The 72,089-nt window shown below is 38.3% G+C and overlaps 2 protein-coding genes across 4 annotated transcripts in view; both read left to right on the top strand.

Annotated features, from left to right (window-relative positions):
* Positions 1 to 701, top strand: part of LOC121649296 (gastrula zinc finger protein XlCGF57.1-like) — a 17,725-nt gene extending 17,024 nt beyond the window's left edge. Inside the window, exon 4 of the mRNA XM_042000006.1 lies at positions 1 to 701. This exon is cut by the window's left edge and continues 310 nt beyond it. Within this exon, the coding sequence (XP_041855940.1) occupies positions 1 to 428 (428 nt within the window). The 3' untranslated portion in view covers positions 429 to 701.
* A 13,622-nt stretch (positions 702 to 14,323) lies between these two features.
* On the top strand, positions 14,324 to 46,328 carry ypel1 (yippee-like 1). Of its 3 annotated transcripts, XM_041999985.1 has the most exons (6): positions 14,324 to 14,931; positions 15,475 to 15,781; positions 23,488 to 23,772; positions 40,494 to 40,537; positions 42,137 to 42,245; positions 43,942 to 46,328. In XM_041999985.1, the coding sequence occupies exons 3-6, from the start codon at positions 23,656 to 23,658 to the stop codon at positions 44,029 to 44,031; spliced, it is 360 nt and encodes a 119-aa protein (XP_041855919.1). In that variant the 5' UTR covers positions 14,324 to 14,931; positions 15,475 to 15,781; positions 23,488 to 23,655; the 3' UTR covers positions 44,032 to 46,328. The 3 variants fall into 3 exon arrangements, with proteins under 3 accessions (XP_041855919.1, XP_041855918.1, XP_041855917.1); XM_041999984.1 differs by lacking the exon at positions 15,475 to 15,781; XM_041999983.1 differs by lacking the exons at positions 14,324 to 14,931; positions 15,475 to 15,781 and adding an exon at positions 16,377 to 17,273.
* The last annotated feature ends 25,761 nt before the right edge of the window (positions 46,329 to 72,089 follow it).

Raw genomic sequence — 72,089 nt, 5'->3', positions numbered from 1 at the left:
CAGGAGACAGACCTTTCAGCTGTGATGAATGTGGACATAGCTTTAGTCAAAAGTCAAACTTAAACAACCATATGAAAATCCACACAGGAGACAGACCTTTCAGCTGTGATGAATGTGGACATAGCTTTAGTAGAAAGACACTCTTAAAACAACACATGAGAATCCACACAGGAGACAGACCTTTCAGCTGTGATGAATGTGGACATAGAGTTAGTCAAAAGTCAAACTTAAACAAACACATGATAATCCACACAGGAGACACACCATTCAGCTGTGATGAATGTGGACATAGATTTAGTCGAAAGACAAGCCTAAACACACACATGAGAATCCACACAGGACAGAGACCATTTCCTTGTGAGGTTTGTGGTGAATTATTTAGGTGGCATCAATCTTTAAAAGGACACATGCGCATCCACACAAAATAGAAGAGGCACAGTTTAAGGATATTGATGCAAATATGTAAATAATGTGTTTATATGTGTAGATATGTGCTGGTTGTGGAAGAAATTTCCTTATTATGGGTGCCTATGCTATAAGCATTGAGGCACACATATTACTATCGCTCTGTGTATATTGCGCTTATAATTCTCCCATTTCTGCTTGGAACTTTGGCCCCTATCTCCTCCCACAGTTTTGACTGTACCCCCACAAAAGGTATATTAAAGCATGTGTCTCAATCTCGAACGGTGTGCTATGACTTTTCTCGTACTAAAGTCTTAGATGGTCAGCAGCATTCTGAAGGATGGTGTTCTACCATCCAAAAGAGATGTTTACACAAACCATCAAACATCTGGGGCTTCAGTTATAAAGCTGGTGTAGGTACAAAAAACAGCGTACTCCAAATATAGTCAACTTTTGGAATTTATAAAAACCAAACTTGCCGGGAGATTGGTTTCTACCTTCACGCAAACTCTAACCATGGCGTACGCTCAAAATCTGGGAAAACGGGAAATTGACACAAACGGTACAGGGTAAAATCAAGGAAATTATGAGGTGGAGAGTCTGGTACCAACATTAAAAGAAATTGTGAAAAGTAAGCTTTGGTAATTTATTCTGATCCAGCAGAGTGGGACAGACTGGAGGTCTAGAAGTGATGCAACACTTATGATACACACAAGAGGTGGATTTCCTTTATTTATTAATTTATTCTTACACAATTGTTACAATTTCCATCAAGACAGTCTATTTCCCGCAAGTCCTTGGCCACATTGTTAATAGCGTTGATCGTGCCGCTCTGCAGGACTTCCTTCTGCGTTTGCAGTGTGGAGTCTTTAGCCTGCCACCTGCTACCACAATTCTGCCTTTCTGACACAAGTAATACCCACGTCGTGTCCACCAATTAACCATTTTTACCTTTGTCAACATGGTCCATCAGGATCTCAGCCTCACAACCCCAAAAATTCCGCTTCTTCCCTCTTTTTTCCTCCTGAGCCATCATGGAAATGATGTGATGAATATGTATTACAGGTGTCCACCTGACCATTTATATCCACCTTGTGGGCGTGGGAAGGCGTTCCCGCACGTGCACCTGCTTTAGAGTTAATTCTGATTTATCAACGGAAACAGGTGTAGGGCGTGCATGCTGAAAAGTTTGTTTTGAAAATCTTGGTATCTATAAATGATATTGAACAAGAATTGAATCTAAAATGGCTCCCATTTTGTTCTTCAAAAGGCTGCATATTAACTTTGACCAGTGGTCTCATGTAAACCGTAACGTACCACATGGAGATTTTTTGAGGTTCTTTGCAGTCACATCCAAATACATTGGAAGACAAATATAAAAAGAAGAAAATGCATGCTATTTTGCCGTTAAGGATACAAACTGAAGGCCTGATCTATATTTCAACCAAGTAAACTAAGGATCCAACATCTGTCTAAAAACTGATGAATTAATAAATAAATTGCTTAGGTGAAGACAAATCCCTAACACTTAGTGAAAATGATGGAAATCGAAGCAGATTAAAGAAGCTTCTATTTAAACTGTCAGCAGATGTAACTATATGGAAATTAGTTTAAGTACGAGAAAGAAAAACCTTGAGCAACAATAGGACAAAGTTACGTTTGATCCACGACACACTGGAAAGTGCAGTATAAAATTATAATACATAAAGATACCGAAGGAAGTAAAACCTATTTCATAATGGTCTTATATCCATGGATATTTCAAACTGATTCTCATGTAAAGAGTCCATTAATTTATGATAATGGACACCTCATCGGGCATTATCCCTTACTTAATCGGTTGCACGAAATTAAACCAGATATAGTATTACTTCAAGAAACTGATTTATCAAACTCAACAATAGATCTCTCAACAGCCCAGTTTCTACATGTGTATTCAGTTTATTATAATTCTAGGCAGAGAGGAGTGGCATCTCTTGTTAATAGTAGGTTAAACTTAGACATAGATAAAACAATCACAGATCCAGAAGGCAGATTTATAATAGTTATTCTATCTATTAAAAATGTTAAGTTATGTATTGCAAATATATATGGTCCAAATGTTGATGACCCCTCCTTCTTTCACGCCTTCTTTACCTCTCTCTATAGTCACTCAGATAACACACAAATTATTGGAGGTGATTTTAACATTATATTGGACAAGCACAGTTCCACAGGAAGTCATCAAGTCTGGAAATCCTCAAACTGGTAAACAGTACATGAAGGATTTTGTTTTTTTGTGATGCTTGGCGCTATCACCACCCCATACTAAGAGAATACACCTTCTTCTCTTCAGTTCACCATTCCTATTCTAGATTAGATTATTTCTTAACTAGCTGCTTGCTGATGAGTGACATGTCAGAAATCAGAATCCATCCCATTACCATCAGCGATCACGCACCAGTATCATTCACTCTGAGAAATAAGAACAATAAACCAGCAATTAGAAACTAGAGATTTAATACGTCATTACATAAAGATCCAGAGTTTATCAGCTATTTTGAAAGAGAATGGTCCAAATATCTAGAAAACAACAACGTGCCAGAAACTTCAGCGTGTGCTCTTTGGGAAACTGGAAAAGCAGTAATGAGAGGGAAAATAATTTTCTTCTCTTCCCATAAGAAAAAGAAGGAAACTTTGAGAATTTAAGAGTTAGGACGCTTACCATGTCTCCCCAGAAGAACACACACTGAACGCTATAAGGAAAGCTAAACTTGAACTTAATGAAATAATAGATGAAAAAAACACAATTCTTGGTGCAAAGACTTTACTTGGAGAACTTTGAACATGGCAACAAATCTGGAAGGTTCCTGGCTAATCAGTTAAAAACAAACGAGGAGAAAACAATTTCCTCTGTCAAAGATCCAGTTACTGTCCAATTTTACTAATAAAGGTAGATCTTAAAATAATCAGCAAACCTCTTGCCAGAATGATTGAAAAAAAATAACCCATCTAATAATACATCCTTTAATAATACAGGCTTTATTAAATGTAGACATTCCTCTACTAACATGCATAGATTATTCTACTCTACATAATCTAGAATCTACAGTCATTTCTTTAGACGCAGAAAAAGCATTTGACCGAGTAAACTGGAAATTTGTATTTGCAACATTAAACAAATTTGGCTTTGGGCCATCTTTCATAGACTTGATAAAAGTTTTATATGATAACCCAAATGCATGTGTGAAAGCCAATGATCAAACTTCTCCAAGCTTCTGTTTACGGAGAGGCACCAGGCAGGGCTGCCCGCTTTCTCCATCATTATTTTGCTATTTTTATTGAATCTCTAGCTGCTGCCATAAGAGAAAATAAAGAGATTAAAGAAATCCATGCCATAAATATAAACATAAGATAAGTCTTTATGCCGATGATGTATTACTTTTCCTCCAGAATTCACCGAGATCTCTCCCCCAAACAATAACACTTATTAACAAATTCTCCTCAAAGTCTGACTACTCTATTAACTGGTCTAAGACTATAGTTATGCCCATTAACTGTGGCTTACAAAACAAAACCCAATACTACAATACAGTCTGGAAACATTAGATATTTAGGCATAAACATTTCCCCCAAGTTATCAGAACTAACAAAGCTAAATTCTGTCCAGCTACTTAAAGCAATAGAGGATGATCTCTCACAGTGGAGGTGCTTACCCATATCACTCATGGGGATGGTGGCCACAATTAAAATGATGGTTCTACCTAAAGTCAACTACCTGTTTTCAATGATGCCCACTAAACTATCTTCCAGCTGGTTTAAGTCACTGGACTCACATATATCCAAATTTCTATGGAAAAACAAGCCATCATGTATCAGTCTAAAAACTTTATAACAAACTAAAGACAGAGGTTGATTGGACATACCCAACTTTAATCACGATTTCTTGCAGCCAACAAGCTGCAGTATATTTCCAAATGGCTTAAACCTAGCGGTCTAGATGAACCATGGTTAGATGTAGAGCGAGCATTGTGTGAGGATCTGGTTATCTCTGACCTACCAATCATCAGCTCAGCCATCAAACCACGTAAGTGTTTCAAAAGCATTAATATCAGTTCCTCTTTAATGGCTTGGTGTGAATTTCTAAAAATAACCAAGTTTTCACGTATTCCATGTAAGCCTAGACCCATCTGGAACAACCCTGACATCCTGCAAAACAAAAAGCTGATTAACTTCAGTCAATGGAAAAATAAAGGAATAAAACTTCAAAATGGTAGACTGACTTAAGTAATAACTTTAATCAAAATGAATGGCCACAAATTTGTTTAAACACCTGTTAGAGTAAGCAGAAGTTGACAGTTTAAAGTTGACAGTTTAAAGTTTCTCCCTTAAGAATGGGTAATGATTTGCAGTCTCACCCGCCCTGCAGAGGACAGGATGTGGTGGTCACTGCTCTTTGCGATAAGGGTCATGAAGTGATGTATGCTGATGTGTTTCCCTGTTTGAACTTTGCTTGAACTTTGCTTGCTCTACTGAAGTGCGATATCTGCTCAATAAAGAGGCTGCGCTGGGGTTGAGACTTCGGAGTTGACACCAGACACTCTCTGAGTGCTGAACCACCGTCTCTCCCCATCGCGATGAAGCTGACTTCACTCTGAGTTCTTTGTGTCTTATTTTATGATAGAAAAATACCCATCACACCTTTGCAATGACTAAGAATTCAAACATGCAACTAATACAATTCAAAATTCTACATAGAACTCATTATACAGGACATAGGGTGTTCAAGATAGGTCAGTCACAATCAAATATTTGCTCACACTGCACTGATAACAAGACTGACAACTATCTCCATTCCTTGTGGTCCTGCACACCTGTCTGCAGGTTCTGGCCTCAGGTATGTGAAGACATATCATCGTGGTTTAAATGTAATATTCCTGCTAAACCCACACTGTGCCCACTAGGTGACTTGGGTGAAATTAACATAGTAATTAACTTTGAACGCATGATCCTCACTGTCTTATGCATGGCAAAGAAAATTATCCTTGTGAACTGGAAAACCAAAAATAATCTGTGAATTCAGCAGTTTAGGAACATCTTATTAGACCACATCAGCAATGTGTCAATGTCTGCCTCCTCAAAGAACCAGTTAGCTGAATTTTATTCCCTCTGGTCCTGTGATTAGCTTCATCACTTAGTGTAGGTGGAGGATTGTGACCTTGTCGCTTGGGGAACTGAATGTTGGTGGGGGATTTCCTCTGTCAACGCGTCCCTGGTGGCTTTACCCTGGTGGGGGCATGGGCTGCTCCACTGTAGGGTAGGCACCAGGTCCGGTGCCGGAGAGCTGTGGGGTGGAGTCTGCAGGTGGGGTCACCTTGCAGTGGTGGGCCGTGGCCATCGGTGGGCCCTGGGTTGGTGGGCGTTGGCCCTTGGCCTGGTGGCTGGACCATTCTGGGGTGGGCTGGGTGGTGGTTCTGGGATCTGGTGCCTGGGGGTGGCACTCCTCTGTCGGGGGTGGAGGGTCGTTTGGTGCAGGGGATTCTGGGCCTGCCCGGGTGTGCTGCTGCGGTGTGGGCTGGTGCATGACCTGGTGTCTGGTTGCTGCCCCGGGACTCAGGGTATGGTATGGGGGTATGAGGGGTGTAAGGGTATAAAGGGAGGCTGAGTGGGGCTTGGGGAATTGTAGGAGGAGACACTGGGGTATGGGTAAGGGTGTGTCTGAGAGGTTGGTGTGTGTGTGGGTATGTGAGTGTGTGCGCGTGTGTGTGTATATGTCTGCGTGTGTGTATGTGTGTCAGGACTAGTGGGACATAGGAGTGTATGTGGGGGAGGGATCACATGTACCTGTGGGGGTACCTGGGTGGGCCTGGGGTGGTGGGTCGTGGATCTCATTCCCCACTGGGCGGGTGGTGGGTGGGTGGCCGCAGCTCACTGGCCACAATTATGCCTGTCCTGATTGTGGGGGCGGCTACTCCTGGCCTGTGTGGCACTGGGGTCCTCTCAAGAAACGGAGTAGCCTACTGCCGCCACCGGCTCATCCACTTGAGGGAAGTTTGTTTCCCTCTGGTCTTACATCCCTGGACTTCTCTCCTTCCCCGTTCTTTCTCACACACACGTAGGGTTTTGAACGGGGTGCACGTTGTGCTGGGTGGAGCGTGCTATCTAAGTGGCTTCCTTGGCTGCACCCTTTGGCGGCTTGCCTCTCAGTTTTGATTACATTTAGACATCAAAACACAGTAAACACAACACAAACAACTTTTGGTAGGTATGCCATGTAGTGTATGGTGGGTGTTGTAGAAAAATTACCAAGAGTCTGGAATGAGTAAAAGTATATAAGGTTTATTTGCAGGAGAAGTATTGAAAAGAAATTACTTGCAAGTAAGAGAGTGATCGTCCCGACTTCTCATGAAATCGGGAGAGACTCTGATGATTCATCAGAGAGAAACAGTTTTATTCAGCTGGTCCCCAGCTGAAGGTCAAACAGCAAAATAATAATATGGGGAATAGAAGACTTAGTGGCGCCACTTTCTTCCAGTTTTCAGACAAAGCCCACATACCACAACAAGCTGATATCCCAAACAACTATTGCTATCTAGCAGGTGCGAAAACCAGCCTCAACTCTGCCATATCAGAATTCTGGGAAGAAAGTGGTCAGTCTGACCTCACACACACATACACAATGAAAACTGTAATTTCAGTATTCTGTAGAATGAGAACACACAATATGAAAATGTAAATGTGAATGGATTAACAACATTGAATTAATAAAAAAAACTGAATATACATATGATTATTATGAGTATATATGAGTGATTACCAAATGCAGCTAAATTTCTTTCACATGGGCTTCTTGGGTGGCCTCGCTCCCAGCATGGTGTGGTTACTGCCCCTCAGTTTTAATCGCAAACAACACACAAACAGTCACAAACAGGGTGAGGGCAGTGGGCTCCTCTCACACCGCTGTTTCCTGGGCACCATCGGGGACGGGCAGGGGGAGGTGGTTGCACCAGGGGCCGGGACCCATAATGGGTGACTGTGGGACCTGGGGGGTGCCCAGTCTACTGCATGTGGGTGTGGTATGGTGGCAGGATGGTGGGTGGTGGTGGGGGCTGGATTTGGGGCTCGCCATCCTCTGGTCTGCTGGGGATGCCTCCCACAGGACTGGTTAAGTCTATTGTGGGTGTGTGAAAGGGAGTGTTTGTGGGCACGGAGTGGGTGAGGGCAGAGCCCTCGATATACTCAGAGTCACAACACTCTCATTGACTCCTGTGTACAAAAAATGGCGGCGCACTTCTGGGTTACTGTAGACCTTCAATAGTTCCAAGCACCGGCTCAGACTGGGGCCATCACCGATGCATTCCATTCGTTTTCAGAGGTAAGTCGATGCAATATCAGTCTTATGAGTCACGAAAATGCATGTACATTCTGTCAGGCGTCCAACATTAAATTGTGTGTGTTTATTTTCTCGGGATGTTAACACAGCTCTTATTTCACTTCTATTAAAAAGATATAAGGACCCCACTGATTGTTCTAGTTACCGCCCCCTTAGTCTACTAAATTCAGATCTTAAGATCTTTGCCAAACTCCTTGCTCGCCGTCTTGAACGTTACATGCCGTTATTGATTAATCCTGACCAGACAGGCTTTATAAAATCACGACTGGCAACAGACAATGTAAGGCGTCTTCTTCATGTCATTGATGCAGCACCAAACGGAAACACACCTATGTCTGTGTTGTCACTTGATGCCATGAAAGCCTTTGACCGGCTGGAGTGGTCGTTCCTGTGGTCTGTTTTGGAGGCAATGGGCTTTGGTAAACCCTTTATTGGATTAGTCCAAACCTTATATTCAAATCCCTCAGCCCAGGTGTTAACTGGTCAAATTTTCTCTCCTCCCTTTCCAGTCTCAAGATCTTCTCGCCAGGGCTGCCCGTTAAGCCCTGCTTTATTTGTCCTATCTTTGGAACCATTAGCTCAGCTGATTCGCCAATCCAGTATGATTTCACCCATCACTATTCATAATACGCTGCATCAGCTGTCTTTATATGCGGATGATATATTAATATTTCTAGAGAATTCTGCTCAATCTATGTCACACCTCCTGTCCATCTGTGAGAGGTTTGGAAGTATGTCAGGTTTTAAAATCAACTGGTCGAAATCGTCTCTCCTTCATCTAAATGACTCGGCCAGAATGTCAGTTCTGCCTGTTACGATCCCTATTGTGCAACAATTTACATACTTGGGAATTGAGATTTTCTCTTCTTTAAATCAAATTGTTAAACACAACTACTCTCATCTTCTAAGTAAGGTTCTGAGGGACATGGAGCAATGGAATGGTCTTCCTATATCTATTCGGGCTCGGGTGTCTCTTGTTAAAATGAGTGTTTTGCCTAGGATTAATTTTGTCAGCGCTATGATTCCGCTTCCTCCTCCACCGGACTACTGGAGCAAACTCCAATCTGCAACCTCTAAGTTCATCTGGAACCGAAAGCGACCACGTTTGAAAATGTCTACTTTACAGAGAAGAAGAGAAAATGGTGGCCTAGCCGTTCCTAATTTTAAAATTTATTCATGGGCGTTTGTGCTTAGACCTCTGCTGTCCTGGTTTGACTTACGCCCTGCTGTTCCTTGGCTCACATTAGAAAGCAACATAGTATACCCGTGGGTGCTTAAGGATGTCCCTTTTGTCAGCATATCTAATAAGCAATGTCAGCTTCGATTCGGCCCTATTGTCTCCCACCTTTTACTAACATGGAGGTTAGCTGAATCACACTGTGGTCTCACTTGCAAGTGGCACACCCTTTCTCCAGTATTCAGCAATAAGGCACTCCTGATAGGTGGAAGACCTATCTCTGCCCCACAGTGGGAGCGAAGGGGTGTACACTATCTGAAAGATATCTATAGGGCCTCTGGCCTGCTCTCTTTTTCTGATCTTAAGGATGCATTTGATCTCCCAGCTTCTTCCTTTTTTTTTTTATTTGCAGTTAAGATCGGCGCTGAAGGCACATGGTATCCCATTGCAATATTCTTTACCGGTTCACCCTCTCCGAGACCTATTTACTAAGCAGGCTAAAACTACAGGAATGGTATCCAAATTATACAATTTTTTACTGGTAACGGACATCTCCACACTTCCGATAGAGAGGATCTGGAGAAGAGACTGCCCGGATATAGCCGAAAATTTTGATTGGAACAAAGTGTGGTCTAGCACTTATGAGGCATCACGCAACCCAGACCATCAGCAAATTCATTTTAATTTTTTACATAGAACATATCTCACCCCTGTCAAACTTCATCATATGAAAATTATTAATGACCACCTGTGTAGCCTATGTTCTTTAAAAGTGCCAGGCACATTTATTCATATGTACTGGGAATGCCCTCCTGTTGCACAGTTTTGGAGCAATGTTGCATCCAAATTATCTGTTTTGACCCAAGAAACTGTACCTGTCAATATGCGTCTCTTGGTTCTGAATGACCTGACAACCTTTAATATTTCTAAACTGAAGAAGCGTGTACTCTTTGCCGGCCTTACAGCAGCCAAGAAAATGATTGCCACACGTTGGAAGGCACCTTATTCTCTCAGTACATCAGCTTGGATTCTCTCTTTTCTGGATGTTGTGTTTATGGAACTTTCAACCGCCAGAATTAATGGTGCTAATGACAGCACTCTTAACATCTGGCGTTGCACTGCTGACTCCCTGAAAAACATGTTGTAAGATTTTCATTTCATAACAGTATCACTGTTATTCTTGTCATTAGATGTAAAGTCCCCCCCTCCACCAAATTGTTATTATTATTGTTTATTATTATTGTTATTATCATTATTATTTTTGTGTGTGTGTATATGTGTGTGTGCGTACATCTGCATAGGTTTTTTTTTTTTTTTTTTTTTGTCTGTCTGTCTTGTGGATGTGTGTCTTTCTGTCAAGGTGTTCATTTGATGCATAAATATGCTGTTTTCCCATGATACGTTCCATGTCCTGGACCAATGTATGTTTGTAGAAACTGGGATCTGTTTGTTTCTTTCTTTGATAAAAGTTAATAAAAATTTGATCGCAAAAAAAAAAAAAATTGTGTGTGTTTAACGTGATAAGTTTTTGTTTGCTTTGTATGTTATAGATATTGTCCTTTTACCCCATGGCCTTCCAGCATTTTTGTTTAGTTCAAATAAGTGTGATCATAGGCTTACAGTATTTATATATATATATATATATATGTATATATATATATAAAATTAATATATTAAAATCCTTCCTGCCGACCATTACAAGCCACCTCTTCCTCTGTTCTGGGTCCCTCTGGAATCCATACATTGGGAAGCCCCTCTCAGACTGGTTGAAGCATCCAAATGCTGCACAGTTCAACATGATTGACAGTTTTCTTGTCTGTAAAATGTTATATATAACCATTACATATAATAGAAAATCACAGAGTGGGTGACCTGTTAGGTAATTATCCGGAGCCTACTGGCTTTAATGGCTCCATTGTTTTTTAAACAGTTTAAATATTTATTAAAATTGCCTTGTCGTCTTCTGCTTTCCATGTTCCACGCACCAATAACTGACTAATGATCAACTAAATTTGATTCCTAATTAACTTATATTTCACCAATTCCCTGTGCATCTCTATTCACTCACTATCACTGTTTTATGTGCCCTTTTTAGTCATGCATTACTTTTTCCACACATACTTATTCACTTATTTGGTAACACTCATTGATATTAGCTCATGTTACAGCTGTTCTACATTTACGTTCTGTAGCTAATTTAGCCATTACTGTCATTTAAAGGCGAAAAAAAGACATTTTTTTACACTTGAAAAAAGAAATATTAAATGTAAATCCTTAACTGCTCTCTAAAGACCCAAAATTAATTTATGACTTTGCTGCTGACTTCTACAGAAAACTTTACAAACCTAACTTAATTTTTAAAGACTATTTAACAAATATTCCCTTAATTACTCAAGACTTTAAATCCACTTCTGATCAGCCATTGAGCTTAAAACTGTCCTGTTTTCAATGAAGAAAGGAAATTCACTGGGAGTTGATGGTTTGTCTGTTGAATTTTACTCCCATTTTTGGGATCACATTCAAGTCCCATTATGATTTGCAAGAATGTTTCACTCAAGGTGAAATGACTCCATCTATGAAACAAGGCATAATTTCCTTTATACCCAAACCTATAAAAGATTCCATGTTCAGATAAGAGTGGTGACTGATTACTCTCAACTACTGACCACAAAATTCATGCTTTATCATATGCTAACAGATCAAAAAAGGTTTATGAAGAAGAGACACATTAGCTGCAATATTAGACTTATATTAGATCTTTAAGATTACTCTGATGCTGTAAACTCTAAAGCACTCATTTTTATTCCTAGACTTCTGTAAAGCCTTCAACACAATTGAACATAACTTTCTTTTACATTCCCTCAAATCTTTTGGCTTTGGCAAAAGGTTCATTGATCGTTTCTCCGTGTTCTATATCGACATTAACAGCTCAGTGATAATTAATTTAAATACTATGAAAAGATTTCAGATCATAAGTGGTGTTTGGCAATGCTGCTCCATCTCGTCCTTATTTATTTTAGTCACCAAGTTATTGTCAATCCACCTTAAAATTATATAAATTTTAAAAGGAATTTCAGTTTTTGACAAGGAATTAAAACTTTTCCAATTGGTGGATGATACTACAATTTTCTTAAGACCTACCTACCTGTTTCTATTAATTGATCAACAGGTTCTGCTGTGCCTTGGGCCTTAGATTAAACAAGTCGAAATATAAAATTTATCCATACGTGACTGAGAATTCTCTGCAATTGAAAACATTCTTATTAAAGATTTGGTCAAATATCTATAAAACTATGCCCCTTGATGCTCAGCGCATTATGGGACATGCCACAGCAGTCACAGTCTATAGCAGCATAACTGAAGGGATGGCTGGGGTGGATGTTATACTGGTGGGGAGAAAAGTAAGGCCACAATAAAAGTTCAAAACTGGCTTGGTTTTGTAAAAAAGCAGCACAAAGAAACAAGACTTCTTTTAGAGGAATATAATTTAATTGTTGTTTTTACTGAGAGAAAAATGGGATCGACCGTTTTTGAAATACTCAGAGCAACAAACATGCCGCATTCAGTCACTTAAATCCCTTTTCTTCCTCATTCTGATGTTCTCTTTGAATTTCATTAAGTCATCTAAACCATGTGTACATGACTACATGCATTGAATTGCTGCCATGTGATTGGCTGAATAGCAATCAACAAATGGACCTAATAAAGTGTCTATTTAGTGTTTATATCACACTTAAGTATTTCACTCCTGTGTTGTTGTCCCAGTCTCCTTTAGGGGGCGCTGTCATTCAAGTTAAGGAACTCCACTGCAGTCTGTCCAGTCAGCAGTTAGATAAGCTTTAATTCATAAACTGAAAACGTCATTCATTTTTTGTAGACCAAAGACAGTACAAGGAAATATGAGTTCAACGGGGTTTTTATTTTTAAAAAACTAGTTTATCTAAGCCACATACCGTCAGAAGCGAATGAGTAATTAATATTGATAACTATGAAAGAAAAAAATATTTAATCTGCTAAATTAAACATCTTTTTAAATGATTCATACAAAACAAGGAAACAGATGCACTGACAGAATAAAACACAACGTAAATGCTTTGTTAGAAAACAACATTTAACACCGATCACTGCTATCGATTTATTATGGGTTTGTTTACGTGCTCTGCTTCGACCACGTGCTTGCAATGCGGCCACGCATGCGCGTCAACATATTTTCTGGCACGCGTCAGTGTCGGTAGCGCGCGTAGCCAAAAACAACAATCGGCCTCGTGGGCGCGCAAGCGATAGTCTAGCCTCGGGTTGATTGGCTATTTGTCCTAAACCCCGCCCTATCTCACTGTTGATTGGTCATCTGAATATTATTCTTCTTTTTCATTGGACGCTATTTGTAGAACAGACTGAGTAGCTAGGCTACTGCTGCCTTCACGTACCGTACGAATATAAGACATCTGAGCAGGAACGCGTTGTTTTGGTCAGAGGTGTAGCAGCTAAACGTCATTCATGAGTGTTTAAATGTCGTTTTAGGTCATAAAGGCTAAATCAAAAAGTAAAAACTCAAGCCTGGTAGGCTTCATAACCATTAGCTATAACTGATATTTAAGCAACATTTTACACAATGTCTGCTATTTAAAAGAATGGGGTATTTCAGTCCTCACACAGTTGAAAAAAGTTGTTAATTCATGTTAACCAGATCTTGTGACAACTTGTGTTTAAATGACATTATCTGAACATTACTGTGTTTGTTCATTTTGAACCCCAAATAATATTATATGACTGTGTTTTATTTTGTTTTTGTGTGTGTGTGTGTGTATTTTATAGATATGTTTGTTTTCTTTTAAAGTTAGAAAGTTTTCTCTATCTTTATTGTGTTTTGTTTTCACTTCGCTGTATATTTTACTGTATATGTCTTATTACTATTACTCCTCAGAGCCTGCACAAAGCTGACCAGCTTCAAACAATAGCCCAATAATATGTACAAAATGTCCATTAAAGTGTCTTCATAGCATTTGGCACACTCAATCAGCTGTGGAAAATTAGAAGATGTTGATGAAGTTATATAATAGATTATACATTATTATATACTATATATTTTTCATAAAATGTCGTTAGTTTTGTTTTTCTTTTTTAATTCTAATATTTAGCTTACATTTTATTTCAACTTGATATTCTAACATTGAAGTCCTTTTGTCTAATGTTGTATGTTTAAAAGCCAATTTTCCTTTGGCATGAATCTAAAGCTACACCTGGGAATCTTGACTTCTTTCATTTTTTACTGTCGCCCCCCAACACCAACTATTGGCGCTGAGTTTAAGACACTTGTGTGTCCTGCAGGCCTTGAAGGCAGCATCACTTGGTAAAATAAAACGCCGCTTTTTTCACTTTTTTATCTAAGTTCCTCGAGCAGCTAGATCCCGTATTTACAACCAGATAGAGCAAACAGTCAGACCAACAGATGAGACAGTTATAGCTGACAGATCCGCGGCTGTGCGTGTGTTTGTGCATTATTCAAAGCGCGCTGCGCATACCAGCTAATTAGGATTTCTGTATAAATAAGGCCGCATATGGGACAGCTCGGCCTATCCAGCCGCTGATGATCAGAGACCTGAACGTATAGAGGTGATACCCCCATCTAAAAGAAGTGGAAAAAACTGCTAGCTTCTCCAACAAGCATGCACTCCGACTGAGTCGTCACACGGATGGGTCTCCACTCCGGCAAACACGGAGAGATCCCGCAGATTTCCACGGTTTGGCTCATGAACGCATAGGAGACCTAAAGAGGACGCTAATGATACTGGAGACTTTTTCAACTGCATGGACTCGACCTATCCAGACTGCAGCTGTCTTTATGGAAACGTGAAGGTGTATTTTGTTGGTTTTTCCCCCGGTGATATCCAGACTCCTGCAGCACCAGCGGAGAAACCAATCCCCTCACCGGGTTGTTTTGGTTTCCGAGAGGGGGGGAAGGTGAAGCGTTTTTGGGGTGAGTGCAGATCCAGTGACCTAGTGGAGGACACACTTAAAAATGACCTGTAATAACGCTGTAATCACTTCTAGGGTATCACCCGTTTCAAGTATCTGTGTTGTGAGTTTGCAGCTTCATAACATTTTGTTATTTTCTTTCCAGCTGCACTAAAATATTTATAATGGTTGCCATGTTTGTATCCTAATTTCCCCAGACTGTCATTGGATTAGTCTTTAACTGTTTAATGGATTAAAAGCTGTCTTATTCTGGTTATATTCCTGTAATAATCTTCTTGAATAGGCTATTAATGCAGTAGGGATTTCCTCAGGGTTGCCAGTTCAAATAGGTTGCCAATGTACATATTGGCCTTTTGTTGCCTGTTTACATCAATAATAAGGTTATAACGTCTCTCTTTATTAAGCCATGTTTTGGATTGTAATTTTCAAGTTGTATTCGAAAGCTCATTCAGCAGCAATTTGCGCTACCTCTGTGATATGTGCACGTTTTGTTTTTGTTTTTTAGTGCAGCTCTCAGAACTGCTTTTTTTTTTTTTTTTTGTAGGAAAGGATTATTGTGCCACGTGAACGAGCGACAAAAACACAGCGAAGCGACGGATTTCATAACACTCGCGCACACGCAGCCTGCATCTCTGAAGGAAGCTGCAGTGTGTGTGCAAATGATGTGTTTACACGCATCCTCCTCTCACGGTGGAGCAGCGAGGCTTTAAGTCTTGCAACATCCCCAGCCTCACGCTGCGTTGTCTACATTTTTAAAGGAAATGCAGCAGAATAGATAAATTAATAAATAAAACAGTCCATGAATTGTTTTGTTGTGGCTGACGCGCGTCCTCGACGTCAGAAACGCAAGGGTAAGTTTTTATGCTAGGGGTAGGTGCCAGATTCGTGCTTAATTTCGGGGCTTATTATTATTATTATTATTCGTGGCTGTTTGTTTTGTTTTAATCTATTGTCAGAATGATGCTGCACATGTAAACAGTACAGCAGCTGCTGCTGAAGAAAACGATCAGGTTGCAGTTTTTGTGTGTTTGATTTAATCCGAGGAAAGCAGTAATAATAGCAACTGTCTCTCACGTGCTACAGAGATATTTATCTAGAATTAACAAGGGGCGGGCTTGTTTTGGTTCAAGAGAGCTGTGTTGCGCTTCTACGTGAGAATATCATCCACAATCATTTAAATAATCATTTAATGCCCAGTATTGACATCCTTATGACACTTGTGACACTTCTCTATGTTATGAGCTTATACCTATTCTGCAGCTGTCATGTAGTAATATCCGGTTGTGGATTTGGTAAATTAATTTTTAAAAAGTGTAATGTAAATATATATATATATATATATATATATATATATATATATATATATATATATATATATATATATAAAGGGGGGGGGCTTAAAGTTCTTCAGGTGGAAAGTAAGACATAAAAAGCACAAATATCATATTTAATATTAATATTTTAGGGGGGAAATGAGCTATTAGATTTTTTCTAAATGATCATCTTGTATTTATTTACACATCCTGGTATCTGCACGCTCCCTCCTCCCCTTGGTGGCGCGTTTAGGCAGCATGGGAAATAATGTCCTCTGCAATAACAATAACACATTGACTGTATGTTGTCTGAACCTGGAATATGAGCTTGGAGTTTGATGCTGGTAAACAGACCGCAGTTATGAGATGGAGTTTATGTTTTGTGGTAAGCAGTCCATCACAGGATATGAAAGTAGAGATTTGGGGCCTTTAACTCCATTTTAATTACCTCATTTTAAACATTTAAATTAAGACTTTTCAAATACTTGTTACAAAACTGGTTATTAAGTCAAAAATGTAAAAGTCACTTTTTACTTGTAATAGTGGTTGGCATGCGAAACTAGTAAAGTATCTATTATAAATACATATCGATATATATTGAATTTGACCAAAAATAATTTTAAAAAGTTAAGAAAAACGGCTTATTACGCTTGAACACTAATCTGGTTACCATGTTTTCTACGGGAGCCTGAATGCAGCGCGGTCACCCATTGATTAGACGGGCTGTCAATCAGCGTCCTTTCCCACCCACTTGGTGACGTTCCTTTACCAAAGTAACCAGGCCAGTCCATTACACGCACAAAAGACACAACAAAAGCCCGTGTTGGGAAAAATGAGATCCGTCAGCACCCAAAGGACACAACAATAAGTCCCCATCTGGCAGCATCACACATGGACCAGAACTTGGGACGACGACAATCACTTATTTAACTCCAAAAAGCAACAATAACTGAACAAAACATCCATCTGGTTCGTTCTTCAGCAAGCAGTTTTCCACCGAGCTGCGATTTGCTCAGATCCGATCCAGGTGGTGAGTACAGCACCAGCAGAGCGATGTTTATCTAAAAAAAAAAAAAAAAAAAAACGTAAGAAAAGCAGCTAAACATGGTTCTGATGTTGTGTTGGATTCACAGTCCGCATAATGCTCAGGAAAACAATTTGAAAGCAGACAGCAGAGCCACACTGTTGCGCCTGAGCTGGCGTCGTGCTCTTTGTTGGGGATAAACACGTTTAGAAGAGTAGGTGGAAGAAAATGAGGAATTAAGAGGATTGCAAATGCATGTAATGTCAAGATTAAGTTATTTAAGCCAGAAGAATGTCTGTGAAAACAAATGTCGTGTTGTCTTTTTATTGTTTTTTTGTGATGAGGGGAGCAAGTCTTTGTCTGGACACTTCTTCCTGTATGCGGTTACCAGAGGCGCACGTTGTGCTGCCTCTTTGTTTTCACTTAAGTTACTTTGAATATCAGCTGTTTCTGCGGGACTACCTGTCCTCTGAGCTCATATAGCTTTTTAAAGTTGATTTTCGTTGGTTTATACCTCAAAGTAACATTTATATGAACACAAAAAGTCACCTAAGGGAATCCGATGGCTCAAACAAAAGAGACGGCAATTCCAGCATCAGGACATTAAGTTTGTTGGATTCAGATCACCATTTAAAAAACAGCTCAGCACAGTTGTTTATCTATTAAAAGAAAAATACACAACTTTTAAAATGAACACCATCAAATTGAACAGAATCAAGAGTATGCGTTGTTCAGCAACATGGCTAAAACAAGAAAACAAAACAGACAGCAGCCATACAGACGTTGTTTATTCTTTTATATTGGGTTTAAATGAAGAAATAGTTAAGTGTGTGCGTCATGTCAAGCTGTCCGCGCGTGTGAATAATGGCTCGCTTATTTCTGTCTGCAGGAGTGCGCGTGGGAACTCCTTTCTTTCTTTGTGAGGATGCACTGCACAAAGCTCATCTAATCACCGATGTTGATATGACACCCATAAAGCTGCTGTGTATGTACGCGTGTGCATTCGTGTGTGTTTACCTCCTCCCCGTTCACGTGCCACTGGGTTTAAACTGGGCTAATTCAGAGAGAGGATTTTGTCCTTTTCATGCTGGGATTAAGCCCCAAGCACCTGTGCTGATTATAGACAATGTATGTAAACATGGCTCTTCTGGGGCCACTAGGCTTGCTGGCCAGCTCTGTAACTTCTTAGCCTCGTTTATATATTTATATAAATGCGCTTGCAGAGCCGCCACGCTTCTCTTCAGCGCTGCTTCCTGTTCAGTTACGGAAGCTCCTTTGTTTTCTCGTCTGGCTTCTGTCTCGGCTTCTCTTCCTGTTGCGGCACATCGAGTTTAGCTGGAAACTTCTACAGTCGCTGGTTTTCATTGTGTTTTCACTCACAGGGATGCAGAGTTAGAGTTTTTTTTATGAGGCACCTTTTGTTTTGCATGGGCAGTGTGTTTTTGGTAAAAGCTGCTTTGAGGGTCAGTCAAAAGATGAAAACGAAACACTGACATGCTGAGATTCTAAAGTTCTAGATGAAACAACACTCTTTTGAAAGATGTTCCATGAAGCTGCAGAATAAAGAAGAAAAGTTGACATTTTAAACTCTGGTTGTAATTTTGTAGAGACAGTAAGCTCCCAGAGTGCACAGAAATAGTGTTTGTTGTAGTTAACAGGGGAAGTAAGAGCATTTGTGGCTCTGCAGACATGTTGCACCACCTTCATGCCGTCTGTTTTTTTTTACAACAAACGATGCGGCTGTCTGGTAGAACAATCTCATCACAAGTTTCATAAAGAGTAGCGGTTACTTACATGACTTGTGGCTGTCGCAAGGCTTATATAATTGTCTTATCGAACAGTTATACATAATTTGCAGCCGATGTAAAAAGTAACAGTCAACTGTGTGAAAAGACAGATGGTTCAGAGTATTTCTAGTCCTGCCCTCTTCTGCTGATAAGTTTAATGGCACCATCAGCTTAACATCTAGGACTACTTAACTTTAAATTAACTCAGCTGAAACATTTTAATATCTGAATCTATGTTCAGATCACTGAAAGTTATTCAGATTCTTGCATAAACACTAGAAGAGGCACTCTAGATGTCCTGTATGTGTAAACTACGTGTTTATTTACATACACCAACATTTGATCTCAATGGTTACTTGAGGCTACGTGGAGACACAGGTGAACAGGCGGAAACTTGATCCACACGTGATCAGATCGCACATTGATACCATTGTGCAATCCAAGCAGCTGCTGATTGAAGCCTTCTTTACTTTTACAGGTGGAACTGGCATATTTAAAACATTCTGCCACTTAAATGTCCATTTAGGAGACAGTTATATACTTAATAATTGCTCCAAATCACAACACATACATCTTTAGTTTATGACTGTGGTGATTATGCCTTTAAAACAACCAAGTGCAAGTTTCACAAAATCCCTTTTTAGTTAAATTCCGAGTTAAATTCTTAAAGATGTTTTAAAGCCATTAATACTTCAGGAATTCCTTAAAATGGGTTAAACTGTTGCAAAAAAGACCTTAGCAACCAACTTAAGGGAATAAATTGTCTTAAACATAACAGGACAGTTTATAGTGACAAATGATGTAACTTAAAACCTCCAGAGAAAAGAATGTTTTATGAAGGCAACCTGTTGGATATGAGGGATGGATGTCACTTTTTAAGTTTTTCAGGCACATCATTTATGATTTGTTGACCATTTACAATCAGATCTTTCTTCCTCACAGCTGAACTAATGACCACTGTATGGTTTTAAGACAAGATAATAAAAGAAAAGACCTTAATTCCTCCCCAGCAAACCTTCCTCTCATAATGAAAAGTGGTTGTAACAGTGTGCCGCGTTATTTACAAAGTCTGCTGAACACCACAGTTAAGTTCAGTTTAAACAAGGGGAGGTGCAGACAGTGATGTGTTTGGATTCCCACCAGTGCACCAGATGACTGTCGGCACATATGCTGGGATGCAAGTGCTCATACAACATGAAAATGAATTCATTAACAGAAAAAAATCATCTTTCAGTCAGTGTCCAGTTAGTTTTTTTTTTTGTTGTTTTTTTTTTATATATACATTTTCGAAAAATTAAGGGGATCTGTGTGCCAGAACATTAACTGAAAACAAACTGTCTAGATAAAAAATGGCTATAAAAACGATTAAAAGTCTGAAAGTGCCTTTATTTTTCTCAGCTAAAAGCAACTCTTAAGAGATTTTGTGCAACATGCTTTAGTGAATTCCTAAGGTAAAGGAGCTGTTTCGTCCCACATGGAAAGTTGGGTACACACATTAAGATTATCGGGCTGGTTTTGTCCCGACCAAGGACGGCAAACGCCCAATTATCATAAGCCTTAAAAGATTTTCCTATAAAATGATCCTGTGGTCTGAGATGTGTTACGAGCGAATTCATCCCGACATTCGTCAACGAAACGGGTCGTGTCCGACAATTGAAAGTATTTAACATCTTCAATATTTACGACCAAAACTCTACGTGTGTGTGAGGAAAGCTGACGACTCGGTTGTGTCTGTGTGGATGGTGACGTGGAGCGGAAAGTAGCCAATCAGAGAGCGAGCTGACTGGGGAGCAAGGAAGGATATAAAGTCTGTGTTCACACCGTCTTCAGTTTATTTTTTCCAGTTCTGTATTTTTCTGTTAATAATAGTCGCAAGGCCACCATCATTACTTCATCACGTATGTCCTCTGCTATGCTGGGTGATGTGTTTAGCGATTGTTGCCATGGTTCTTCTTCTTCTTCGTTTTCGTGGTTGTTGCTATGTTTGTGCTTCTTCGTTTTTGTTAGATCCCGTTTTACCACATAAGATTTCTGACTCGGAGGACTAGATTGTAGATCGGTTGCGGGACAGCATCGTTATGTGCCTTCTTTAAAGTGACCAGCAGGGGCGACAACAATGGAGAGCAAATTATTTAGTGATTTGTAAACTGAATAACTTGGATACCATCAAACGTCAAGCAATTTAAACACAAAAACAAATTTTCACACGCATATGTTACAAACTGCACAAACTTCGTTTATGTGGACAAATATTTAGTCAATCTGATCTGATCGATCCAGCTGACATGTTTACATGGACGCTGGATAAAGTGATCAGTTAAAATAAATTACATGAGAAATTTAATACGATTTTAATGCTGTTGCCATGCGCACTGCCCACTAGTTCGGAAGAATAAAGGTTTCATTTTTTATTTTTTAACCTTTTGACCAAAATGCTCAATAGCCCTGAACTATTCCAGTTTTTAACAAAAACGTTGGATCAGTTTGGCAGCCGTCTTCTCTGAATGACGTCACGTGTCCTCCACGTGGTTGAAGCTTTGCGCAGACAACATCCACCACAAAGCGATCGGATGAGTGTAAACATGGTTATTTTTTCCTGCTGATGAGATTGTGAAAAGGTTTACACCCCCTCCATCAGATCGAAAATTCTTTCTGATCGAGGCCGATCGAATCAGCTGTTATGTTTAGGTGACACATTTTTATTCAGACTGGACGTCTGATCGGATTAAAAGTGCTTCATGTAAACGTAGCTGTTGATGTTTTATGCACACAGATTTTTACCCTCAACCTCACACGTTAAACACAGTTTACAAAACATATATTACACATTCGTTACAAGATTGAGTCAATTCGCTCCCCATAAACAGCTTGTTTGCAAGTTTATGAGAAAATGACGTCATTTCTCACTTGATGTGTTAATGTCTCACTTTTTTGATGGAGTTTCAAATCTCTAACTTATGGTCCGGGTCTGCTTCAGTGCAGAGCCACCTCGATCCGGTGCTTTTTGGAAAGGCCAAAATGCTGGACACAGCAAGTTTACAGGCACACAGAGATGTGAATTAAGTAATCAGCAGTTAAAACTATTTAAATTTACCAGCCTTCAAAAAGAGCAGCTTCATTTAGTAAGATGCAACAACATTTTGATACATGTTCACGATAAAACTGGGTTAAGTTCAAAGCTCAGTTGTAGTTTATGTGATTTAATCTGTATCTGAAACTGAACTGTGACTGGATCTGTTTAAATCAAACCAGATCAAATCAAATGTAACTTTATTTCCACTCTTCCCTTTAAAACTAGTCAAAACAAGAGAAAAGAAGAAGAAAGTCTTTCTGCAGGTTATAATTTCAAACCTCAGTGTCTGCTAATAGACGCTGACCTCTTCGCACACAGACGGTAATGTTTACAGAGACAACAAGTATTCTCATTGATGCCTTTTAGCAGCTGCTTGCTGCAACCTACAGACACATGCAAAACAACAAGATAATGAAGTTGACGAGATAAATAAAGGAGCCTTTTAAAGATATTAGTTTTGAAGGCACATTCATATTTATTATGTACACTCCTGGAGCTGTCGTTACGGCGCGTAAAGTAAAACTCGGCTAAAAACGTCGTGCAGCGTCCTGGAGGAAAAAAGTTGTATAGTGCGGTTTCTCAGCCTCTGGGCGTTGCTGGGCAACAACGGCCTCAGAAATGTACATAATAAATGTCAATGTGCCATCAACACAAGTCAGCAAGGTCATTTTAAAGTTGAAAATTTATTTAGCGTGTCCTCAGTGAAAAAACAGAACCACCCTCAATTTAAAAAAAAAAAAAAAAAAGACCAGATAAATCCTGATCTATGAGGGATAATACCAAAATTTTAGGTGTGACCATCAATTTATAATAGAGAAATAGGTTTTATTTGACATTAACCATCCCACAAATTGATAATTAGCCATCTGTCATTGTCAAGTAATAGATTACTTTTTCTTAAGCTTGCTATGCTGACAGTTTTGCACTATTGTAAGATTTCTTTCAGCCAAGTTGGACTCAATTCTTGTTCCAATTCAATTCCGCTTCATTTGTCTAGCACCACTTCACAACAATATCATCTCAGGTACTTTACAGTCAAATCAATTCCAGCCAATTCGTAATAAATAATAGCCTAGTTAAGGAAGGGTTTTGTGACCCTGTTTATGAATAATAACCAAGTGAGCCATGATCTGAAGCCTCTGAATTGTTACAGTATTAAGTTACATCACCACAGAGCCACGTTAGTCATGGACAACATGAGATTGTAATCAAATAATAGATGATTGTAATCGAATGATTGCTTCAGTGAATGAGCTGTGTTCATATTGGAAATGCAATCAACATCATGGGTGCTAAAAATAGGAAGTATGGCATGTGCATCTCAGCCATATCACCCCCCTTCTTTTTTCTCTCTCTACAGGCTTGATTTTCTCCTGTGGTGTCTGTGTGGAGCGTACCACACACCCACTTCACAACAACGACGGCTTTTGCTTGCATCTTCCAGTGTTTTTTCTGTCAGCAAGTCCAGCAGAGCTGCAACTCTTCCAGTGCCAGCCCTGACACCAGTGAGGAGCCCTGCCCCACTGACATGGTGAAGATGACCAAGTCTAAGACCTTCCAGGCTTACCTGCCATCCTGCCACCGCACATACAGTTGCATCCACTGCCGGGCACATCTGGCCAACCACGACGAGCTCATCTCAAAGGTACGGGCAGCTTAGCATCACTTCACACCAAATAAAGCCCCCCACCCCCCACTTCAGCTGGTCTATCAGTATTTCTAAAGATGGAAAAAAGCTCCAGGGGATTGGCAGCTGTCTCACATCCACATTTGGTGTCATCACGATAGCCTGCTGGAGAAAAATAACACCAGCATGTAATGTACTTGAAATACACTCATCAGCTGTGAGTGTGGCCTTTTCCATAGAGCTATTAATAACTGTAGATAGTGTGATGCAGCAGAAAAAGCAAATGTAGGTTACTGTCACAGTTTTTTATCTGTACTGTTTCCAAACATGTGCAGTGAGAGCAGATAGATAAGCTAACCTCAATAAACTCCAACAGGCCAGACAGTGCCCTTTACCACCACAAGGACCATCATGCTTTAAAGAATATGTCGCAATCTTTTTAAAATGCACCTAATTCCCATGTAGGTGCTAGCCTAGCCCTGTTTGCTTCTGCATGTTTAAACATTTTCTTTCTTCCCAAAAGCACAGCATCAGTTTGCATTAGATTTGCTCAAATTCAAAGTCTGCTAGAATAATTTTATTGGATGCAAAATTAAAATGTGCAAATGTATGTGACAGCAAGATGAGTCATGATGGTTTTTATTGTTTTTCAAGTAAAATGAAAACCCCATTAACATTTCTAGTTCCTTCAAAGTTACTTTTGCAATTAATGGACCGGATGCCTGTCCTCTCTTCTTTGATAACCTCAGACATATTTGAAAAACTATAAGACAAAATTAAAAGTAAGACCTGTTTTCTTGGAGCTGCATTCATGTTAGCCGGCTTGGAGCTGACTGTAACTTTGATCATTCACCTGTAAACAGATTTCAGCTCAGCTACCTTCCTGCCTCCTCCCAGATAAATATATTATTTTTAAGGTTGTGGTGCAGGATGTGGAATTGATATAAGATATGTTTACGGTTAAACATCCTGTCAGCTTATGAGAAAGGAGAAGAGAATGTCATCTTGGCGCTGCTGGAGTTGTGCACATATTTATATTTACATGGATGCAAATTAAAGGAAAAGTGTTGAACTGTTGGTTCAGTACTGCCAGCATAACTTAATTTAGAGTTATAAATTAAGTTAGGCTAATAATATAAAAAAATATATAAAAAATACCCCTAATGAGGTAAAAACCGGTATATATGGACTCAAATCCTATCCTTCTCCCTGCTGGAGTTTTTATCTGAAGAAAGTATGTTAATCAGTGGAGAAGAAGCTAGAGATTTGCTCGGTCTGGAGGAGTTGTCATGGTAAACAAAGAGCTTATGAGTAGGAAATATGAATCATGCAGAGGGTAAGAGGTCTAAGAACATCAATACACACACAATTCTCGTAAAGTAGGTTTTTGCAGCTGTAATAAGGTGCATGCTTTTGCCAATAAATATATTCTTATATTGTCTGCAGTATGATTTCTTCACTGTTCTCACCATCTAGTTTATCATTCCTAACAGTTTATTTTTCATGAGCGGTTGGCTGGACCAGCTGCTTTATGCAACCTACCTCAGGTCCAAAGAAGTTGGGGCGCTGTGTAAAATGTAAATAAAAACCGAATGAAATCATTAGCATATCTCATGAACCCCTATGTTATTCCTAAAAGAACATAAACAACATATCAGATGTTGAAACTGAGACATTTTATCGTTTTATGGACAATATGAGCTCATTTTTAATTTGATGGCAGCAACACGTCTCTAAAAAGTTGGAACAGGGGCAACAAAAGGGGCTACCTGGTCAAATGAGCGGGAAAAATAGGTTGCAAAAGTAATAGTTATAAAAAAAACAACTGGAGGAACATTTAAAAACTAATTAGGTTAACTGGCAACAGGTCAGTAACATGGCTGGGAATGAAAGGAGCATGTCAGAGAGGCAGAGTCTCTCATCTGATATGTTGTTTGTGTTCTGTTGGGAATAAAATATGGGTTTATGCGGTTTACTTTGTACACAGCATCTGTGGATTTTTTTCAGTTTATACACTTTACATCTAAACTGTCACAGCTTCCTTGTGGACAGAAAAGGGTGTAAACAGCACATCGGCTGGCAGAAAGTGGTACAACTGGCATTTCGTTATTCTTCTGTAAGCCCTTGTTGTTCCATAAAAATATATGATCCTGCCTCATAGCACAGCTGCTCCACTATAAAGCTCATGTGGAGCTCTTATTCAACATTGTTCCTAAAAAATAATTATATAAATAAACTGAGTAACGTTCAGTCATCATAAACAACTGTAAATTGGTCTGTCGCTGCACATCAATCCTCCTGTATCCAGTCTTCATTAATGATCAATCTCACCAGGTAGAAAACAAACTAATTCCACATTCGGATCACACGGGGCGGCGCTGAAGATTCAGCCCATTTCCTCAAAATGAAATTATCCTGTCAGGCCGGGCCATTAATCAGAAAACAGAAAAACAGCAAAGCGGAACCTGAGTGAAATACAAAATAACTGAGAACAAGCTGCGCCTCTTAGGTCCCTTTGCTCTGACCCAACTCCGTTTATTACAGGATTCCTGGGTATCAGAGTGACATAATAAATAATAATAAAACAAAACATATAATCCTGCTTTTAATTTTGATTGTGAATCAGTAGCTGGGGAGGAAAGTCTGAGTAAAGTGTGTAAACTATTGGATGAACCAGAGCTGTGGTGACTGAAGCAGTGACCTTTTATGAGTTATAATAAGAGAGTGACAGTGTGCTCCCTGTGTGCTGCTCTCTCGCCATGCACTAAGCTGATTATTCAAATGGCAAAGATGATCAATCTGTGCGCTTGCCATCTCCATGTCAAAATCCATTTGCCTCCTGTGGTTCAGAGACTTGGAAACTCACCATGTGTTAGTGCAAGCAGGGAGACAGACTCCGTAAACAGCTCTGCCACCAGACTGCGTTGCTGCTTTCTGCAGGATCAGACGTCCCATGATGCTAACTTTTTGGTTTTAATCGCTTAAGTCCATTGTTTATTATAAAAGTGGTGTCTCTGACCAAAGAGAGAGCCTTACCTTGTTTATCAGCACCTCACTTAACCTGTCAAGAGCCATGTCAGGTAAATGAGGATTTATTGCTCCACCAAATGCTGTGACGGAGCTTCTGGAAGGTGTTTTATACAGGGAAGTTTTATTTGATCCTGTTTGGGAAATTAAATTGTTGCTGCATAAAATTTTAAGTGAATCCAAAGGGGGAGAAAATGGAGAGCAAGGAAGAGTTTTACATGTGCTGGGTATGCACATGTCCTCCAGTTTACAGATGATGTGGGAAGAGACAAGTTTGCTGCAGCATGATTCAAATTCAGAACAAGAAAACAAAAGAAAAAAAGCTGAAAAACACTTTTTTTTTCTCCTTTGGATCACGACATCTGGTCTGCAAACAGGGAAGTTCACTTACATTGAGAGTCTGCAAACAGAAGTAAACACCAATAATAGAAATAATGAAACTTATTTTGTGTAACCTTGCAGTTACAAGGAACAGGTTTCAGAAAAAGGAGAATTTCTGTCTTCAAAAACAGAGAAACCGTGAAAACTGTAAAACCAAAGCAAAATATGTGGATCAAAACAGGAGCAAACACCAGTTTTAAAATTATGTAAATAAAATGCTAATGAGAAATGGTTTTTGCCAAATGAAACCTCAACACTGAACAAAAGGAGTGAACCCAGACGGCAACACAGTATGGAAGAAGTTTACCCACTGTTAGAGATATTTGGCCTAGTGGTCCTCAGCGGTATGGTTCGGTCCTCGAGGGCTGCGTTCCTGCAGGTTTTGGATACCTCCTGCTGCAGCACTCCTGAATCAGATTATTGGCTTAACATGTTTGGGCAGCACTTTACAACAAGCCGTTGAGAAAACCCCATTTAATTTGAATCAGGTGGGTTGAAGCAGGGAAACATCTAAAACCTGCAGGGCTGTGGCCCCGTAAGGACCACTGGACACCCCTGGAAACGAACAATTGCCAGCTGTTGATCAGGTGGGATAATTAGAACCGTTGAGGACCAGGAGGTGTTGCTGAATGCTGTTTCACTCCTCTGATCAGCTGCACAGAAGCAGGTCACTTCACCATGTTCACTTTCTTTTGAAGCCACATGGTCTGGACTCTGTGCAGCAGAGACCGTAAAAAGGGAACAAATGAGACAAGCTGTTGTCTGTGATGGAGCAGACTGGAAACATCCACAGTTACGCATGTGCCAAAACTGGAGGTCAGCTGCTAAAGGGTTGGCTTGTAAATGTTGTTTTTCTAGATTTCTGAAGCAGCGAGATATAGTTGCAAATGCTGTAATGTACTGAGAGACCTTTGTGGTGCAGATGCACTTCTAGGTGCTTGAGAGATTCATTCATGTATGATTTTGTACATAAATAATTTGGCTTTGAGCCATTTATCTGCTGTATTGCTCTCTCAAACAATCGCTGCAGGACTTGATTTTCTAGTTTGTAAAATGATGATTAATTTAAAATATTTCTTTGCAGGTCTATGAAATCATGACCTTCACAACGTGATTAATCTCCAAACCCGGCTTCCCTTTGCAGCTGTACTTCATTTCTTACCAGTATTTCTTCTTCATGTCTCCAGTGTGACGCTGATGACTTATGAGCTGTTACCTTCGAAGGGACAAATAATTAGATGAGCACCATATTTATGAGCGCAGGCGTCTGTGCTCCCGAGGTCAGCGTGGGAGAGGCTGGAAATGTTAAAGGCTGTTAGTCGCATGTTAGCTTTTATCAGAGTCACGCCACATTTTTTACTCTGGTCTTTCAGAGCTGACACTGGAGCAAGAATGCTGGGAAACCAGTAAAACCAGTGAACTTCAAACTGGTAGAAAAACTAGATGGTTTCAGGGAGTTCCCATAGTGTTGATTTGCATGTAAACTGATCTCTTCTTAATCTCTACACAAGAATTTATTAAACTTCTGTTTCATTTCTAGAAATCACATTTTAAAAAATCCACGATGTCTAATTAAAACCTCAGTCAAATATTTAGTCATGTTCGTTAACATCAGACTAGAGAAGATTTAATATGATTACTAATGTTGAAGTTTAGTGAAAGATCAAATATGTAGAGTCAAACAAAGCCCAGAAAAGCTCTCCTATAAACCAGCAGGACAATGTTAAGTGTCCTGAAATGTGTACCTGCAACACTGGAAAAACAAATCAAGCATGTAGGAACCAACTGGGTACATAAAAACATGCTAATGTACAAAAATGAAATCTGTAATGAAAAGATGCCTTCATGATGTACTGTCTTGTACAATTTCTCTACTTCCAGTTTAATGCAAAAAGGTCCTTTCATCCTGAAGATAATAAATAATAATGAATAAATAATGTCACATTCAATCATGTGCTGTAGATGAAAATTGTGGTAATGGATTTTTCTGCCAGCAGTGCTCAGAATCCAGGATAAACATTCTTTGTCCACTTTTCAGCTGTGTTGACCTGGTATTTATTTTAAATATAAACTTATTTTCTCAATTAGAATAAAACAATTGACTGTCAATGCGCTAGTCTCATGTGTCATTAGGGATCGACTTCCTCTGGATTTTTATACCCCTGAAATTGTTGGAAAATCTGTATTTCCTTGCACGTCCCTTTTATTATAAGTTTTAAACTAAATTTGTATCTTCATTTATATGACCAAATGCCGCATCAGCCCAAGTTCCTCTGAAGGGTTATAGTCGTGACCAGAGCTGAAACAATTTAAGTTAATTTGTTAAACCTTTAAAATCTAAATTCATAAACTTTGAGAACAGGTTGTGCCAAAATGGACTTTTTTTAGATCCTGCCTGATGTCTGCATTTATTTTATTCTGCTTCACATTGTCAGAGTTGACTTTTGCAGATGATGTTCTCATTTATGATTTGATAAATATTTAGAGCTACAGCTGCATCATTCCAAAAAAATATTCCCATTCATCCTAGAAGTGTTTTTTTTTTAGGTGAACCTGAAACTTTCTCTTTTTTTTTTTTTTTGTGCTGTGTTCTTCATTTACTCTTTACCAGTTACACATACACTGATAATTAGGCTTTGTTTACACGACAATGTTTCCATGCAAAATGCAAACATTTTTACTTTTTTTACAAAACAGTAGAATGAAAACGCAGAGGACCGGAAACGCCAGGCCAGGCAGTGAAACGTTGCAACAATGCACCCAGGTGTGCACAGTGTTGCCAACTTAGCAACTTTGTTGCTATATTTAGCGTGCCACGGTTTTATTCCGACCTCCAAGGCGCGTCAGTCAGCACCAGAAGCGTGTCAGATGTGGAGCGCTGCAAGTGCAGTCCGCCTAGTTGGATCCGCGAGATCACAAAATCACAGGAGAATTGGAGAATCTTGAGATTCTCCACTTCCAGGATAAACGTCTCATTGTCCATGATAAAAAAAACAAAACACTGACACCCCTTGACCGGTTAAACACGTAATGTTTTTATGGTTCAGCAGTGCAAATGTGCACGGGGGCTTTTATTTTGAAAAATACCAGAAGTTTTTACACTGCTTCCATGTCTGATTTCCTATCTAAACTACAGAAATTGATTTATTCTGGGTGTGTGCCGTCAGAAAACAGATCTGGCGCATAAATTTAGCAGAGAGCCGCCACAAGGTGCTCCTGGGACGCTCCTGGGACTCTTCTGATACGCGCTGCGGCGCACCCGGTGGAAACCAAACCATCGACTGGATGAAATCAAAGGCTATGGAGCAGAAAATTTAGAGCAAGTTGAACGTCTCAACAATGAATATTTGCCTTTTCAGTCAAACTTAATAACAAAATTAAACGATTGGAGTTTTTGCAGAACAAAACAACTAAAAACAAAACATTTTCATTTCCAGCTACATTTTTCTGTATTTTCGTTCTTCTCCGCCTCCGTGTGGAGTTGCATGGAACATGATTAGACAGCAGGTCTGCACAGTTTCAAGTGAAAGCTGCTAAATTCATGCTCTCTGATTTTAACCCCTGACCTTGATTTGAAAGGATAAGAAGGCTTATCTGGATCCGGTTCGTCTGTAAAAACCTTTGCAGGGAAGAGGGAACTGTCTACGGGGTGTGTTGTCTTGTTTACTGGACTAAAGTGACTGTTGACATATGACCTCATTAATCTAAACAATCCACTTTGGTAATAATTGGATTTCACATAGAGATCTTCTTCGGAAAGTCTGTCTTTCTCCAGTAGCATCAATTCTTATGCCAATACGTTTTTAACTCACATATTAGGTAAAAGGACATAAGAAGGTGAAAGAGATCCGACACTGCAACAAACTGAGATTTTTGCATTAAAATGAAGTTTCAGACACCAGATTTTAATCAAAATAACTTCACAGAAACTGGATTTAATTCCTGCCATTTTGAAATGAAAAGCCATAAAAACCTCATATTAGATATAGATATAGATGTCATATATCTGTCATGTATACCCTTTGCAGTCTAAACTTTGTATGCTTTTATCTTTTCAATGTATTTGGAACCACCAGGAGTTTTCCACAGAGATGTGAGGGAATAGTTTGCAAAGACAAACTCCTGGAGAAAACACCTTAGAAACCTGCTTCAATAACATTGTTTTAGTTTTACTTTAATTTTAGAGAAACTTACCTAAATCATGATGCATAGTAATTATCTCTATCATATTGTATGATAGGGCTTACTATAGCAGGTTGAATAACTAAGAGAAAAAAGAATAATAAAAGACTAAGTGGAGACTAAATAAGGAAAAAAAAATAATGTTAGGGGAGAGAGCTTGAGATGCAGCAGCCACCCTCGGCACCATCTTCAACGGTTTATATATATATATATATATATATAATGTATACACACACACGGACAAAATTGTTGGTACCCTTCAATTAATGGAAGAAAAATTCACAATGGTCACAAAAATAACTTGTATCTGTCAAAAGTAATAATAAATAAAAATTCTATGAAATTTAACCATCGAAGGTCAGACATTGCTTTTCAACCATGCTTCAACAGAATTATTTGAAAAATAAACTCATGAAACAGGCCTGGACAACAACAATGGTACCCTTAACTTAATATTTTGTTGCACAACCTTTTGAGGCAATCACTGCAATCAATCGATTCCTGTAACTGTCATTGAGACTTCTGCACCTCTCAACAGGTATTTTGGCCCACCCCTCATGAGCAAACTGCTCCAGTTGTCTCAGGTTTGAAGGGTGCATATATATATACAGTATATATATATATATATATATATATATATATATATATATATATATATATATATATACCTGGACAGGTCACCAGTCGGTCGCAGGGCCAACACAGATAAAGACAAACAACCATTCACACGCACACTCACTCCTAGGGAGAACTTAGAGTGTCCAATTAACCTAACATGCATGTCTTTGGACGGTGGGAGGAAGCCGGAGAACCCGGAGAGAACCCACGCATACACGGGGAGAACATGCAAACTCCACACAGAAAGGCCACCACCCTCAAGGTATATATATATAGGTATGTATATATATATACCTATATATATATATATATATATATATGTGTGTGTGTGTGTGTGTGTATGTGTATAAATATATATATATATATGTATATATGTATGTATGTAATTAGTTATTGCCAAATTTGCCTCAGTGATAAAAAGGGAAAAGAAAATTAAACTGCTATATTTTTAATAATATTTAGATTAGAGAAATATGACACTATCATATAAATATTTTTAATTAATATGTTTAAAATAAAAAGTAAAATATAATTAGGACATTGAAAGGAATAAATAATTCATGCATAAAAAGGTTAATAATCATAATGAAATAATTGCTGCTGACGTGTGGGTTGCTTTCTGCTTGCTCTTTGATTTTTGTGGATACTTACCAACATTAGCTAAGAAAATACAGATTATTTTTTGCATAATCTCCAACCGCTCATCTTATCCAGATGTCCCTCCAGCTATGACTACATTCACTGTTCAGGTGCTAATTTTAAAATCGAATTTTTTACGTGGTTGTTTACATCATCATTCAAACGCGACCTCAATCACACTTCAGTGTGAACTGTAAACGGCCCTGAAGTGACCTGCATACAAAGAGGCTTACGTGACATGCAGCACACTGGGTTTACGGAGGTAAATATGGATGCTGCATTTGTTAGCATGCATGTACGAACAAACAGACAAACCAGTGCCACCAAATACATGACACCCGCCTTGGCGCAGGTAATAAATATGCATGGCAATTATAAATTCACCAATTTCTATATTTGATGTCCTCTGGGTTCTTTTGGTCAACCCTTAGTCGTAACCCCAAAATGTTGGGATTTTTACCTTCGCCAAGCCAGAGGTCATGTATCCAGCAGTGTTGGTTTGTCTTTCTGTCTCTATCAACATATCTCAAAGGACGGATTTTGAATAATTTCTTAGGAAATCTCAGAAATAGAATAAGAAACAAGTGATTAGATTTTTTTTGGGGGGGGGGGGCATCATGACCGGAATCCAGGAACTTTTTAAAGGTTTCTTTACTATGAGGAGTGGGGATAATTTTGCCTTTACAGCTTCTAACTTAAAAAATAAATAAATAATTGCATTGGTTTAGCGGAGGTCTGCACTCTCTGAGTTATTCTAGTTACACTTTAAAACAGTGGAAAGAGTCCATTCTCACATTTGCATCACTAACTATTCTAACATTTTAAAATCTGAAAATATCTTTTATATTATAAAATGGAAATTGCCCATATTAACATTTAAATTTTGATTTGACCTCACTCCTTACGGATCTATTAATTCTCTTTTCTCTGCCACACCTTGCTGGCATATGTGCATTCAGTAGTCCTGCAGCATCACCAGTCCTCAGCATCAATCCTTCTAAGCCGATTACGTTACTTAGGAGAGGATGACACCGTAGTCTGGTGTTTTCCACTACATGCTGCCAAAGCCTGCTCGCCTTGTTTGATTTCCATCCTAAATGAAAGCACCGCGGTCCACCACCCATTTTTTTATGAACGGAGTTAGACAAGCTAATTGTCGGGATTGTTGGATGAGCTCTACAGGTTCTCACAGATTTCTCTCCACGGTGCAGTTTGAGTTGGAAATCTCCTGAATCAACTATAAAACATGAAAATAAATAATGAATAAAAACGGTTTCCCCTCCCTGAGGTTATATACTCTTGTCTTTGATGCATGCCAGCCAACAAACAAAGATGCAGATGGAGCAGCCCAAATAAAAGGATTAACCCAAGCACACGGGCCAGAAGGAAGTATGAAAGGCACAGTGGCCCTCCTTCTTCCTCCTCTTCTTCCTCCTTCTTCTTTACGTCCTCTCAGCTATTAAATAAATATGGGAAGAGATGAGACGATTTGAGAGTTTATAACCCAGTTCTACTTATTAAAATGTACTGACTTTAGTGCAGAAAACTGTATATATAGTTTAGTTATTTATTCATTCAAAGTTTTCTAAACTTTAAATCCGACAAACAACAAAGAAAAACCTGATTTCTTATTAGTTCCTTTGTTTTTGCCTTTTTTTTAGTCAACACTGTCGGCGTATTCACAAAACCCAACAAGTGTTGTTACTGTCATCCTGAGCATGTTGCATCTTTTCAGGGTGGCTGCCAGTTCATATTATTAGATATGGGTTACAACTTGCAGCAGATATGAGCATCATCGTGAAATCAGAGCAGCAGTTGAGAGCAGAGCTTACAGGCCTGCAGTGTGAACGTGGTCCTGGAGCGGGATGATGCTCACTGCATACTGAGGAGGAGGCTGAGTGTTTATTTACCTCCTTGGCTCCGTCCCACCCATAAGGCTGATGGAAGCCCCTCTGTGGGATTGATCACACTTTTCATTTATCACCATTAATGGACGTAGCTCTATTTGAGCCCCACATGTACCTGGAAGTTCGCCAAGAGCCTGACTGTGAAAGAAAACTAGATATAATGTTCCTTCTCTTCTACTATATTTTTAATATTGTAATTAAACTAAGTGTGTTCAACATCAGGAGGGTTTTATTTCATTGCTTTGTAGCTACACCAGCATCTGAGTTGAATTGATTTGCCTTATGATGTCAGAGTTATAGTAAAACGTTGCATCATCAGTTAAATCGAGTGCTTCCCAAAGTAGTTTAGTCACTGTAGCTTACTGCCTTTACCTCTGTTTTTAAGATTAAACAACGTGCATTAAAAGAGGGGTCAAATTCACATGTTTTGCCTTTAAAGAACCAAACTTTATCAGGCTGATGTTGGAATTTTAATTGTACTGCCAAAAACAGCTTTCTGGAGTAGGTCATTTGGATTGTTCTGTTCATGGTGATATTTCAACGACAGGATGATTCAAAGGGCTTTACAGAAGAAGCATCATTTAACATCAAAAACAAAAGAGAAAGGAAAAGAGAAAGAACATTGGGTAAAGACAGTATTAAAATATGATCAAATTTAAAAACTAAAGCTTAAAAGAACCAGATGCAGATCTGGACTCCTAGTAAGAACTTTTGAAATGAAGCAGAGAACAGGTGGGTCTTTAACCTGGATTTAAATAAACTGAGTGTTTCAGCTGATCTGAGACTTTCTGGAAGTTTGTTCCAGACATGTGGAGCATAGAAGCTGAATGCAGTTTCTCCATGTCTGGTTCTGACTCTGGGAACTGATAAGAAACTGGATCCAGATGACCTGAGGGTTCTGGTAGGTTCATACTGGGTCAAGAGGTCTCTGATGTATTTTGGTCCTAAACCATTCAGAGCTTTATAGACCAGCAGCAGAACTTTAAAGTCTATTCTCTGACGAACAGGCAGCCAGTGTAAAGACCTCAGAGCTGGACTGATGTGATCCACTTTCTTGGTCTTAGTGAGGACTCGAGCAGCAGAGTTCTGAATCAGCTGCAGGTGTCTAATTGATTTTTGAATCAATTAGAATTGATTGACTAGAATCGGGAAAACACTGACCTGAAGTTGAGGTTAAACTGGTCAGAATGAATTTTCTAAGGATTAGATCACGTGTTTATAGCTGAATGATTTATCCTCCAGTTGTGATTAAATTTGAGTAGATGTTTAATAGGATGAACACTGTGATATTATTTCCAATTTTCAATGTAAAATGCAGCTTTAGTAGTAGGTGGATGCATTTTTCTTGTTCCTAATACCAAGCGGCTGCAGCTTTTGACAAAACCTTATCTGGACATTTTTAATACAAATCAGAATGCAAATCAACAGCAGTGCCTGGATCAATTAAATGGAAAATAAGTGTGCTAGGGTCACACCCTGGCACAGGGTCACCATGCTCTTCAAAATTATTTTAGTGTGGTATAAAACTGATTTTTATACATAGGTTTCCTGAACTCCTGGAAGTATGGGACACTTCTTAAAGGCAGTCCCTCGTGTTTTTATCAGATCTACCTTGATCTACCAGATCTTACCTGGTTGGACCATCTTTTTCCTTTAGAACTACCTTAAGTCTTGGTCGCGTAGATTGAACAAGGTGTTGGAAACATTCCTCGGAGATTTTGCTCCATATTGACGGCATCACACAGTTGCTTCACATCCACGATGAGAATTTCTTGTTCCACCACATCCCAAAGCTGCTCTGTTGGATTGAGATCTGGTGATTGTGGAGGACGTTGGAGTCCAGTGAACTCATCGTCATGTTCTAGAAAGCAGCTGGAGATGATCTGAGCTTTGTGACATGGTGCATTATCCTGCTGGAAGTAGCATCAGGAGATGCTACATTGTGGTCATAAAGGGATGAACATGGTCAGCAACAATACTCAGGTAGGCTGTGGTGGTTAAACCAGACCTCGTTGGTACTAAGGGGCCCAAAGTGGGGCAAAAAATTATCCTCCCACCATTACACCAGCCTGAACCATTGATCCAGGACAGTGTGGGTTCATGCTTTCATATTTCTACTAAATTCTGAGCCCAGCATCTGAATGTGGAGCTGAAATGGAGACTCATCAGACCAGCAATGTTTCTCCATCTTCTATTGTCCAGTGTTGGTGAGTGTGTGTGAATTGTAGCCTCAGTTTCCTGTTCTTAGCTGACAGGAGGCTCCTGGTGTGGTCTTCTGCTGCTGTAGCCCATCTGCTTCCAGACAACTGCTGCTCACTGGATATTTTTTCTTCTTCAGACCATTCTCTGTAAACTCTAGAGATGGTTGTGTGTGAAAATCCCAGTAGATCAGCAGTTTCTAAAATACTCAGACCAACAACCATGCCACATTCAAAGTTACTTAAATCTCTTTTCTTCCTCATTCTGATGCTCGGTTTGAACTTCAGAAAGTCATCTTGACCATGTCTACATGACCAGATGTGTTGAGTTGCTGCCATGTGATTATGTGATACTGAATAAGGTAACAAGTGTATTTGCTGCACTTAAGTTTGTTTCCACAACTCAAAGACCTATATTTAGTTGTCATTGAGTTTTTTATTTGTTTATCCTTCCACAATCTATACCACTGCAAAACTGAACAGGTCAGGCTTTTTCTTGTTGTTATTATTATGTTTAAATGTCAGACAACATGTTACACTTCCTGTAAAAATATCAGACATATAATCTCAGAGGATATTACTTCTTAACTGAATTCAAATAAAGCTATGGGGTTTAGCAAGATAGGTTTAAGTTGGAGATGAACCCTCACCTACAACAGTCAGCATCTGTTGGGGCAGATGGTAAAAGTAAACCTCAGCAGGTTTCTTAATGGCTCTGAGTTAATCCTTTCATCACAACTTGTTCTGATAAACTATTATATACTAGAAGGAAAAATAAAAGCGCCACGCTCTGGCCTCTGGAGCTGAAGCATTCTGCCTCTCACAGTGGATTTGTGTTTTGTGTTTGGCTGAAGAAGTGGATTTCTCTGAGCGAGGTATTGTTCCTTTAAGTCCCATGTGGTCAAGAGGATTCAGGGATTTTGAGATTTACTTTGTAGAATTCATTTCCAGGGAGCAAGCATTTTAAAACAAGTGCAGTTGCAGCAGCTTGAGGAAATAAGCTCAGTAACTACTCTCCAGTTTGCTCGTGTTTTATTAAGCAGTTTTAAAAAAAGAAAAGGGGAAACGTTTTGGGACTACTTCTAGCCTCCGTCTGATCCTTGCTACATTTTTGGAAGACAATCCCTGAAGGATCTAGTTGGGCTCTTTAATAGGATTGCTGGAGGTCTGGAGGGTTGTAATGCCGTCCCAAAATCTCCTGGGCTGTTGTTTGCATTCAAAGTGTGATTCAGATTCATTTTTTTTGCCATTCTTTTAGGAGTTTTCTGTTGCTTATGTTCTACCTGAGTGATTTCCAGTGAAGCTTACAGCTCCATGAGTAAGAGAGGAAATGCTGCCAAAGTAAAAATAGACTGTGAGAAACAGATAAGAGCAGTAAGAGACGGAGCCGGCCCTTTTTTTGCCAGTGGTTAAGTTGATGTCTGAGCCACAGTAAAGCACAGATATGACACCCAGCCAGTGTCAAATGGAGCAACCCCTCCCTGGTCTCAACACTGTTGAAGTCTTGTTGTCGACTCCACAGGGACTGACCTAGTTCCCCCGTGCTGCTAAAGGTCGCATGTCTTCTGGCTCCGGACTTTAAAGACAACAAAAAAACTGTAAGATCTAAAAGGAAGATCTGAGAATCTCCTTTTTCTCTCCCTCAAAGTGGTTTCAAGCCAAGCTCTTATTTGAAATCAAACTGTTTTGACAATTGTTGGGCAGTTAAAAATTGTCCCTGGAGCCTCAGTGGTGGCTGCAGCTGTGGTCATCGCAGGAGGCAGCTAGGGCTCCTATCAGGCGCTATTAGCTCAGCACTTTCAGCTGCAGCAACAAATGTATGTGCCGCACTCATTTGCAATGGAAAAAGGAAAGCCGATTGAGGCCTGTCTGCTGGCGGAGGATGACAGGACGCGAGGATAAAAGCTTGGCCGGTTCTGTCGTCACCCACTGTGATGGCTTTGCTGCTCTCTGTTTACATTATTATACCACAACGTCATGTGTGGCCTCAGAAATAGGCAGCCTGGAGGAGAAGAGTTTTATTTAACCTTCTAAAGTCATCAAAACATCATGCTTAAAAGTTTTTTTTGGCCCACCAGTATTTATTGCTGTTGAACTGGATGCAACATGTTTGTTCCTTTCATTCATGGCTAAAGAGAGAAGTGCACTTTTATATAAAGCATGTTTAGACTAATGGCTTTCTAAGTAAGATATTGATAAAATATTAAGACAAAGCTGCTATAAAAGCTTAAGGTTTGGCTAATTTGTGATTCTTGTTTCAGATAAACCTGAGAAGTGAATGTTTTGGTGGTCATTGTCATGTTTTTTATTGGTTTGGGGCATAATATGGTAAAACTGTTTTGAAAAGTACAATAGGCGCCTCACAAATGATGAAATAATTTATTTTCCTGTTTATAGTCGGGAATTTTTCCTAAATCTGAGCAAATATCTTATTTTGAAATGAAAACTCTCAAAGAACATATTCTACTTTGGCCTTTTAGCATATTTAATTTCAGGTCTGTCTATTTTTTGCTGCCATCACTCAAGTTGATATTTTCTGGACTCTTCTATTAATTCCTCCATGTTGTTTTATGATATTTTATGTGTTTTTGGAGTCTCTTTGTCCACTCTGCTGCAGTGGTCCTACTATATTCAATAGCTTTTTTTGGCTGCAGTAAATTTAATCTAATTATTTCAAATAACCTGCAGGCTAGTAATTAACTACATGTTTGTACAACACAAACCAGGTGCAACTTGCTGCATAAAAACCCTGTCCCTCGATCTATATGACTTTCATTAATTTACTTTTCATTATTTAATTAAATTTATGGTTTAAACTCTTCATAAAAGTGTCTTATGAAGGCAACTAGTTGCAGTGTGTTTTTATTTTTAGGAACATTGTTTGTATTTTTAAATACATAGGTAAAGAGAACACATTGCTGACATGTGTTGATTACTTTTCTGCAGCCTTTGTCCACCTACAAAAGCATCTGTAGGCAACTCTGTGGAGACATTTTAGCTGCAGCCCCACAAAGACGCTGATGCATTACGTTTGTTGTGTATCGATGACCCACTATTCATTTCTATGTGAATAACATATTTGTTTAGAAGAAAATTCCACTGAATACCTTTGTAATATAACTGAACTCCATGTACCAGAACAAACCGGTTGTCATCATGTGCTCACTTGCTCATGCTTTGTGTCATTAAATCAGTCCTAATCAGCTGTTTTTATAATTCTATACCAAGAGTTCATGCAGTTCTCGTCATTTTGCTGCTTTGTTGTTCCACAGATGCACAAAAAACTGCATCTGCAATGCTACATGTCCACAGTGAGAGTTTAAAACTCATGCAGGAAAAAATGTGACTTTTATTAGATGTTTATCTGGACTTTACATAAGTTTATTGCAAACACTCTTTCAGCTTTTTCCTCATTGCACACCAGTCTTCTCTTGAAGAGAGCCCCTTGCAGAAATAACCTTAACATATTTAGCAGAAAATATAAAATTGTTAAGAAAAGATTGAATTTATTTTTCCTGCTCTTGCATAACAGCTTGTTCTCAAAACAAGAAAAGATTACAGACGTGCTTTCTGAAGTGTACTCGCTCATCCCTCAGTGTCTCATTTTATTTTTTATCTCTAGCCACCCTTGTGAGCGGAAACCTTGACAAGGTGGAAGAGCAAGTATGCACAGCAGTTACTGGGAGAAAAGCCCCTTGGGGCATCATTTGCTGACATTCCTGCACTCAGAAGTGTTGTGCTGTTGTTGAATGTCAACTTACAGAATTTCTCTCTCTCTTTGTTTCAGTCATTTCAAGGCAGTCAAGGAAGAGCCTATCTCTTTAATTCAGTGTAAGTATGAGTGTACGTTGTTGCTGACCAGGCAAAGATTAAAATGACATAGCTCGCTAACTTTTATCCAGTATGAACAAGAAATCAATAAACTCAGGCGACTAAAAATTGTACATGATAATGTACATTCTCAGAAAGACAGTGGTGGGCTACAGGGACACATTCACAAGCCCTCTGAAAATGGACCAAATTGTGCATTAAAAGGATGCAGGAGATAAACAGAACGGTCCGTATGCGTCTTTACGTAGAGCATAAATAGACCTTCATTGTATCCCATGGAGGAAGTAACTCCTAAAGAAGAGCTTTATTCTTTTTCATCTTGTCAATGTCCAATGTAGATAATCCATGTAAATGTTTTTATAATATCTAATGTTAAGCATAACACTTCCACACCTATTTAAGAGCTGTTTTCTAGTAGTAATTAAGAAACAAAAAAAGCATCACTGTTCAGAAGTGAAATGTTGTATGTATATTTTATGTATTGTATGTATATTTTATGTATCAATCATTGGAATGTTTTGCACAACAAAAGAACACTTTACTTGTTAATATCTTTGGTTTTTTGGAAGCATGATATGGTCCTATTTATCACTATAAAGGGCTGTAATGTTGAGAAACAACAACAAAATAAAAGTCACAAGAGTCTGAAATTTGTCACCGTAACAAACTGATGAAGCCATTAGTCCGCCCCACCACAATATGAGCTACAGGCGACTCTGTATGCTAGATACCGCCGTGTTTGCGTGTTGAAAGCCAGTGAGGATTCACGTATTGGTGGCTGCAGTGGAGAGGACAATGCTGCACAACTGCTTTTCACCTGTGCGTTGGTGCAGCTGAAATTATTTACCAGATTTGCACAGAAGTTCATCATTTGTGTGAACAGAGTGGCAACAGACTGCCCACAAATTCTCCCGCAGCAAGTTTAAAACCAGCACTTAAACACTTTTTTACATCATCCAAAACTTTTTTTTTTAATTAATGTTAATTATAAATGAATGGAAGTAAAGGAACTGAAAACATGGTTGTTTTTAAGGTCCAAAAACATCTACATACACATTATACTTGTTAAACATTAATAATAACATTTCTATTCATGAACCAGCTCTTCATGAGACTTAAATCTAGTTTTATAGCAGTTATTTATTGATATATTTACCAGAAAGTAAATGAATCCTTTATGCATTGGTAAACAAATGTGTCAATCTATTCAGCAGAAACAGTTGTGATTCATTTCTTTTTAAATCTAAAAACAACTTTTTCTGCTTTTATACTAAAAGTTAAGACTGGCAACTGTTTGGTTCTCGTTTTTAAAGAACCACACAGACGAGGCTAAATACATATTTGATGGGAAAATTAAGTTTAGCAGATGAATATGTTGCTTAAAAGTTATTCAGCTGTGCAGTGTTGAGAAGGGAGAGACATGGATGGCAGTGTTTTAGAGTTTAGATGTTCCCCTTGTTCTGGGGCTGAGAAACATTGGAAAAAAAACATTGTGGAATCTGAATAGTTTCACCCAGTTTTGTTCCATTAGGAGTTTCTTATCTCATTGCAGAGACTTTTCCTTTGAGATGTTTTCTCTCTTTCCCGTCTTCCTCGCAGGGTGAATGTCGGCTGCGGGCCAGCTGAGGAGCGGGTACTCCTCACGGGTTTACACGCTGTGGCTGATATCTACTGTGAAAACTGTAAAACCACCCTGGGCTGGAAATATGTAAGTCACTTTGTAAACTTTCACCCAAGTTTTTTTTCCTTTTTGAGGCATCACTTGAGTTTACAATCTTGTGCAACTGTGTGATTTTTCTGGCTTCCAAGAAGGAAAGATTTTGTTCTTACAAGTAAAAAGAGCAAAGTTGCTCCCACTAAAGCACTACTCATTAAAGCCACAGTGACAGTTTTGTTCAGGTTTGTATTTATGCTCATACCTTGAGCACTTGTGGTATCCTAGCGCGCAACATAATTACAGTTTTGAAAGGTTGGCTGCAGACAGCCAGACTGGTACCTCTGAGAGTCTACAGTGATTAAATGTCACGCCATTTTGAGGAGGCTTGTTCCGGTAATTGTCTAAAAAGACAGAAGGATGTAAAATAACTGAACAAAGTACAAGACAGGTACTCACTTAAAGCTGCTACGTCAGTGACAAAACAAAAAGGCCCCGGGAGCAAAGGGCAGAACAAGGCAAAGCCGGCTGAGGAGCGCTAAAGGACGTGCATGTACGAGATTCTACTGAACCTCAGCAGGACGGGGACATGTGCTGGAAGCCATAGGGCTCTTAATGAAATGTGATGTCAGTCTGCAGCTTTTAGACATTTTTAAGAAATGATTTTTGCTGAAACCAGTTTCTGTCCTTGTGTTTCTTCCTGCATCACTAACACCCGCTGTTCTCAGATAATAATATGGCCAGATGAATAAGAGCTCATATGTGTCCCATTGGCTTTTCATATTTCAACCTATATTAAGTTCACAGCAGTATCAATATGATGTGTCCTTCCTCTGATTTTGCTGTATAATTTACTTAAAACCATTGAAAACAAGCTTTTGCATGCTGCAGTAATATCTCGCCTTTTGGAACCACGTCATTTTCTCTAAGTGGGAGAAATGATACAGCAGTTTGAAAGCATTTAAACTCCTCTCAGTCTTGATCTTCCATCTGGTAGAAACACAGCTTAGTTGTAAATTTAACTATATAAATCTTACAAAGCCATCTTATCTAAGATTGCTTTATGTTTTCTTACTGAAAGACAAACAGGGTTCTCAAGAAACAGCTCAAGTTTGATTTATCTGCCTTTACCGGAGCTTTCGACCATATCTTGGCATCTCTTACAGAATTTGCTCAGCTGTCATTCAGATGCATGTTTATGGGGTGGAGGAGATATCATTGCCTGACAGCTGCAATCCCGTTTCCTATGCAAATCTATAAAATATGCTTGAAAGCTCTTCATAAAGCTAGTTAAGGGGACTTTAAAATTCAACTTTTCTTTTTTTCACAAACTAATGATTAAATTGAGGAAAAACAAACTGCTTTAAAGGCCAGTCATGCAGAATTTAACCTATTATAGCATATTTGAAATTATTCCATTTATTTTATTGATGCCACCACATGGCTGTAATTGATTATTTTAAATTATGATCTAATGTCTTAACATACTAATGTAGCATGCTGATATGGTATACCAGTATTCGATTATTACATACACCCCAATATTGTAATTTAAATGCCTTATTTAGGAGCATGGCAGTATTTTATACATACTTGACCTTTTCCTCAATTAAAGTTAAAGTTTCTTTTCATTTAGTGGCACAGCCTGAGTCAAATTCAATTATAAAACTATAAGTATCAGACTTAATCATATAATTGATTATATGGTAATAATAAGCCTCTAAGGGTTTTACTGCTTGCTTTTTCACAGGAACATGCATTTGAGAGCAGTCAAAAGTACAAAGAGGGAAAGTTCATCATCGAGCTGGCTCACATGATCAAGGACAATGGATGGGAGTGACGCTGCAGCCCCGCTTCTTCTTTTTATTTCCTGACCTTGGAATGCTCTTTATTAAACTGTGTGGAGCGACAACCATCGACCACCCTGACCCTCCTTTCCCATTATCACTACCATGCCCTGTCCCTTTAAAAAGAAAAGACCTCCACGAACCTCCACCTCATGGCCCCCTTCAGGTGCACACACCCACCTGCTCATTGTGAAAGCGGACCGAGCGAATGAACTGCGGTAAGCAGTTGGAGCAAATCACGTCACAGGAGTCGCATTGTTACTTTGAAGATTGTGTGTTCTCCTTCACAGCTGAGGAGTATTTGGGTTTGAACCCCTTCTCCCCACCACCCACTCTGCCTCCGCCCCACCGAAACACGCTTACAAGTGATTGTGGTGATGTGGCGACCACTTTGTGAACGGAGAAAGACTTCACTGAAAGGACTTTTTTTTTCTTTATTGTACTCATTCAACAACTTTGATGACTTAGAATATTTTAATGTTATTTGCCATAGTTTTAACTTCTGGGTTTGGTGAGGCTTTGGTTTGATGGCAGATGGATGTTACTGGTTAGCATTTTATTTTCCTGTCAAGTTTATTATACTTTTTTTCTGCCTATAGCTAAGCATACTTTTCTTTGCTAATGTCCAAATGAGCAATCAGGGATGTGTGAGAAGCAAAGGGGAAAGGGAGTTACAAATACCGTTATGTAGCAGCATATTGCTTTTATCATCTTCTTCTTTTTAAATGTAAAGGGTGGGACTGATGTAATGTGGGATTTTGTACCTGATGTCCCCTTCTGTTCTTATCTATTTTCTCATGTGAATTTTCTTTATTTCTCCCTTCCTGGTACTTTTCAGCACCCAAAAAGCATTAAAAGGAGCACCTAATATTTTCTTGACATAAATAGGTATATGAATATATAGATATATGTAGTGTATGACTGATTGCGATTGTGGCTGGTCCCATTTTGCAGCAGCACCATAAACAAGTGAGACATGAAAAGGAGCAAAAAAAGTTATAAGAACGAAGAAGCTGAGATAAGTGTCCACATGTCATACTGTAGTATGACAAACTGTATTATCCCATTGTCTGGTAATGAAACAATGCTACATATAAATACACATATTATGATAACATATCCATTTATACTATGATATTGTTCGTAGATATTGGAGCATTGTGTGTCTATATATACAAATGTATGTATATATATATATATATATATATACATATATATATATATATATATATATATAAATAATATATAATATAAAATATTTGGTGTCATGCACATATTGTATATATGCATATTATTGTGTGTATATGCAGTGTGTGTGATCACACATTACACAGTGGCATACTTGAAAGACGCTACTTCATTTGCACTTTGCAGAGGCTTTTGGTTCATCTTGGTTTAGAGGCAAAAAGTGTTTTTTTTTTTTGTTTTTTTGCTCTTGTCTGTTTTAGTGGCCTTCTCGCAGATACATTGTTGAAAGAAAGTTACGGTTGGGGGTTTCCTCATAGAGCATCTGGAAATTTAGTTTAGTTTTATTTATATTTTAACAATAAATTCTGTTTCTTCTCTGTTTTGTACTCCTTTTGGAACAGAAGGTATAGTTTTTTTCTTTGCTGCTACTTTAGAAATCCCAGCATTTCTTTCTACTCTTCTTGGTCTTTTGCACTTTGTCTCTTTCTCTCAGAGCATACGAACTGTCTGTGTTTTGCCTCTAAGCCATATGAATCTTGTGCCTCTTCAAAACATGAACAGCCTCCCCTCTTTATGTCTTTTTTTTTCCTGTTGTGCAGTGCATAACTCAGAAAATCTTTATGTGAACCAATGTGTCTTCCCTCCTTCTGGTTCAAAGTGGCCCTCAAAGTAACCATCAAAATCCTCAGAGCTCTGCCCAGTTTGTCAGATTTTTTTTCTCCTTGGCTAACAAAGACGTAATATACATATACACGCATATATTTTCTACAAGATTTAGAGGTGCAACAAAAAGTTGGGTATTCAGTATATTATTTCTCAGACTGAAGCATAGAGGAAAACGTTTGGAATATGTGGGATGCCCAGGCCTTGTTTGACCCATTAAGAACTGGCCATGTGTTGCATCGGGCCTTTGTGATGGCACCAGGTGAAAGTGGGATAGGAGAGATTTAAAAATCAGCAGTGATTGATTACTTTGCCGGCAAGGTCAGTCAGATCACAGGACCTCTTATCCTAAAAAAATAAACAAACAAAAAAAAAAAAAACAATGACAATGCAAACCCTTAATAGTTAGCAATGATACCTACTTGAAAATATTAATACAGAAATAGCTGAGATATTGGCCCATGTTAGTTTTTGTACATAAAGTAACATATTTAAGGTTTTATACGTATTTCTACTGGGTTAGTTCTTTTACTTCCCCAACTTGAAGCACTTTTGTTCACTGTACCTCTAGCTGTGTGTGTGTTTGTGTGTGTGTGCATACATGCTTGTGCATTAGCCCACGTGCATGATTGTGCACAAAAGCGAATGTTTACTTTCTCTTCCTATGTTTTCTGTTTATCTTTTCTCTTTGTTGTTTTTGTTTGTTTTTGTTTTTCTTCCTCTTTTCTTTTTTTTAAAACCCTTTGCAGCTGTTTGGTTTCACTGTTGCTCCCGCTGATCTGAGGTTGAGACTCAGTTTGGTTTGTTTGGAAATGAGTTATTCTTTTTTTTTCTTTTTTTCCTGTTAGCTTGTGTATTTAGCTTGTGTGGTGTGAGCCCATTAGAGGGCCACAGTTTAGGCCTCTGCTGAGCCATGTAGACGTTGAGGGTGAGCTGGTTTCTCCCACTATGTTGCAGGGAGAGCCTTTACCAAGACCCCCTTTCCACCACAGTCAGTGTCTCCTGTATTGAGGGCTTTCAGGTGATGAAACACACCCTGTGGCAGCCATGTTGGAGATCTTTAGTATTTGACATCTCTGGCTGTGAATATCTGATTGTTTTTTCTTGAATGTATTCACTTTTGTGCTGGATTTGTCCAAAAAAAAAAACAAAAACTGTTAGTTCTTTGATATATTTAATGTGATTTATTGATAATTTTTGCTTTGTTTGTTGCTCATTCTATTTGTGCAGCTTCAGTGATTTGAAGTATGCATATTAAAACTCCTAAATGTTCTAACAAGACATGTCCTGTTTTAAATGACTCCAAATGCAGCCTTTTTTTTCTTTTGAAGCTCTGTACTACAACTAGCTGCGTGAGTTTTTGTTTAAAGAGGAACCTCGCAGCAGCTGAGAATCTCAAACTTCTCCCCTGGCTGCCGTGACCATGAGGCAGAAATGTACCCACTCTCTGACAACACTTTAAATTATAAACCTGAGAGAAGCATTTCAGCTTATTGTTATAATGCTCTCTAATCGTGCATTCATGCAGTCTTCGGCAAATTTATACTTGTGGCCTAACTTATACATGTGATCAGTGATAAACAGACACTGAAAACTCATTCTTCATTTTGGAAATAGTATTCAGCTAAATAATTTGACTGTATGTTCAAGGTTTTAGATATTGTGTTGGCTTAAAGGTTATCAGAAAAACAAAAATAGCGAAAATCTGTGTCACAGTAGAATGCTTCAGAGCATCCACAGAGTCCTTGTTGGTGTAATGGGTGTATCCCTCGAATGTTGCAGCCCCTGAACTCAGATGAATGTTTTATCTAAATAGCAAGTCTGATTGGTTTAGCTTAATTTGAAAGCAAATCTACTTTGTCCAAACATTACTGTTTGCTTAAATTGTTTTTTTTAATGCTCGTATGATTTTCATCTTGTTATATGCACACAGTCAGTTTGTCAAAAAGGACCTCCAAGATGGTGCCAGCAGCAGTTGCTTGGAGATTTGTGACAGAACCTCTGTACTCTCCCTCATCAAAGTTGAACTAACAAAAAGCAGTTGCCAGTGTCACTGCCAGTGTGTACCAAATAAGAACCAGGTTCTAACAAATGCATCAGTGTCAAGTGTCGGGCAGAAAGGAAGCCACGGGTGAAACTTTAGTGGCTCCTGGAGATTTTAACTGCTATACCAAAATCAAAGAGTAGAAAGCCTGTCACTTCAGATATGATCTTTCTAAAGAATGTTTTGATTCTATTACCTTAACAGCATCAAAGCAGCCTGGATGAAAATTGTAGATATTTGCTGCTGAAACTGTTTACCTTTTATTGTTGTTTTGTTTTGTTGTGACACTGGCTACCTACTTTTTGAGCTCTGTTACTAAGACATACCTGAAAGGAAGTTGATCAAAGGCAAGAAGGTTATACAGGAGAAAAGACTGGACAACTTCTTTTCTTAGGGTGGTTTAAGCTACAATTTAAGGTCTAACGCATATTGTATTTATAATGGCTATTTGTTGTGCCTGTTTTTTTTTCCTAAATTTGAAAATGAATATGCTTTTTATTTGACTACATTGCTTTGCATTTTGTCTTAGTAAAGCCATGTCACATGTCTGTTTTCACTCTAATGTAAACTATCAAATATCACAATAAATTTTCAATGGCATAAATGTGTGGATTATCTATCATTGCTCTACATTTAGAATATGGAAAATGACGTGATGTAAACAACATTTCAAAGTATTAAAAACAGCCTTCTCAAAAGAATCAATGTGCACTCTTATGCTTGTTAACTTATCTTCTGAACCGAGAAAACATTTTGAGAGAAATCTCTGAAACAAAAACGAAGTGCCTTACTCTAGAGTTGTGACGGATCACACAGACTAGAATGTCCACCAGGAGATGACCAATGCTGTCATGTTCATATCAACACCATGATTATTTGGATATATGAGTGACAGGCTGCAGACAGTAAATTTGGGGAATTATTTCTTAAAAATTTTAAAGGCAATTCTTTCTAGGATTTTCCTACGTTTGGTGAATCGGACAACAGGCATTAAATGACGAACAGGAAAAAACAGATTGCGCAATGGGCAATGAGGCCTGATCTCTAGGGACCTGATGGAGTAATCTCTGGCCCAATCAGCCTGTTTAGAATATTCCAGGATGGAGCTGTATGCACATATTAGTGGTTGTAGTAAGACAGGAGGCTGTGTCCATCATAGTAAGCAGTCCATAGTGACAAGCGTTGCAGCAAGCTTGAACAAAGGCATGTTTCTCTACGGTTTCGAACCGGGGACCTTTTACCGTATTAGGTGAAACTGAATGAAGGCTGTTTCGTAGCTCGTTGCGACAAAAAGCTAAAAAAACAAAAAAACAAAACAAAGGACAAAGTTTAAAAGCTAAAAACAGTTAAATGTGAGCTAATAACTAAAGACAGAGGGAACACACAATGATGTCAGAAATGAGATTCAAACACACACCCTCCAGGAAAGACTGCAGATCAATCTCATCTGCCAAAGCAATGGTCAAGGAAATGGAAATATTGGAAAAAGTTGGCCAGTCATGTTGCCCTGATTTCCCTCCTCAGCCAACATTTTCAACATTTGACCAATCAGTGTGGAGAAATGTTGGAGGAGCTTTTCCTCACCTCAGGTTACTGTATTGAAGTCAACGCCTTCAGCTTAGCAAACATTTACAAGGTGTTATATAAGATAACTTAATAGATAATTTCACCCTGTCACTAATTAAACTGTATCGATCATATGTTGATGTTGATATATGATTATGTTAAGAACTTTAACACAACAATCACACTAGTTTATCTGATCTAAATTTAGCCGTCTTACGGTTCATTTCTAGCAATTGGAAGACACCAGCTTTGACATGAAATGCTCTTATAATCCTTTATAAATTTTCAAAAGTGTGACAAGGTATGTTTAGAGTTTGGTTTATGATAAAGTATTGATTATCCAATATATTTATACTGACTCAAAACACTCTAGTTACATTACACGACGTAAACGCTAACTTCGGGCAGTTTTCATTCATTGGTCAAGCTCTGGTTTGCTTTGCTATTTAAGCTAACAGTAGGTTATAAATAGGCTGTATTGCTTTTATTTTTTAAAATTATTGTTTAGCTGGCATTCCTATAAAATTGTGTATGTTGCACCATCTTAAGCTTCTTCCCCATCTTACATGGACATATGAGCCCCGGCTTGAACGCAGCGCCTTGGACCACTCGGCTATTCTGGTGAAAATCCCCTCTCTCTCCGTCTGTCTTGTGTGTTTTTCTTGGCAGAGCAATACTAAAGCACTAACAACACCACTGACACAACCAAGAACAGGCCACAGATCAGATTCTTTCTGGTATTTCTGATACTGGTCCCAAGTGGCAGCAAAACGCTAACGCTTATGGGCTTTAGCATATGCAGGAGCTGTGAGAATGACTACGCAGAGGTCTATCCATACCCTTAGAAAGTTGAAGGTAAAGGTCTAACTCCTGACAGTGCATCTTTGACTGAATATTCTTCTGTGTATTTTTATGCAGGTCACAGCTTAGTGCAGATTTGAGAAACAGAGCATTCTTCTCTTGGTGTATGCTTTTATCCAGAGCACCTAGTGCTACTTTCCATGCATACATATTTGAGTGTGGCAAGCCCAGAGTGAATCAAATCTCATCTCTACTTTTCTAAGAGCCATATCCTGTGTACAGAGAGAAAAAGAATGGGAGGAGTGGAGTTGGCTAAGTTGTTTGTGTTGTGGTAGAAAGGCCGGCTGCAGTGATGCTGGCTGTATTTGTCAACACGTGTTATTCTCATGCTCATAGTCCTCATGTCTCCTGACCTACTTATGCGACACTCCTCCACAGGAGGATCTCAGTGTGGGTGGTGGCAGCAGTGTCACGGCTCAGGCGTCCAGCGCTTCAATGGACATGTCGTCCAGTTTCTTTTGCTCATACTCCATTAGTGCAGACAGGCTCTCTGTGTGAGACAGAAAAGAGGCAAATAAGAAAAAGCAAAGTGTCTGGGTGTGAGGGAAGCGTGAAGAGTGAGTGGTAAACTGAAAAGCTGTGGGAGAATGAGGCCTTGTTTACCAACTGTCCCCATTGAGAGCAATCTATACTGGATATTCAGTCAAATTCCCCTGCCTCTTCAAGCTGTGTTTGCCATTTTAGATGATACTCATACCTAAACAAGGTCTGAGCTGGTAGTAACAGGCTGCTATTAGAGCATATTTTGGGCAGCATTACTAAAAATTAGAAGGGCACTCTGACATCTATACCTCTGTCAGGATAACCATCCTTCTTCGTAAAAATAAAGTGATGTAAATACCTCAAATGAAGTTCAACTTGCTAGTTTCTGTGCAGTCTTCCTCCATCTCTCTCTCACACTGGCAGAATGGTAAGATTGTTTGAATCTCATGTTCAACCACAACAAGCAGTATGTATATTTCTGCTTTGGTTGCAAATTAAAAAGAAGTGATAAAAGAGGATGACTAATGACAAATTGAAATTATTCTAATGCAAGTAACTAATCTGACATGATTGCAATACTTACTTTTGCACCTTCCCTGCATTCTCTCCTTCACCAGGATGTCAAGCCAATGATCCCTTTAACTTATTTCTTTTTGTCACCTCATTATAATTGATTTCTGTGTTTTATTATTGTAATTCTTTTTATCATTATTTTCTTTACTCTCCCTTCATCCTTTCTGCCAAACTTCTCCCCTCACAGTTGGGAGTGGCTGCCCTGGGTTGCAGACCACTCAGCAGGCCTTCATGACTGGAAGCTTTAATGCTGCAGCTATTTCAAGCCCTCTGATGTCATTCAAAGGAGGGGCCAACCCTCATGCTCAGAGTGGTGAGTCACAACCGGAGAGTGAGACTCAGTGAGGGAGGGCATCCAAACATCAGTGGCACAGTGTTTAATCCCATGTTGTTACCTGAGAAATAGTGCACATGTTATGAAAAACAGTAACCAGTACAAAATGCTAGCTTAACTGGGATCTTAGCCTTTTATCTTACCTAAAGCTAATAGATTAAATTGTCAATAAATCTGCACTGAAGTGAAATGTCTTCATCTTGATTATCTCTGTTATTGGTTGATTTATTTTGGAAGTTTAGCAATTCTTTATTTTTTTTAATAGTATTCTTGAATATATAAGAAATATCTGGCTATCATATTCTAATCAAATGTTTTTGAATATTTGTTCCTTCTCTTAAGTTTTTCTGGCATTTTGTTTTTTTCAGGGTAAATCAATTTTACATGTGCACAATTCAAGCTTCTCCTTCCTTTTTTATGCTTTAGTATTTTTTTTACATAGTTTTGTCTACTTACATTTTTAAGTAGTTTTTATGTATTTATTTATTATCCACAAGCTTCTATAAACTATTTGTCTATTTATTTGTTTCTTTTTTACAGAAATCATTTCTGTAATATCTTTAAAGCCCTTCTGAGAAAAAAAAATACTAAAAACTTGACATAATATGAAATTAAACTCTAACCATAAAATGTGTTTATATTTGGGCTTTATTGTTTACACTATACATAGATGTATATAATGTCATCTTTTTATACATGATGGTATACATTTTAGATGTTTCTGCACAGCCTACAGGAATCAATTTTCATTTCCAGGTATTTTTGTCCAACAAACAAAACCAAACAACATTTTGTGCTATCATCACAGGCAGAAAAACAGACACAGGAACTGAAGGAGATGTTGTTTTTCTCCTGTCTCCCTGAGTGATGTCATCCCCATTCAGTCTCTGCCTACACAAAGTCGTGGCAGTGCCCAGCATCCACTGTCGCCATGGCTACTGCACTGCACCTGCCTCACTCCTCTCAGAACAGTCATTGGTCAATATGCCACAATGGCAGGAACTTTGTCCAATGAAGGAGGGAGTGAGTGATGTCATTAACAGGATGGGACTGAAGCAGAGATGCATATCAGAACATCGAGTGTCAGAGATCTTTTGCTGACGCACCAACTTAATATGAGAGGACATCAATTTAGCATTATCTCTGTGAGACAAACAGATGAAGGCAGACAGCAGGTTTCTGGAGCCATCCCCACCATCTTTTAGTACCAATACTACCAATGAAATCTAGGCTCTTTACAATGTAGGAATACTGAGGCTGAGTTTGGCACGTTGCTGCAAAGTGACTCAAAATATGACTGAACAGGAATGGCCACATATTTTATAATGCCATGATCAAATCCCACTCCAAGCAATGCTGTGGAGGATCTCTGCATTTATAAGATGAAAGTTAGATTAAAGGAGAACTTAAAAACAAGAACTCGAAAATAGCTGACAGCTTGTAGGTCCCTCTCTGCTGTGCTCAAACTCTAAAACAACTCTCTTTCAGGGATGTTGAAAAGTAATTTTTAATTAAAATCAAGTTTTGTTTAAACTGTAAACAAACACCTAACACTTGATTTGAAGAATGAAAGTTTCTTTAAGTATTTTGTTTTGCAGCCCACAGATCTGTTATAATTAACTCAAAGCATCTTCTAACACTTAATATCACCTAAACAAGCCCAGAGATTGCTCCAATTTATAAAATAACATTAGAGCTATTTCTGTCCTCCGTGTCTGTGGCAAACTTTGCTCTCATTATTTTTTTGTAGCTGTGGAAGAAGCTAATGATGTACCAAATCTCAATCACACCTACAAAGTTTCTTGGATAATCAAATCTTAAAATTATCCTTTTGCTGCAAGTTGCGGCAAAATGATATTTCTTCTTTTTATTCTTCCTGTTTCGTCCTTTTCATAATTGCTTACTGTTGCATGCTTTCCAGTTTTCCTCCAGTAATAATGAAAAATTATTAGACCATGTGAGATAATTAACCACAGTATTTTCCACAAAGCAAAACAAGTAAAACAATTAGTGTTTTGAGAATTAGCCATGTTAATTTATTTTATTTGATTCTACTGATTACAGCTATTACAGGGAAGATGCCCATTCCCAAGTCCTTCAATCAAAGTGATTAAAATGTCCAGAGTGATTGTTCACCGCCTTAGATACGACACCATAGCTGTGTCCTGTAAAGCAGTGGTTCTCTAACATTTTTCAACATTATACCCCCTGTAGAATAATTTTTCAGCTCATGAGCTCCCAATACCAGAGGTGTTTGTTCAGGGGCCACATTCAGCGCAATCTGATCTTCAGTTGGCCGGACCAGTAAAATAAAAACGTTAAAACCTATATATATATGTAATGATAATGGATTAAATATAAATAACGCTTTTTCAAGGCACTTTTACATCGTATCGTTTTTACATTATATCCATTATTCAATCAGTCCTCACTCATACCTGGTGATGGTAAGCTACATGTGTAGCCACAGCTGCTCTGGGGCAGACTGACGGAAACGTGGCAACCAGTCTGCGCCTACGACCTCTCCAACCACCACCGAACATTCATATACACATTCATCCACCAGCGATCCCCTCAGCCAATTAATCAACAAGACTATATGGCTACTGACGTTTTCTTGTCTATCCACAATCAAAAATCTTACTTACTGAATTCTCTTCTGGCTCTAAGGCAGTTTATTGGGGCACAAATTACAGATGTGTGTTTTATACAACACAAGCTCACAGAAATCAGGGTTACAATTTTCATTTTTCCTGTACACAGAAATAACTGCATATATGAATTATTATTATATTTTAAAGGACATGATTTTCATTAAATTTAAACTTCACTTTTGTTTTCATTCATAGTTTTTAAATTTGTTTTAAATTGATCAAAAAATGTGGTTGGATTTTAGTATTTTTGGTACTTGGTGTCAATATTGAGGCTTACCAGGTGACGAATCCCATCTTATCATACAAGACACTAAAGAAATTTCCCCACTGAATCACATGCTTGGAGTAGGGCAATAACTCACAATCATGTGCAACAGCTGAAATAAAAAGATTTTTATTTCATACAGCATAAGACACAAACTATGTAGAGAGTGTTGCAAAAACTTTCCACCCACTTTTCCAGGTATAGCCAGCAGCCAGCAGCCAGTGTGGCCCACTCCAACCAGTGCGTGGGCCAGTCATGGAGCATCATTCATACACATTCTGGGATATTTTACTCTAAACAGATTGCATAATCATAATCATAAGTCAGAAAATGTTTTTGAATACTGCTGCTTTATAATATCAACAGAACTGATACAGTTAAGTAATCGATTATTAATTTTCTCATATATTTACAAATCAGTTTATAGAAGCTTGTGGATAATTTTGTGACTAATATGAGTCATATTGTGAGGAAGAAAGTGATGTATAGAGGCTTTTTTATGTGGAGAATTCATTTCAGCATGTCTCTCTAGTCTATGTCACATAAATATTTTAGATTAGAAAGTTATAGAGCTCAGCTGCAGCTCAAATAAACCTTGTGGCTGGGATGGTGCAGACGGGAAGGGCTGGTCGCAGGTCACCTCCTTTTCCAGGATGAGTGATTCATTTCCTTGTCTCAAAAAGTAACGAGCGATCTCTTCTACTTTCACAACAATTTCAGTGAAATGGTTGCTGCTTGTAAAATGGTTGCTGCCCAGTGAAATGAAAGCAGACAGACAGCTGATGGCTGTAATTTAGAGCAGGAGTGATATAAAAAAGCCCGAACACTGGTGTTGACAGCTGGTTCCTCAGGGGCTGGAAATACAGAGGGTTTCATGTTTGTTCGGGTTCTGGAAGAAATATCTTTATAAAAGCCAGGCCTTTTTTTATCACAAGAAATAGCTGAAAACTGCTGTTTAAAGCTGGAAATTTTCCAAATGGAAATTATTTTTCTGTGTAATCAAAAGCTGTTTAAACTTCTCCCAATCAATATAATACTGAAAAAAAGGGCAGCGTGTTTTGGGTTTTACTCATTTTAATTGCAGACTAAAGTAATATTTTCAAGCAGTAAATGTTAATATATACTCATCGGTCACTTTATTAGGTCCAGCTGTTCAATACCTTGTTAACAGAAATAGATAATAAGCCAATCACATAGCAGAGACTCAACTGGTTCAAACTGAGCATCAGAATGAGGAAGAAAGAGAATTCAAGTAAGACTCACCAACACTGGACAATAGAAGATGGAGAAATGTTGCTGGTCTGATGAGTCTCCATTTCAGCTCCACATTCAGATGGCAGGCTCAGAAATGGAAACATCATGAAAACATGGATCCCTCCTGCCTTGGGTCAATGCTTCAGGCTACTGGTGGTGTAATGGTGTGGGGGATATTTTCTTGGCCCACTTTGGGCCCCTTAGTACCGATGTGGCCAACCACAGCCTACCTGAGTATTGTTGCTGACCATGTCCATCCCTTTATGACCACAGTGGAGCATCTTCTGATGCTACTTCCAGCAGGATAATGCACCATGTCACAAAGCTCAGATCATCTCCAGCTGCTTTCTAGAACATGACGATGAGTTCACTGGACTCCAACGGCCTCCACAGTCACCAGATCTCAGTCCAGTAGAGCAGTTTTGGGATGTGGTGGAACGGGAGATTCTCATCATGGATGCAGCAACTATGTGATGCTGTCATGTCAATATGGAAACAAACCTCTGAGGAATGTTTCCAACATCTTGTTGAATCTATGACACCAAGAATTTAAGCAGTTCTGAAGGGAAAGGGGGGTCATCTCAGAACCAGAAAGGTGTACCCAATAAAGCTGCCAGTGAGTATGTTGCTCCCAACAATGTTAGAAATGTACAGTATGAGTCCTCAGTATTGTGTTTCTAACATTAGACTTGATTTGGATTTCCATCTCTGACAAGTCAGCCTCATTTTGGAAGTAAGACATAACCACTATTAAGATTTTAAGTAAGTAAAACAAGAACCTGTTGAACCTGCACAACATTCTTCCGATTTCACCCCCTGCAAGATGTCTGCTGATGTCTTTTCTCTATGGTTGACTTCAAAAGGAAGCCTGGAAATAAAAAAAAAGCAAAAATAAGAGGAAAGAAATGATGATGTACACAGAGCTTGTTTTCGCCACTTCTTATTACAATATGGAAGCAGTAGGATGATGACTTTATGGAGAGTGTCTGTAATCCACTTGGCATTTTAAAAGGAAATAAAACTGTATACAAACTGGATTAATAACTGTGGTTATTATACTTGTGTAATGGGTTTAAAGGATGACGTTGGGAGTCCTTTATCAAAGAAATCTCACAACAACGACAAGAACCACAAGCAGCAATTTATTGCATACACAGCAATAAAGTAACAGCTCTTTGATTCAGGAAATGAAGAATGAAGTGTTTCTGAAGTTAACCAGAGACCTGTACATGAACACAACAAAGACCTGGTTCAGCTTCATCTCCAAGACTCCGGCTGCTGTATGTGGCCTGATTCCAAGGCTGCGCTTGGATTTTGGTATCCAGCTTAAAATATAGGAGCTTTTTAGCTTTTTCTATCTTGTTTGAAAACGTCAAGTTTGTACTATTTGCTTCTTTTCCTCCACATAAAAATAAATTTTACTTTTTATTTTACTACTTGTCTTAACCAGAAAACTTGTGAAATCCAACAGTTTGTTAATGATAAAACCAGTAGTTCCCAAACAGCTTGGACTAAAAATCAATCAAAAGGTAAAATAAGATAAAATAAATGTTGTTTGTCCTTGGAAATAAATTTATGGAAATTTGGCCTGGGCATGGGTGCTGACACAGCTGCACACATTGACACATACACACATAGTATACACTGCATACACAAGGTGATACACACACGGTGTAAACGAAGACCAAATTTACAAAGAGCTTATGAATGCAAACTCAGAAACACATTAAAACAACAATAAATAAATGCAACAAGTTAAAAAATAAACTGGGTCCACTGGGTAAAACTGTGAATCAATTAAAACTTCTGTTAATTATGCCTGAAGACTTTTAGTTTATCCTTTGCTGATATTTCCAGCAGAGCACTTTCTCAGTACCTCATAAGAGCCACGTTTCTGCAGAATGAGAATTTTCACATTGTGTAAATAATGTTTATGAACTTTTTGGGTATTTTTAGATGGTTACCATGGTACGCTTACTTGTGAGAAAAATTCAAAGACTGTCATTGTTTTACAAAGACAGTCATTAGATTATTTGAGCAAGAAGAAGAATATTTCCAAGAAGTTTAATAAATTCACTTCATTGTTTTGTTTCGTTTTTACGTGGCTGTATAATTCTTAACTTTTCTAATATGATTTACTGACACACGTCAGACAGACTTCTTCACTGTTGTTAAATCTTATTTAAAAGACACTTTCTCTTGCCGGCCTTCAACCCAGAGTCAGACGTTGATGTAAATTTTATTTGTTTCTTAGACTTCTTTATTACTTTGTTATTTTATCTTGTGATTTTTGCTATAAATTACTCATGGCTTGTCTTCCTTTAATTCTATGTTTTACAGTGATTCACTCTGGTCAGCATTGTTGTTGTTTTTGAAGTGTTTTATAAATAAAGTGGTATGGTATGGATATTTTTTTCCTCTTGGGTACAATAAACTATAAAATTCTGTTTGCTAGGACAGTTGAGCCCCATTAAACCGCATTTTTAAACCAATAAAAACAGAAATCTGCTTCTTAAAAACCTCTGATGTGGCTTCACACTGTAGAAAAACAAGAGGGTCAAACAATCACATCCATTTGTGACTTCTTCCATGTCATAGACAGTATCTCTGCCATTTTGGAGGTTTTAGAGGTTTGTAGATTTTCTGCTTGATTTATTTATTTATTTATTTTTAATTTGATTTTACTTTGATTTTAAAACCTTAGCCAGTTTAAATGTGTGTTGTGAGTTTGTAAAACTTTAAACTGTGTTGCTGCTGTCTTGGTAAGGAAACTCTTGGGAAAGAGGTTTTTAATGATTTTTAAAGGTTAAATGAAAAAAATATCTTTCTGCTGTGTACATGCGTGTTAGGTTAATTGGTCCCTCCCTAGTAGTGAATGCAAGTGTGAGTGGTTGTCAGTCTCTCTCTGCAACCCTGACTAAGCGGTATAGAAAATATATGAATCTACTGAACATGCTGTATGTGTATATTATTAAAATATAGTTTCTAGTAGTTTCAATCAGAGAACACATGTTTTTCCTCTTCACTGATACCAGCCAACTTGTGGAAGCTCACGACAGTGAATTAAATAAAAATGAAGATTCAATAGAATCTGGTGGTTTCCTCAGCTGGGGCACTCTCTATGAAATGGCATTATATAAACATAATCATAATGAGCTGGATGAAATCTAATTATAATTAGGTTACAACAAACTGGATAATTTGGACTGGACTTGTAATAAATTTCTTTACTTCTTTCTGAGATGATTTCTTGTGTTCCTCTACCAGTACCTTTGCCCAATCAAACCATTTTGAAGGGATCACTGAGGAATTGCCCCAAAATATAATGCCATTTTCATCTCTGTTTTTAATTAAATAAAATTCCACCCAGCAGCTTTTATTAAGAATCCACTGTTGAGATTTTAGCGATATTTTTACACTGTAACAAACAGCTGTAGAAAAACAGCCAAAACTGAACAGTAACATACCGTTTCTCATAAAAATGATAATGTGCAGTTAAAAACATGCATTATGGGCAATTATTACTGCTTTTTAATAAAATACTGCAATATACTGTGAATAGCAAGGGCATTCTGGGCTGATGTTTGATTCACTGGCAAGGAGGCCCTGTGTAAATACAACGCTACTGTATTTTTCAAGGAGCCACATCGCAGTGGAAACTCTGGACATTTCTTAACCAGGACTTTCCATTTGAATCCTTGATTTCATGAGCCAAAAACAAATGTATAAGAGAATTAATTCAAAGAGATCTCAGCTGTAAGCCAAAGTCGATTTGTCTAAACTTCTCTGGGAGGTCTGCTCTCACAAATTCAGTTAAATCAGTTGAATAGGATGTAACGTTCATGAACGAATCGATTTTTTTGAACGACTCTTTTAAATGAACGATGGGAACCGATTCACAGCTGTGAGCCGTTTATTTGTGAGCCATTCTTTTTATATAGAAATTTTTGACACTGCCTTCATCAAATTAAATCAAATCAAACTTTATTTATAAAGCGCTTCTCATGCCATAGGCAACACAAAGTTCTTTACATGATTAAAAACAGTTTCTCATAAAAACGATAATGTGCAGTTAAAAACAATGCATTATGGGCAATTGTTACTGCTTTTTAATAAAATACTGCAATATACTGTGAATAGCAAGGGCATTCTGGGATAATGTTCAATTCTCTGGCAAGGAGGCCCTTTGTAAATACAACGCTACTGTATTTTTCAAGGAGCCACATCGCCGTGGAGGCAAACTCTGGACATTTCTTAACCAGGACCATCCATTTGAATCCTTGATATCATGAGCACATCTTAAGGTAAGATGGAATTTTCTTGATTTGTTCAATGATGTTTACTTGTGATGTATCTTGATCAGGAGATGTGGAAAAATTGGCTTTCAGGCAAAAACGTCTCTGGACGCTGACTTGAATAATAAAAAGAAGTTTATTACTAAAGGAGGTCCCAAAACCAGAACGAAGACCTAAAGACCTGATGTGTCGTTCTGTCTTATATAGGGTTTAAACAAAGAAAATTCCTCAGTCCTGTGTCCTCCAATCATAGAGTTTGCCTATAGGATGCTCATTTGCATGGAATGCATGTTCTTGTGTCAATCCAGTCTGTAGGACAGAGAACCTTATATGGTAAAAACTTGAGTGTGTACCATACAAATGCTATGCTTAGACACCTCACTTGCTTGTGATTTTTAAGCTCACCAAAGCTGTTTGGAAGTTAGCTTGCCGCATTCAGTTGGTTTGCATTATTGCTATGCTTTAATAAGGGAGCTAGCAGCATAACGTATGGGATACATCTTGAAGATAAGTATGTAATCATGTAATTACTTTATATTTAAACAATTATCTGCCAAGCCATCTTGATGAAACTGTTACAGGTTGGGTACCAGACAGAAATGTGCGAGGAGAGGTGTTTGAGGATTACAAATGAAAAAAACCTTTAAAGTTGACAGTTGCAGAATCTTTACGTGTATTGTGCAGTTATTACTTGTAGAAAGTGAAGTTCGTTGAAGCTGCAGCAAACATTTCACAAGCATTTTCATAAGCTTCCACAAAGCTGATATTAAACCAGCCCATTCTGTGTCATGATCTGACACATACTTTGTATTACCTGTTTTTATTTTATATGGTTGGATTGTATTAAAAATGTTTCCATGTCACGCCTGTGCCAGTCAATGTGCCACTGCCATGGCATATGTTAGGCACATGAGAATTCATAGGAATATTCCAAACTCAACCTTTAAGTGTCCCTGGACTGACTGCAAAAGGACATTCCAAAAATTTGGAGCTTTTAAATCACATGTTTACAGACATCATGACGAAGGGCATGTGGTTAGACCAAGATGTGGTGCAACTGAGTTAACATGTCATGTTGACTTGTGTAGTGTCACTTCTGAGAATTTGACCTGTTTTTTTTTCTCATCTCAAGATGCACATCAAAGAGGGGAAAATGGTTGCATGTCCATTTAGACAATGTGAAAAGCAGTTTCGAGTCTTATCCACATTCCCATCACATATGTGTAGAAAACACAGGCTCAGTTCTGAGGACGGTCTACTTGGCACTGTTGTGGGGGCTTAATTTGCAAAACCAGGTACATCTCATGGGAGGACTGAAAGGGATCAGTTAAATGAAACGGACCTTACTCTTCCTATTGATGCATGTAGTGAACAGTCAGAAGTGTGCACAGAAAATGTTGATGCCACACAGTTTTTGACAAATTTATCTCTGTTCTACCTTAAACTGGATATTTATTCTGATATATTTCAGTACATTGTTGCCCTAATAAAACTTATCCTGAAAAACTTGTTATCGCTCAAATGTCCTTGTTCCTTTCAGTCATCTGCCACAGTGATGGATGTTGAGAAGACCTTCAGCCTGCCTTTGACTCCACCTTAATACTGCTTTGTAAGTATACTGTTAATTTACATAAACTGCAAAGTTTCAATGACTATATTTATTTTTCAGTCCTTGTGTTATAATACAACCAGAAAATGCAGGTAAGAGCTCACCAAACCTTAAAGAATTTTCAGAAAAATGTGTAAACCACCAGGTTCATTCAAGATATGAAGAGAGCTTTTGATTTATTGTTGTGTTCGTTTTTTGTTTTTGTTTGTTTTGTTTTGTTTTTTGTTTTTTTGGTTTTTTTTTGTCAAGCATATAAAGCACATCTTGTGATAGTTGAGCTCATTGGTAGCCAGCTAATGAATAAGACCAACGTTCAGTCACGTCAGTTCAGTTCACAAAACTGAACTGAAAGAATCAAGGGATTTAGATCCAGTTCAAGACGAACTGTTTCAAGATGAGTGCTAATAGCAATCACTCAGTGTCAGGACAACATTCATTTTGTCTGTAGAAACCCTTATTTTTAAGTTTGAGGTCATAATTCCTGAGTGTCAGTAGGAATCTTATAAAAGAAGGCAAAACTGGAAAATGAGTCAAGATGACCATAACAAAGAAAAGCAAATCTGACTTCTTGCACAGTACTGTACAATAACATGCAGATGAGCTAAGCTTTCATATTATGTGTGATGCATGTAACATAATTTCTTCTTTCAATGGATGTTGTTTAAGAAATTATACAGAAAGTAATTTGTAGAAGTCACAATACTTGTTATATTTACTTTAAATTTAATTTTTCAGGTGGAAAAGACCATATGACAGCTGGGCGCTGGATGAGAAGTCTTGAGAACCAGGTCCTATTGGAGGGCATTCAGTGTTTTCAGTGTACGACATCTTTAATCTACAATATCAAGAAGAAGCTGCCTGTACACTGGAATTCATTCAGAGGTAAAGTTTGGTTCCCATCCCTTGTCCTACCAAGCACATCTTAAACCCAGACTTTTTTAACCATTATATGATGTTCAAACTCTAATCTCAAATTGTTTTTTAGGTGCTTTATTGGTATCAACCCTGAAAGAGGAACCAAGGCCAGCTGTGGCAAGATCATCTCCAAGAAAACCGGGAAAACTGTTCAAAAGAAGTCAGCCACTGCCAGCCTTCATGTCTCCACTCTGCTGAAGAACCTCATGGACTTTGAGTGGAATTTCATATATGTTAGTGAGAACAAACCTCCTCAACCCCCAAAAGCCTGAATGCAACTTGTCCCTGACTGTTCTTGAAGGATGTGTTTTATTTAAAATTACTGTATAAAAATGTCAGCAAAATTGGAGTGTACCCTCTTTTAAAAAGGCCTCAGAGCCTCATTTTTATGTTTCTGGAAAACATGTTTTAGTTAAATTAAGGGCACCCAGTTTTGGTTCTTAAGATCTAATTGTCTAACACTTCTATTTAGATTTTCTGTCACGGTTTCTGGGTTTTGGTGGGTGTTTTGATTGTTTAGGATTTTGGTTTTTGTTATGATTAGTTGGGTCATGTTCTTGGTTTGTAGTTCTTATGTTCATGCTTTAGTTTTCAGTTTTGTCATGCTTGGTTTTCCCTCTTGTGTTCCTGTGGTTTTCTGTTCCTGCCTCGTTAGTTCACCTGGTCTGATTAGTCATCCACTTCACCTGTGTCTTGTTACTCCCTCTGTGTATAAGTACTCCCGGTTTTCAGTCATTCATGGTCAGATCCTACTGTCATGAATGGCGGCGGAGGTGAGGACCCAAATGCAGGCAGGAGGCAGAACTGGTGCAGGTAAAAGGTTTATTTCCCAGGAGCACAAGACAGGCAACCATAGACGACCGGGATAAACTCCATTGAACATAAACCAAACATGACAAAATGAGGATCTGACAAGGAATGACTGAAAACCGGGAGTACTTATACACAGGGGGAGTAACAAGACACAGGTGAAGTGGATGACTAATTACACCAGATGAACTAACGAGGCAGAAACAGAAAACCACAGGACACAAGGGAAAAAACTAAACATGACCAGAAAACCAAGAACATGAACACAACACACCAACACCCAGAAACCATGACATTTTCACTGTTTAGGCAGAAGGATTTATCTTGGGAGTGTGTGAAATATTGTGTTGATGCTGGTGTTCTGATTTTGCCCTTAAGAAGACTCAAGTATTTTTTTAAAATCTTTATAAAACAAAAAAGATGTGCACATGTTTTACATGATTTAGTTTAAAAGTGTCGCATATTATTCTTTCCTCTAATTCCACTAAAAAACAGTGTTCTGTATTGAAAAAGCAGCAAAGTGTTGAGTTTGTACAATGCTTTATTTCCATACATTTTCTGTTTAATTCATACATATTTAATTTCAAGATTTACTCAAAAGGAAGGGTCACAGTTAATGCTTAATTCAGAAAGTCTTTGTGTTAGTTGAAAGCATTATTTTACAAGGAATAGATGGCCATTTCTTTTTTCAGAATGTGACTTATTTGACCTTGTTATTACTTATTTAAGGGACTAAGTTGTCTTGTTGTCAAAAGCTTCTTTTTTATGTGGTCCATTAGGTAAGGGACTGTGTATCAGCTTATTTTTGAGTTAGTGCTTATTTATGTTTTTTTTTTTTTTTTTTTTGCTTTGTGTGTATTTATGCATGTTCCTGCGTACAACTGTAATTTATTTTTAATTTGTGTTGGTTTTTTTTTCTAATATGGATGAATTGATTTTTCATGTTAAGCACTTTGTGTTGCCCCAGCATGAAAAGTGCTTTATAAATAAAGTTATTATTATTATTATTATAACTTCAGATTTTTTGAAATAGCAAACTTTTACTTTAAAATTGGAACCTGTTTTATCCAAATTCCCAAGAATCAGTGAGCTGTAGTACTGACCCTGGTAAAGCTGCTGGAACGATCATCTTGTTAATGTTGCTGTGGTTTGTTGATGTGCTGTAAGTCCAGATCTGCATGTTTCTTTTAAGCTTGACTTTTGAACCTTGATGGTGTTTTAATGCTGTTTTATCCAATGTTCTTTCTTCATCCTTTTCTTTGCTTTTAATGTTAAATGATGCTTCTTGTATTCTGTAAAGCACCTTGAGTCCTGCTGTGATGGTTGTATCCAGTCTTTTGATGAGAGGCAGGGAGAGAAATCCTGGTCTGGTAGCTTCTAGCTGTGTGTGGACATCTGTCTGTATTGAATGTTGAGCTTTGTTGATTAATTAGGGATCTGAGGATTCTGAGGTATCCTTCTATATAAAAATATTTGTCTTTCCAGCTGCAGAGGTGCTTGCAATGCCATGCAAAGTTTCAGTGGGTCAGCTGCTGTCTGGTGGGAGAAAACATTGTGTTTTCATGTGTTTGCTCTACAGCATGAGAAGCACTCAAATATGCTTGAAAAAAAATTACCAATTGGCTTGAAGAACATATCTTTGCAATTCCATTCAGCACAACACCGTGGATCTATGTTCGCAAAAGAGAATAAATTCTCTGAGCTTTGTGTGGGACTCGATTCCTGACAGGCAGCAGCAGCTGAGTCATTTTGTCTGTTAGATTCTGTATTTGACTGGATGCGAACAGCCTCTCGCTGTGATGAAATGACATCTGCTGATGGATTTACTGTTTCTCTCTGTGCAGAATTCACTTGGGCAGATTGTGGCGGTATGACACAGGAGTCATTAGATTCGGGAGGTAAGTGATCCCTTGTGAAAAAGCCATGCTTAAGGGCATCACTTGGTGTGATACGTTTCTTTGGATCTATTTCCAGCATCTTCTTGAGAAGGTCAATAAAAGCCGAAGTGTCGTCAGGGTCATCAGGTATCTCATGCAACTCTGACAGCTCATGTAAAGAGCTTATGAAATCGCAAATGTTGTTATCACTTTCTTCACGTTCCATGTTGGAATAATATTCCTCTGGTGTCTTTAGCAGCCAAGGACAACCAGTAGAGTCTTGGGAGGGAGTAAAATATTTCTCTCTGTTTAATCCATTTTGAATTAAATCATTCGGGATCATTCCTTGCAGCTGCACGATGGTTCTCAACATTTCATATTCAGAACTTGCAGGATACATATTCTGACAAGTAAACAATTCAGCCAAAATGCAGCCAAGAGTCCACATATCAATTCCTTCATCGAGTGGAAGGCCTAAAATGACCTCTGGAGACCTGCAACCAAGAGGCTGAAGTTCCTCTCCCACTGGCAGTTTGGATTTCTTTGTAGCTAGGCCAAAATCGATCAGTTTCACTTTAAACGGATGTAACTGATGATTTACAAGCATTATGTTGTCAGTTTTGATGTCAGTATGAACAATTTTCTTTCTCTTCAGTGCTTTTAAAGATACTAGCATCTGCTGAGCTATAAGTTTAATGTCAGAGACGGGCAGTGGTGTAAAGTCCGCTTCCTCCAAAAGCTGAAATAGGTTTTTGTCCAGAAGTTCAAATGCAAAGCAGATTTGATTGTTGTATTTGAAACCTTCATGAAATTTGACTAAATTGTTTCTATCAGGATCGAGCCGTTGGATTTTCTTTAACATTTTATACTCTGCTTTCGCTACATCACGAAATCCTTCCTTCATTATTTTAACGGCTACAACTTCTTGGGTGTCCATTTTTGTGCACCTAAACACATTTCCAAAACTGCCTGAATCCTGGGAATCCTCGATCTGATAACTCCCACGTCTAGTATTTATAATTACTGCCATTTTCTCTCAGTGTTAACTTGTTTTCAGCGCTTGTTTTCGTTTCTGTGAACCACTTTAAGCTTCCGAGCTAAATGAGAACCTTTGATAGAACTCACTCACCTGTCACACCTGAGAAAATCAGGATGGAAGCTGACGCGACACAATGGAGCAATCAACATGAATTTGCTGCATTAATCCGTTCGATAATAAGAGAAGAAATAAAAGAAGCAACAGATAAATTGCAACCTGAACTGGATTTTTTAAAGGTCGAACTGAAGGAGTGCAGACAAACCAGCTGAAATGGAGGTGGCGCTCTCCAGCACGCAAGGCAGAATGAATGGAGAAAGTCTGTAACGTGCTCCATGAATGAAAACAAAGAAGTCAGGAAAAACGGAAAAGCTGGATAATTTCAGCGAATTTTCGACATCAGAGTGTTGGGCCTTGGCCATGATGTGGAAAAAGGACCTCCTCCAGAATTTATGGCATCTTTCTTTCAAGAGATATTAAAGATGAAAAATCGTCCCTGTCAACTCGAAGTGGAAATGGCGCATAGAGGGGGCAGACAACGAAATCTGGTTAAATCTGGCCAAAAACGCTTCTCTACAAATAGCAAAGAAAGAAAGAGCGCTGCTTTTCAGGGGCATGACAGTGAGAATTTCCCCTGATTTAACAGCAGAGGTGTCCAAAAGAAGAGCGCAGTTTAAGGATCTCAGGATGAAATGACATCAGGCTAAAATAAAACAATGTCTGATATATCCAGCAACACTCATCGTAACTTTTAACGAGGAAACTAAATATTTTCAGGATCATAAAACAACAATAACCATCTTCAATCAAACAATTAGACCGTCATTGTCAGTCGGATAAGACAAGAAAAGAGGCTGCAAAACAATGAAGGACCAGTAAGCGATCAGAGGTGAGAATCATGTTATGCTAAAATTAAAGAACTGTTTGTAAAAATGAACTGAAATGGGCAAAATGCATTATACTTGTAAAAGAGATACAGTAGATATAATAAGGAGGTGGGTTATCGAGGGGTAAACAGAGCACTAAGAATTAACCCGGAATAAAAAATATTAAAAGCTTAAATCAAAGATGTTGTGGGGTGGGTTAAGAAAATTAAAATTTGTTAGTCTAAAAGGAACTAAATAAGCTGGAATCTTTAAACTTGATCATGCTTTAATACTGTTTTTTCCCCACAGTGGAAATGTATTTCTTGCACTTTATTTTATTTAGACTTTTTCTATTATTTAATTTATTTTTTATTTCTTTAATGTTTGTTTTTATTGCACTTGGTTTTGCTTCCTGCACCCCACTGTAATGCTTTTGTTTTATGTAAAGCACTTTGAATTGTCTTGTAGATGAAATGTGCTGTACAAATGAATCCGCCTTGCCTTGTGCGTTCATTCCTGCAAAATTGCAGGTTAGTAACAAAGTAGTACGTTTTTTGGACTCAGATTCCCCATAAAGTTACATAAACTCTTTCTCTCCTAGACTCAGTACAGTTGCTGTCTAAACTTCGTTGTTTTGGGTTAGAAAATAAAGCTAACAGCTTTCTGCATCGTGGATCTGTACTCAGGGCACTGCCAGGAATTTGGGGCCTCCAGAAAGAATATGGCCATGGGCCCCTCTACCCCAGGATTGATGCCACTTTTTTACGTTTGAGTATTATGATGTTTTTCAGTGTAATGCACCCAGTTTGTTTTCTTTACAATGTAGTAGTAGTAGTATGTAAATGATGTATTATTAGTTGTCTCATTTCTCTGATTTTCATGCTATGGTACCCATAACTACTTAAACCATGTTATTACACCTCTGGTTGCAAATACATTTTCAATAAACCACACAACAGGTAGTGGGTATTTTATTGTGAACAATCAGGCACTGATATGCAAAAACAATAACTCAAAGTGTCCTATTGTTTTGTCCCTTAAACAATTCTCTTCACTATCTGTCACGGTCAGGGACCGAAGCAAAGAGGTGGACCCAAAAGCAGAATACAGTGAGAGCGGAGGAGGGAAATGATTAATGTTTATTTACAATAATTATGTTGGAGGCTTGGTCCTGGGCCAGGGAAAACTTCCTGAGAGGGAGCAGAAGATTAGTGCGGGCCAGATGATGAAGTTGGGTGGTGAACACAAGCTCAGTGGCTTACTTGGATCCCAGAGGAAGTCTGATGGTGGAGGAGGTAGCTGAGGAAAGATCTCCGATTGTGGCGACTGAGTTCAGATGGAAGATGGAGTTCAGATGCAGGGCGAGCAGGCAGGCACTAACAGCAGGTGGCAGGCTGGCAGAGAGAGAAGTCCAGATGCAGAGCTGCTTGTGACGAGCAGGGCAATGAGCTGCAGGTGGTTCCACCTGTAGCTCCAGACTCTGCCCTGAGTCTCCATGGCAACCTGCTCAGCCCTACCTGGAAACTCAGAAAACACACAATCAGAGCAAACCATGACACTATCTGAAGCAGCCTTGCTTTGGTAACATGGGCCTGGTTCTGTCAACAACAAGGACAGCCACTCAAGTTGCGTTATAGATACATTTAGCCTATATTTTACTATTGATTATATAACTGGAATAGTTAATGAGTTGATAAATGTCTTAGTAATCACCAATGGTACAGCAGTTCACTAATAAACCAAAACATCCAAACAGTGTCCATCTCACCCTCAAAGGCACCACTGGACGGCTGGAGATGAAGCTTTGCTGCTGGGTCGGACTCCAACCAAGCGGCCACTGCTGATTCTGGAGCAGCAGAGCATAAAGGCTTATTGTTCCATTTTAGCTTTTGTGAACATTAAATGTTGTGTTTCATGGAAACTGATGAAGAACTAACCCAGCCCTGGAATACACAAAATCTAAATGGGCTTCTCAGTACCATAGCTCTACTGATCATAGAACAGAACAGCCAAAGACATCAATATCATATTGATGTCTTTGGCCAAACAAGAAGTAACAGCCTCGCTAAAATCCTTCCATCGTTTGCCCGACTTGGTATAAGGTGTACAGCAAAATAAAGCCTTCCTTGTAGTGTGTGTGTGTATGTGTGTGTATATATATATATATATATATATATATATATATATATATATATATATATATATATGTCCATAGGGCATATTTATTTAGCTGCTGTAGGAACAAGTACAGAACAGTGTACGTCGGCTCTGTTCATCTCGTGTCTCAGTTTCCATGAATGTGTACATACACTACAAAGAGTGCAATAACGTGGTGACTACAATGACTACAAAATTCTCGCTCTGTGTTTAGCTGAAAAACTAAAAGTAGTTCTATCTGATATTATAGACGAATCTCAGAATAGTTTCTTGCCTAACAGGTATATAATTGACAATATTAGATTGGTACTTGATATACTAGATTACTCAGATTTAATACAGGATGACAGTTTTATTTTGTTCTTAGACTTTCACAAAGCATTTGATTCTATAGAACATGATTTTATGTTTGCAGCACTTGCTCTGTTTGGTTTTGGGAAAAAGTTCATAAAATCCATAAAAACTCTTTATGCGTCTGGTAATAGTTCAATCAAGCTACCACACGGAACTACCAAAAGGTTTAATTTGAAAAGAGGAATACATCAGGGGTGTCCGGTTTCGCCATGTCTCTTTTTACTTCCAATGCAAATACTGGCCACATGCATTAAAAATAGTGAGCTGAAAGGCATTTCTGTTGCGGGGAGGGTTATTACTTTAAGCCAGCTAGCAGATGACACCACCCCACATTCTTATTACATTTGGAATAATCAGTACATCTGTTTTAAGCATAAGTCAGTGTAATTTAAAACATGGGTGGAAAGAGACATTTTGCTTGTTAGTCAGTTACTTAACAGGGATGGTCACTTATTTACATATTATGAATTTCTATCACAATTCAATTTTCCTGTTACTCCTAGAGAATTTGCCATTGTTATTGGTGCTATTCCCTCAGTATTTTACTGTAAATATCCATGAAAATTTGGTACAGTGTACGTTTCCTCTTTTCATCTTCATCCAAAAGATTAAGATCCAAAACAGAGATATTAAAATGAAATTATAACCCAGGTTTTTTCAAGCCCACTATTTGTGTCTTTCCAAAAAGGCTTTTATTTTTGCACACATCCAAAATTAAGGTTGATATAGATCATTGTGCATTTTCTCCAACATGGAAAACTCAGGTTAAGGTATTTACTCTTAATTTAGGGGATTAATATAAAAATAAATAAAAAAAAATAAATACTTCTCCATGAGAATTACCTCAACTTTTGTGTGCTAATAGTTGTAAGACTGTTTTGTCATATAAGCTTCCAATCTTCTTTGGATATTTTAATATTTTTCAATTTTCCTTTCATATATTTTCTGATAACGAATAATAAAAACGCTGATGAGTCTCATGACTTTCCTTCATGTGCTTCATGGATTAACGTAATTATAATCTCCTCAGTGGAGGAGATGTCCTGATTTATTTATTATAATAATCAACTGTTCGAAGAATTCTTTTTCATCAAAGCCTAATATATTGCTTATTTCCTGGAAACTTCTTACTTCTTTCTCCAAAACGCTCAATGTTTTTTTTTTTTCTGTCCACTGCATGAATTTACCATCATAACATCAGCTTTTAATTTACTGTCACCTTTATAAATGAAAATCTTTTTTTCAGTTTGTGACCATTTTATACCATATTTCCAGTGTAAATTTTTTATTATTTGATTATTAATTTTCTAAAAAATAAATTTAATTTTTCATTAAAATTTTCTACCACCCGCACAAGGAAGCCCTGATGCAGACAAGACGTGCTGGAGGTCATGTAGGGAAAAACATTCTGGCCATTACCATATTTTTTTGAAAATGTCTTAAATTATTTTCCTATTGGGAAGTAATCAAACAAAGTGTTCATAAGATTGTCAATGCCAGCATTCCTTTAGATTTTGAAACTTTATTTTTGGGTAAACATCCTGACTGTGTGAAAGAATATTGTAAAATATACATCTTTAATATTTTGTCAAATGCCAGCAAAAAAGCAATAACTGGGAAATGGAAGACTGACAGGATACCAATAATAGAAGATTGGATAAATGTGATGCAAGAAATTTATTTGATGGAGAAACTTAGATTTGTACTGAGACTGGAACGAGACAGATTTGAAGAATGTTGGAAATCATGGTTGAAGTTCATGGACTTGAGATCAAAAGACTCAAAGACAGAAATGAAGTGATAGTTGGTTTCTCTGTATGGTCGAAATATTTTGTACCTTATTTTTAATTTTATATGTGTATGTACATATGTGTGTGTATGTATCAGTATACATACACGTACACACGGGTAAGTATGTAAGTACTTTTTTTTCTCATTTATTTATTCACTTCTGTATTTCTTCACAAACAAAAAGGGGTCATTAGGAAAACTAAAGAGAATACATGGTAAGAGATGTTGGTTGGGAACATGAAGATGCATTAATTTTGAAGGAATAACAGCAAATGTCCTAAATGTTGTGATTATAATTTATGTTTTCTTCAAGTTGTTTTCTCCTTTATGGTCTCTTCCCCGTTAGACGTACCATGAAAACCTCCGAGACCACCCAGGAGGAATCATCAGCTTCTTTTAACAACCTCAGCTGGCTTATTTTAGCATAAAACAGCACCTTAACACATCCAAATTAAG

The sequence above is a fragment of the Melanotaenia boesemani genome, chromosome 11, assembly GCF_017639745.1.
Source record: "Melanotaenia boesemani isolate fMelBoe1 chromosome 11, fMelBoe1.pri, whole genome shotgun sequence".
Classification (NCBI taxonomy): Eukaryota; Metazoa; Chordata; class Actinopteri; order Atheriniformes; family Melanotaeniidae; genus Melanotaenia; species Melanotaenia boesemani.
The sequence above is the reverse complement of the archived record's forward strand: the minus strand, read 5'-3'. Positions and strand labels throughout refer to the sequence as shown.

Coding starts and splice junctions, on each gene's coding strand:
- ypel1 (XM_041999984.1), top strand. CDS start 23,656: ATGGTGAAGATGACCAAGTCTAAGACCTTCCAGGCTTACCTGCCATCC. Junction 23,773..40,493: donor ACGACGAGCTCATCTCAAAG/GTACGGGCAGCT, acceptor TCTTTGTTTCAG/TCATTTCAAGGCAGTCAAGG. Junction 40,538..42,136: donor GCCTATCTCTTTAATTCAGT/GTAAGTATGAGT, acceptor TCTTCCTCGCAG/GGTGAATGTCGGCTGCGGGC.